The sequence below is a fragment of the Oncorhynchus nerka genome, linkage group LG15 (assembly GCF_034236695.1).
Source record: "Oncorhynchus nerka isolate Pitt River linkage group LG15, Oner_Uvic_2.0, whole genome shotgun sequence".
NCBI lineage: Eukaryota > Metazoa > Chordata > Actinopteri > Salmoniformes > Salmonidae > Oncorhynchus > Oncorhynchus nerka.
The window spans coordinates 7,012,684-7,077,936 of NC_088410.1; the positions used below are offsets into that span (position 1 = coordinate 7,012,684).

A 65,253-nucleotide genomic window follows, 5' to 3' on the forward strand; every position below is an offset into this window, starting at 1 on the left:
CGTGGACCCTCCACCGTGACCCAGAGATCTGGTCTGACCCTGAGGAGTTCAAACCAGAGAGGTACTGGACCGCACCGTAACCACAATCCAACGATAACACAACCTTAATACAACAATAACACAACATAACCACAGCACAACCAAAAATCAACTACCACACAATGTGTAATGTGTCTGAACCACAACCTCAAATCAACTACCACACAATGTTTAATGTGTCTGAACCACAACCTCAAATCAACTACCACACAATGTTTAATGTGTCTGAACCACAACCTCAAATCAACTACCACACAATGTTTAATGTGTCTGAACCACAACCTCAAATCAACTACAATACAATGTTTAATGTGTCTGAACCACAACCTCAAATCAACTACAATACAATGTGTAATCAAATCAAATCAAATCAAATTTATTTATATAGCCCTTCGTACATCAGCTGATATCTCAAAGTGCTGTACAGAAACCCAGCCTAAAACCCCAAACAGCAAACAATGCAGGTGTAAAAGCACGGTGGCTAGGAAAAACTCCCAATGTGTCTGTCCTCTCCCTGTCCAGGTTCAGTAAGGAGAACAAGGAGTCTATTGATCCGTACACGTACATGCCGTTTGGAGCGGGGCCCAGGAACTGTATCGGGATGCGCTTCGCCCTGATCATGATCAAACTGGCCATGGTCGAGATCCTCCAGAGTTTCACTTTCTCCGTCTGCGACGAGACCGAGGTGAGACGCTCACCTGAGCAGACAGAATATGACATCAACAAACATCAGTACCTGTTTCAGCATGGTCACCACCTGTTTTACCATGGTCACCACCTGTTTTAACATGGTCACCACCTGTTTTAACATGGTCAGCATCTGTTTTAACATGGTCACCACCTGTTTTAACATGGTCAACACCTGTTTTAACATGGTCAGCACCTGTTTTAACATGGACCTGTTTTAACATGGACCTGTTTTAACATGGTCACTGCCTGTTTTAACATGGTCACCACCTGTTTTAACATGGTCAGCATCTGTTTTAACATGGTCACCACCTGTTTTAACATGGTCAACACCTGTTTTAACATGGTCAGCACCTGTTTTAACATGGACCTGTTTTAACATGGTCAGCACCTGTTTTAACATGGTCACCACCTGTTTTTACATGGTCAGCACCTGTTTTTACATGGTCTGTTCTCTATAGATCCTGTTGGAGATGGACAACCAGGGTTATGTTGGACAACCAGGGTTATGTTCTGTTATTTTATTCTCTATAGATCCCTCTGGAGATGGACAACCAGGGTCTGCTGATGCCAAAACGACCAATCAAACTGAGGCTGGAGGCCCGTAGAAACACCCCTAGCAACACCACCGCTACCACTCTGAAGAGTCCAACAACGTGACCAAATGCAGGAGCACCCCACCCTACCCTACCTTGGAGTACCTCTCTCTCTCTCTCTTCCCCCTCTTCTCTCCCCCCCCCCCCCCCACACAAAAGGGCTTTACTACAAGCAGAAATACTCCCCCGCTAATAAACATTTCTGGAATCTTTTATTTCAGCTCATGAAACATTTTTGTTCAACAGCCTCTCTATCTATCTATCTATCTATCTATCTATCTATCTATCTATCTATCTATCTATCTATCTATCTATCTATCTGTCTGTCGATCGGCTACTGAATATTCAGTCCTTATCCTAACCCTGCTATAGGCTACTGAATATTCAGTCCTTATCCTAACCCTGCTATAGGCTACTGAATATTCAGTCCTTATCCTGACCCTGCTATAGGCTACTGAATATTCAGTCCTTATCCTAACCCTGCTATAGGCTACTGAATATTCAGTCCTTATCCTGACCCTGCTATAGGCTACTGAATATTCAGTCCTTATCCTGACCCTGCTATAGGCTACTGAATATTCAGGCCTTATCCTGACCCTGATATAGGCTACTGAATATTCAGGCTGGGATTCAATAGGCTACTTAATATAATATGATAATAAGAACTGCATTCACGATAAATGTTCAGTTCAGTCAGATCAATCAGAAATTACCTTTAAAATGGCACATAGCTGACAAAGTGCTGGGATTGAATCCTGGTCTCAGTCTCATGCTTGGTTTGAGTAGAACTCAGAAACCCATTTCCACCAGGTAAAAGAGAGATAGTAATACTATGGATGCATTAGAGGTACATGTCTTGTTAAAGTTAGACACCAGGGGGTATTAAATCCATGGCATGATGTCATGTCTGGATCCTGCACACTGGTGGCTGGTGGCTGGAATTCTCCTAGAATGTAGAACTCTGCCTGGTGTTCTCTAGAACTGTACTCTCATTCTGTTCCTCTGGGTGTTCTACTGTCCAGTCATTCCAAAATAGAATCTTTACTGTCTGTTGAGATGATCCCTGCAGCTGCTTGGTTTTAACTTTAATCATCACAAACCAATAAAATCATCACACTAATGAACAAGGTCGTCTGTGTATTTATTAACATTCATAAGACAAAACTTAAGACACAAACACACACAAATATACATGAGAACAATCTATATAGATTGATTTGTGTTTTTATCAAGACATACTGTATTTATAATTTCATTCAGCTAGGCCTAATTGTAGTGTTACGACCTTGGTCATCCACACACGTCTCTTTTCAGATCCCAATACCGCCCCTGTGTGGCCGTTGGATGTAAATACACAGCCCATTACAAACTATTAATCCACTTTCCACATTTTACAGCTCTTGTACTTTCTGCATTCATAAACACAGTGCAGATAATCTTTGGTCGCGAAGTTCACCCCCTTCACATAGAGCAAAGTTCACCTCCTTCACACAGAGCGAAGTTCATCTCCTTCACACAGAGCAAAGTTCACCTCCTTCACACAGAGCAAAGTTCACCTCCTTCACACGGAGCAAAGTTCACCTCCTTCACACAGAGCAAAGTTCACCTCCTTCACATGGAGCAAAGTTCACCTCCTTCACACAGAGCAAAGTTCACCTCCTTCACATAGAGCAAAGTTCACCTCCTTCACACAGAGCAAAGTTCATCTCCTTCACACAGAGCAAAGTTCATCTCCTTCACACAGAGCAAAGTTCATCTCCTTCACACAGAGCAAAGTTCACCTCCTTCACACAGAGCAAAGTTCATCTCCTTCACACAGAGCAAAGTTCACCTCCTTCACACAGAGCAAAGTTCACCTCCTTCACACAGAGCAAAGTTCACCTCCTTCACATAGAGCAAAGTTCATCTCCTTCACACAGAGCAAAGTTCATCTCCTTCACACAGAGCAAAGTTCACCTCCTTCACATAGAGCAAAGTTCACCTCCTTCACACAGAGCAAAGTTCACCTCCTTCACACAGAGCAAAGTTCACCTCCTTCACACAGAGCAAAGTTCACCTCCTTCACACAGAGCAAAGTTCATCTCCTTCACACAGAGCAAAGTTCACCTCCTTCACACAGAGCAAAGTTCATCTCCTTCACACAGAGCAAAGTTCATCTCCTTCACACAGAGCAAAGTTCACCTCCTCCACACAGAGCAAAGTTCATCTCCTTCACACAGAGCAAAGTTCATCTCCTTCACACAGAGCAAAGTTCACCTCCTTCACACAGAGCAAAGTTCATCTCCTTCACACAGAGCAAAGTTCATCTCCTTCACACAGAGCAAAGTTCATCTCTTTCACACGGAGCAAAGTTCACCTCCTTCACACAGAGCAAAGTTCACCTCCTTCACACAGAGCAAAGTTCACCTCCTTCACACAGAGCAAAGTTCATCTCCTTCACACAGAGCAAAGTTCACCTCCTTCACACAGAGCAAAGTTCACCTCCTTCACACAGAGCAAAGTTCATCTCCTTCACACAGAGCAAAGTTCACCTCCTTCACACAGAGCAAAGTTCACCTCCTTCACACAGAGCAAAGTTCACCTCCTTCACACAGAGCAAAGTTCACCTCCTCCACACAGAGCAAAGTTCATCTCCTTCACACAGAGCAAAGTTCATCTCCTTCACACAGAGCAAAGTTCACCTCCTTCACACAGAGCAAAGTTCATCTCCTTCACACAGAGCAAAGTTCATCTCCTTCACACAGAGCAAAGTTCATCTCTTTCACACGGAGCAAAGTTCACCTCCTTCACACAGAGCAAAGTTCACCTCCTTCACACAGAGCAAAGTTCATCTCCTTCACACAGAGCAAAGTTCATCTCCTTCACACAGAGCAAAGTTCACCTCCTTCACACAGAGCAAAGTTCATCTCCTTCACACGGAGCAAAGTTCACCTCCTTCACACAGAGCAAAGTTCACCTCCTTCACACAGAGCAAAGTTCATCTCCTTCACACAGAGCAAAGTTCACCTCCTTCACACAGAGCAAAGTTCACCTTCATATTCCGATACTAAACAAACAGTGATCAGCTCAAAGTCTGTTCAGTACCTTTTGAGGAAAGAAAGGAATCAGAAAAACATTTTGAATCAGAGATAATCTTGCAGCTCATTGGAACACCAGGATCACATTTTACGTCGTACTTCTAGTGCCATCTTGTTTATTACATTTTTTAAAGTAATCTATGGCCTTATTTAGGATCGTTAAGACCAACTTCTACTATACTAAATAAAACTAATTATTAGAATAACAGTGTGGTTTCAAATAAAACTATTTTGGAAATAGTTTGCCTTTTAAACGGAAGCAAACGTAACGAAACATGGAGAGACAAACCTGAGTTTATCCCAGTAGAAACTCTCTGTTGCTTCCTTTTAGTTCTTAAACGTTAAACTGTTTCCCTAACGAAACATGGAGAGACAAACCTGAGTTTATCCCAGTAGAAACTCTCTGTTGCTTCCTTTTAGTTCTTAAATGTTAAACTGTTCTTAAATGTTAAACTGTTTCTGTAATGAAACATGGAGAGACAAACCTGAGTTTTCCCAGTAGAAACTCTCTGTTGCTTCCTTTTAGTTCTTAAATGTTAAACTGTTTCCCTAACGAAACATGGAGAGACAAACCTGAGTTTATCCCTTAAATAGAAACTCTCTGTTGCTTCCTTTTAGTTCTTAAATGTTAAACTGTTTCCGTAACGAAACATGGAGAGACAAACCTGAGTTTTTCCCAGTAGAAACTCTCATTTTGTTGCTTCCTTTTAGTTCTTAAGGGTTAAACTGTTTCTGTAACGAAACATGGAGAGACAACCCTGAGTTTATCCCAGTAGAAACTCTCTGTTGCTTCCTTTTAGTTCTTAAACGTTAAACTGTTTCCGTAATGAATCTGCCCTCTGCTCTCTCTGTCAATCATTCACCATCCCTCCCTGCTTCGCTTTCACCTCTCACACAGTCTCCCTCTAATCTCCTTATTGTGTTTGTGTCGTGAACATTTGCCTGAGCAACAATAGTAGAATCGGTGGTTCAGGTTTTCAAAATAAAAGTTACCCATTAAATCGGATGCAAACGGATATAAATTGTGGAATCATGCAACAATCCTGGAGGGCCTTTATGTCGCTAAACATATATAATACCTTCAACAAAAGACAATAATTAGTTCATTTGACACCAAATAAAATATGTTAAAATTGCTCTGTGGATGTTTAGTATTCAGGACTGCAACATACCTTCAACGTGCAGCCTTATGGGTCTGGGTTCATGATACATCGTACCAGCCTTATGGGTCTGGCTTCATGACATATCGTACCAGCCTTATGGGTCTGGGTTCATGACATATCGTACCAGCCTTATGGGTCTGGGTTCATGATACATCGTACCAGCCTTATGGGTCTGGGTTCATGACATATCGTACCAGCCTTATGGGTCTGGGTTCATGACATATCGTACCAGCCTTATGGATCCTGGGTTCATGACATATCGTACCAGCCTTATGGATCCTGGATTCATGACATATCGTACCAGCCTTATGGATCCTGGATTCATGACATATCGTACCAGCCTTATGGGTCCTGGGTTCATGACATATCGTACCAGCCTTATGGATCCTGGGTTCATGACATATCGTACCAGCCTTATGGATCCTGGGTTCATGACATATCGTACCAGCCTTATGGATCCTGGGTTCATGACATATCGTACCAGCCTTATGGGTCTTGGGTTCATGACATGGGGTACCAGCCTTATGGATCCTGGGTTCATGACATATCGTACCAGCCTTATGGATCCTGGGTTCATGACATATCGTACCAGCCTTATGGATCCTGGGTTCATGACATATCGTACCAGCCTTATGGATCCTGGGTTCATGACATATCGTACCAGCCTTATGGGTCTTGGGTTCATGACATATCGTACCAGCCTTATGGATCCTGGGTTCATGACATATCGTACCAGCCGTATGGGTATGGGTTCATGACATATCGTACCAGCTTTATGGGTCAGGGTTCATGACATATCGTACCAGCCTTATGGATCCTGGGTTCATGACATATCGTACCAGCCTTATGGATCTTGGGTTCATAACATATCGTACCAGCCTTATGGGTCCTGGGTTCATGACATATCGTACCAGCCTTATGGGTCCTGGGTTCATGGGGTACAGCCTTATGGGTCTTGGGTTCCTGACATGGGGTACCAGCCTTATGGGTCCTGGGTTCCTGACATGGGGTACAGCCTTATGGGTCTTGGGTTCATGACATGGGGTACCAGCCTTATGGGTATTGGGTTCATGACATGGGGAACAGCCTTATGGATCCTGGGTTCATGACATGGGTACCAGCCTTATGGGTCTGGGTTCATGACATATCGTACCAGCCTTATGGGTCCTGGGTTCATGACATATCGTACCAGCCTTATGGATCTTGGGTTCATAACATATCGTACCAGCCTTATGGGTCCTGGGTTCATGACATATCGTACCAGCCTTATGGGTCCTGGGTTCATGGGGTACCAGCCTTATGGATCCTGGGTTCATGACAGGGGGTACCAGCATTATGGGTCCTGGGTTCCTGACATGGGGTACAGCCTTATGGGTCTTGGATTCCTGACATGGGGTACCAGCCTTATGGGTATTGGGTTCATGACATGGGGTACCAGCCTTATGGGTCCTGGGTTCATGACATATCGTACCAGCCTTATGGATCATGGGTTCATGACATATCGTACCAGCCTTATGGATCCTGGGTTCATGACATATCGTACCAGCCTTATGGATCCTGGGTTCATGACATATCGTACCAGCCTTATGGATCCTGGATTCATGACATATCGTACCAGCCTTATGGGTCCTGGGTTCATGACATATCGTACCAGCCTTATGGATCCTGGGTTCATGACATATCGTACCAGCCTTATGGGTCTTGGGTTCATGACATGGGGTACAGCCTTATGGGTCCTGGGTTCCTGACATGGGGTACAGCCTTATGGGTCTTGGGTTCCTGACATGGGGTACCAGCCTTATGGGTCCTGGGTTCCTGACATGGGGTACAGCCTTATGGGTCTTGGGTTCCTGACATGGGGTACCAGCCTTATGGGTATTGGGTTCATGACATGGGGTACCAGCCTTACGGGTCCTGGGTTCATGACATATCGTACCAGCCTTATGGATCCTGGGTTCATGACATATCGTACCAGCCTTATGGATCCTGGGTTCATGACATATCGTACCAGCCTTATGGGTCTTGGGTTCATGACATGGGGTACCAGCCTTATGGATCCTGGGTTCATGACATATCGTACCAGCCTTATGGATCCTGGGTTCATGACATATCGTACCAGCCTTATGGATCCTGGGTTCATGACATATCGTACCAGCCTTATGGATCCTGGGTTCATGACATATCGTACCAGCCTTATGGGTCTTGGGTTCATGACATATCGTACCAGCCTTATGGATCCTGGGTTCATGACATATCGTACCAGCCGTATGGGTATGGGTTCATGACATATCGTACCAGCTTTATGGGTCAGGGTTCATGACATATCGTACCAGCCTTATGGATCCTGGGTTCATGACATATCGTACCAGCCTTATGGATCTTGGGTTCATAACATATCGTACCAGCCTTATGGGTCCTGGGTTCATGACATATCGTACCAGCCTTATGGGTCCTGGGTTCATGGGGTACAGCCTTATGGGTCTTGGGTTCCTGACATGGGGTACCAGCCTTATGGGTCCTGGGTTCCTGACATGGGGTACAGCCTTATGGGTCTTGGGTTCATGACATGGGGTACCAGCCTTATGGGTATTGGGTTCATGACATGGGGAACAGCCTTATGGATCCTGGGTTCATGACATGGGGTACCAGCCTTATGGGTCTGGGTTCATGACATATCGTACCAGCCTTATGGGTCTTGGGTTCATGACATATCGTACCAGCCTTATGGGTCCTGGGTTCATGACATATCGTACCAGCCTTATGGATCTTGGGTTCATAACATATCGTACCAGCCTTATGGGTCCTGGGTTCATGACATATCGTACCAGCCTTATGGGTCCTGGGTTCATGGGGTACCAGCCTTATGGATCCTGGGTTCATGACAGGGGGTACCAGCATTATGGGTCCTGGGTTCATGACATGGGGTACCAGCCTTATGGATCCTGGGTTCATGACATATCGTACCAGCCTTATGGGTCTGGGTTCATGACATATCGTACCAGCCTTATGGGTCTTGGGATAATGACATATCGTAAAAAGCCTTATGGGTCTGGATTCATGACATATCGTACCAGCCTTATGGATCCTGGGTTCATGACATATCGTACCAGCCTTATGGATCCTGGGTTCATGACACATCGTACCAGCCTTATGGGTCTGGGTTCATGACATATCGTTCTAGCCTTATGGGTCCTGGGTTCATGACATATCGTACCAGCCTTATGGGTCTGGGTTCAGGACATATCGTACCAGCCTTATGGGTCTGGGTTCATGACATATCGTACCAGCCTTATGGATCCTGGGATCATGACATGGGGTACCAGCCTTATGGGTCCTGGGTTCATGACATGGGGTACCAGCCTTATGGGTCTTGGGTTCATGACATGGGGTACAGCCTTATGGGTCCTGGGTTCCTGACATGGGGTACAGCCTTATGGGTCTTGGGTTCCTGACATGGGGTACCAGCCTTATGGGTCCTGGGTTCCTGACATGGGGTACAGCCTTATGGGTCCTGGGTACCTGACATGGGGTACCAGCCTTATGGGTCCTGGGTTCCTGACATGGGGTACCAGCCTTATGGGTCCTGGGTACCTGACATGGGGTACCAGCCTTATGGGTCTTGGGTTCATGACATATCGTACCAGCCTTATGGGTCCTGGGTTCATGACATATCGTACCAGCCTTATGGATCTTGGGTTCATAACATATCGTACCAGCCTTATGGGTCCTGGGTTCATGACATATCGTACCAGCCTTATGGGTCCTGGGTTCATGGGGTACCAGCCTTATGGATCCTGGGTTCATGACAGGGGTACCAGCATTATGGGTCCTGGGTTCATTACATGGGGTACCAGCCTTATGGATCCTGGGTTCATGACATATCGTACCAGCCTTATGGGTCTGGGTTCATGACATATCGTACCAGCCTTATGGGTCTTGGGATAATGACATATCGTAAAAGCCTTATGGGTCTGGATTCATGACATATCGTACCAGCCTTATGGATCCTGGGTTCATGACATATCGTACCAGCCTTATGGATCCTGGGTTCATGACACATCGTACCAGCCTTATGGGTCTGGGTTCATGACATATCGTACTAGCCTTATGGGTCCTGGGTTCATGACATATCGTACCAGCCTTATGGGTCTGGGTTCAGGACATATCGTACCAGCCTTATGGGTCTGGGTTCATGACATATCGTACCAGCCTTATGGATCCTGGGATCATGACATGGGGTACCAGCCTTATGGGTCCTGGGTTCATGACATGGGGTACCAGCCTTATGGGTCTTGGGTTCATGACATGGGGTACAGCCTTATGGGTCCTGGGTTCCTGACATGGGGTACAGCCTTATGGGTCTTGGGTTCCTGACATGGGGTACCAGCCTTATGGGTCCTGGGTTCCTGACATGGGGTACAGCCTTATGGGTCCTGGGTACCTGACATGGGGTACCAGCCTTATGGGTCCTGGGTACCTGACATGGGGTACCAGCCTTATGGGTCTTGGGTTCATGACATATCGTACCAGCCTTATGGGTCTTGGGTTCATGACATGGGGTACCAGCCTTATGGATCCTGGGTTCATGACATATCGTACCAGCCTTATGGGTCTTGGGTTCATGACATGGGGTACCAGCCTTATGGATCCTGGGTTCCTGACATGCGGTACCAGCCTTATGGGTCCTGGGTTCCTGACATGGGGTACAGCCTTATGGGTCCTGGGTACCTGACATGGGGTACCAGCCTTATGGGTCCTGGGTTCATGACATATCGTACCAGCCTTATGGGTCTTGGGTTCATGACATGGGGTACCAGCCTTATGGATCCTTGGTTCATGACATATCGTACCAGCCTTATGGGTCCTGGGTTCAAGACATGGGGTACCAGCCTTATGGGTCTGGGTTCATGACATATCGTACCAGCCTTATGGATCCTGGATTCATGACATATCGTACCAGCCTTATGGATCCTGGGTTCATGACATGGGGTACCAGCCTTATGGGTCCTGGGTTCATGACATATCGTTCCAGCCTTATGGGTATTGGGTTCATGACATGGGGAACCAGCCTTATGGGTCCTGGGTTCATGACATGGGGTACCAGCCTTATGGGTCCTGGGTTCATGACATGGGGTACCAGCCTTATGGGTCCTGGGTTCATGACATATCGTTCCAGCCTTATGGGTATTGGGTTCATGACATGGGGTACCAGCCTTATGGGTATTGGGTTCATGACATGGGGAACAGCCTTATGGATCCTGGGTTCATGACATATCGTACCAGCCTTATGGATCCTGGGTTCATGACATATCGTTCCAGCCTTATGCATCCTGGGTTCATGACATATCGTACTAGCATTATGGGTCTTGGGTTCATGACATATCGTACCAGCCTTATGGATCCTGGATTCATGACATATCGTACCAGCGTTATGGATCCTGGGTTCATGACATATCGTACCAGCCTTATGGATCCTGGGTTCATGACATATCGTACCAGCCTTATGGGTCTTGGGTTAATGACATATCGTACCAGCCTTATGGATCCTGGGTTCATGACATATCGTACCAGCCTTAGGGATCCTGGGTTCATGACATATCGTACCAGCCTTATGGGTCTGGGTTCATGACATATCGTACCAGCCTTATGGGTCTTGGGATCATGACATATCGTACCAGCCTTATGGGTCTGGGTTCATGACATATCGTACCAGCCTTATGGATCCTGGGATCATGACATGGGGTACCAGCCTTATGGGTCCTGGGTTCATGACATGGGGTACCAGCCTTATGGGTCTTGGGTTCATGACATGGGGTACAGCCTTATGGGTCCTGGGTTCCTGACATGGGGTACAGCCTTATGGGTCTTGGGTTCCTGACATGGGGTACCAGCCTTATGGGTCCTGGGTTCCTGACATGGGGTACAGCCTTATGGGTCTTGGGTTCCTGACATGGGGTACCAGCCTTATGGGTCTTGGGTTCATGACATATCGTACCAGCCTTATGGGTCCTGGGTTCATGACATATCGTACCAGCCTTATGGGTCCTGGGTTCATGACATATCGTACCAGCCTTATGGGTCTTGGGTTCATGACATGGGGTACCAGCCTTATGGATCCTGGGTTCATGACATATCGTTCCAGCCTTATGGGTATTGGGTTCATGACATGGGGTACCAGCCTTATGGGTATTGGGTTCATGACATGGGGAACAGCCTTATGGGTCTTGGGTTCATGACATGGGGTACCAGCCTTATGGGTATTGGGTTCATGACATGGGGAACAGCGTTATGGATCCTGGGTTCATGACATATCGTACCAGCCTTATGGATCCTGGATTCATGACATATCGTACCAGCCTTATGGATCCTGGGTTCATGACATATCGTTCCAGCCTTATGCGTCCTGGGTTCATGACATATCGTACTAGCCTTATGGGTCTTGGGTTCATGACATATCGTACCAGCCTTATGGATCCTGGATTCATGACATATCGTACCAGCGTTATGGATCCTGGATTCATGACATATCGTACCAGCCTAATGGATCCTGGGTTCATGACATATCGTACCAGCCTTATGGGTCTTGGGTTCATGACATATTGTACCAGCCTTATGGATCCTGGGTTCATGACATATCGTACCAGCCTTAGGGATCCTGGGTTCATGATATATCGTACCAGCCTTATGGGTCTGGGTTCATGACATATCGTACCAGCCTTATGGATCCTGGGATCATGACATGGGGTACCAGCCTTATGGGTCCTGGGTTCATGACATGGGGTACCAGCCTTATGGGTCTTGGGTTCATGACATGGGGTACAGCCTTATGGGTCCTGGGTTCCTGACATGGGGTACAGCCTTATGGGTCAGGGTTCATGACATATCGTACCAGCCTTATGGATCCTGGGTTCATGACATATCGTACCAGCCTTATGGGTCTGGGTTCATGACATATCGTACTAGCGTTATGGGTCTGGGTTCATGACATATCGTACCAGCCTTATGGATCCTGGGTTCATGACATATCGTACCAGCCTTATGGGTCTGGGTTCATGACATATTGTACCAGCCTTATGGATTCAATGTACAACAATTCTGCCTATTGAACATTTTAATGTACAGCCTTACCTATGTACTTGTGAGGTGATTTCCCACAGTTAGTCCTGCAATAAAAGCTATGACACAATTATTTGCGTAATCTCTTCACATTTCATGGACCCAAGATCCAGAGGTAACGCTGTACAGTGCAATAGAAGTCTGCCCCAATGCAATTCTAATACAGCCACAGTGGGACTTCAACTATTTTTTGTGTGTCAAATGAACTACTTACTGTCTTTAGTTGAATTAATATAACAACATTCAAACCTTGTTTACCATTATCTAATCCAAATATGGCATTATATCCACTATTTGAATATTTTTCCATCCGTTTCAATATTGGACCCTTATTTTGAAGGCGAACTGCAAATTCCATTGTGGCTCATCCTTATTGTAGCTAGCATCACACAGGTGCTTTTCCGACGGGATACAATAACAACTTGTTAACAACAACTTGCACGGTCTCTAACAGAGTACGGAGAAGAGCAACGGTTCCATTGTGGCTCATCCTTATTGTAGCTAGCATCACACAGGTGCTTTTCCGACGGGATACAATAACAACTTGTTAACAACAACTTGCACGGTCTCTAACAGAGTACTGAGAAGAGCAGCGGTCGGTAGGCGAGATCTGCCGCGTCACAGAAGAACCACACTAAAACCGGACAGAAAAACCCCAACTCAAAATCTGTCAGACCATCGGAGAAGTGAACTCGAACGAACCTGAGAGGAAACGGAGCCTTTGTTTTCGGAAGCAGCAGGGGGAAAGATGATGAGTTTTCTGCCATACTTCTCAGCTGAGACCTGGACCCTCCTGGCCCTCCTCATCACCCTCATTGTAGTGTAAGGACTTACATCAAATCAAATGTTATTTGTCACATTTATCGTAGTTAACCGGTGTAGACTAACAGTGAAATGCTTAGTTAGGGGTCCAGTTCCAACAATGCAAGATAAGATGTATATATATTGTATAGTTCTCTAGAACATACTGATAGTTAACGTGTGTGTGTGTGTGTGTGTGTGTGTGTGTGTGTGTGTGTGTGTGTGTGTGTGTGTGTGTGTGTGTGTGTGTGTGTGTGTGTGTGTGTGTACAGGTATGGGTACTGGCCCTATGGTGTATTCACTAAGATGGGTATCCCTGGTCCCAAACCCCTACCTTACTTTGGCACAATGATGGAGTACAGAAAGGTTAGTACCCATTCAGAATAAACATCTCTCTCATCTTTTAAACAACAGTGTTATTTCCCCCCATGTAAAACAATACGTTGAGAAGGAAAAAGAGGACTAGCCGGTTGTTTTAACAATAGATAAATACAAGGTAATATGAGACTTGATCAGTCTAGAAGTTGTGTTCCTTGACCCTGGGGGACCATAGAAAATAACAAACCCTCCTCAACTCTCACCTGTTTCAAGTGTGTTCTCTGTTCAGCTGTAGGACACACCTACGTGACCTCCTAGGGCATGTTTTTTAAAATCTCGCTCGCTCTCATTCCATCTCTCTCTCTCTCTCTCTACCTCTTTCTCTCATTCACTCTCTCTCTCTCTCTCTCTCTCTCTCTCTCTCTCTCTCTCTCTCTCTCTCTCTCTGTCTCTCTGCAGGGTTTCACTAACTTTGACACAGAGTGCTTTCAGAAGTACGGGAGAATCTGGGGGTGAGTTCAGTTGACTGTACCGTACTAGGATGACTTACAACTGTACTATGCTCTTTCCTTTCATCACCTGCTGGAGCTGTCATGTGACCATGAGGAATAGTATTAATAATATCAACAACAACCCGACTAATGTTTTCTTTGTAGTTTTATATGAGGTGGTTAAATGTGTGTCTGTGTTTCTCCTCTGTGAAGGTTCTATGATGGGAGGAAGTCTGTTCTGTGTATCATGTAGGATTGTAGGTGTATCCAGACCCCTTCACTTTTTCCACATTTTGTTACATTACAGCCTTGTTCTAAAATGGATTTAATCGTTTTGTTCCTCATCAATCTACTCACACAATTCCCCATAATGAGAAAGCAAAACCTGTTTGTTTTTTAAAGTTTTGCAAATGTATGAAAACAAAACAAATTAAATATCACATTTACGTAAGTATTCAGTCCCTTTACTCAGAACTTTGCTGAAGCACTTTTGGCAGCAATTACAGCCTCGCGTCTTCTTGGGTATGATGCTACAAGCTTGGCACACCTATATTTGGGGAGTTTCTCCAATTCTTCTCTGCAGATCCGGTCTCTGGCTGGGCCACTCAATGACATTCAGAGAACTGTCCCAAAGCCACTCCTGTGTTGTCTTGTCTGTGTGCTTAGGGTTGTTGTCCTGTTGGAAGGTGAACCTTCACTCCAGTCTGAGATCCTGAGCGCTCTTAAGCAGGTTTTCATCAAGGATCTCTCTGTACTTTTCTCCGTTCATTTTTTCTTTGATCCTGACTGGTCTCCCAGTCCCTGCAGCTGAAAAACCTCCCCACAGCATGATGCTGCCACCACCATGCTTCACCGTAGGAATGGTGCCAAGTTTCCTCCAGACGTGACACTTTTCATTCAGGCCAAAGAGTTTAATCTTGGTTTCATCATCAGACCAGAGAATCTTGTTTCTCATGGTCTGAGTGTCACGACTTCCGCCGAAGTTGACGTCACTGGTCTTCGAGAGCCATCGCCGATCTACGGGTTTCAATTCCCCAATTACCCTCTGTTTGTTTGTATGTTATGCCGTCCGTTATGTGCTTTATTGTATTTTGGATTAAATTAATTTCCTCCTGGAAGGTTCTCCACAGAGGAACTCTGGAGCTCTGTCAGAGTGACCATCAGGTTATCTCCCTGACCCAGGCCCTTTTCCCCCGATTGCTCAGTTTGGACAGGTGGCCAGCTCTAGGAAGAGTCTTGGTTTTTTCACCTTTATTTAACCAGGTAGGCTAGTTGAGAACAAGTTCTCATTTGCAACTGCGACCTGGCAAAGATAAAGCGTAGCAATTTGACACATACAACAACACAGAGTTAGACATGGAATAAACAAAACATACAGTCAATAATACAGTAGAACAAAAGAAAACAAAAAATCTATATATACAGTGAGTGCAAATGAGGTAAGTTAAGGAAATAAATAGGCCATGGTGGCGAAGTAATTACAATATAGCAATTAAACACTGGAATGGTAGATCGCCAGAAGATGGATGTGCAAGTAGAGATACTGGGGTGGAAAGGAACTAGATAAATAAATAAATACATACAGTATGGGGATGAGGTAGGTAGATAAATGGGCTGTTTACAGATGGGCTATGTACAGGTGCAGTGATCTGTGAGCTGCTCTGACAGCTGATGCTTAAAGCTAGTGAGGGAGATGTGAGTCTCTAGCTTCAGAGATTTTTGCAGTTCGTTCCAGTCATGGGCAGCAGAGAACTGGAAGGAAAGTAGACCAAAGGAGGAATTGGCTTTGGGGGTGACCAGTGAAATATACCTGCTGGAGCGCGTGCTACGAGTGGGTGCTGCTATGGTGACCAGCGAGCTGAGATAAGCCGGGGCTTTATTTAGCAGAGACTTGTAGATAACCTGTAGCCAGTGGGTTTGGCGTCGAGTATGAAGCGAGGGCCAACCAACGAGAGCATACAGGTCGCAATGGAAGGTAGTGTATGGGGCTTTGGTGACAAAATGGATGGCACTGTGATAGACATCCAGTTTGTTGAGTAGAGTGTTGGAGGCTATTTTATAGATGACATCACCAAAGTCGAGGTTCGGTAGGATGGTCAGTTTTATGAGGGTATGTTTGGCAGCATGAGTGAAGGATGTTTTGTTGCGATATAGGAAGCCGATTCTAGATTTAATTTTGGATTGGAGATGCTTAATGTGAGTCTGGAAAGAGAGTTTACAGTCTAACCAGACACCCAGGTATTTGTAGTTGTCCACGTAATCTAAGTCAGAGCCGTCCAGAGTAGGGATGCTGGACGGGCGAGCATGTGCGGGCAGTGATCGATTGAATAGCATGCATTTAGTTTTACTTGCGTCTAAGAGCAGTTGGAGGCCACGGAAGGAGAGTTGTTTGGCATTGAAGCCCGTCTGGAGGTTATTTAACACAGTGTCCAAAGAGGGGCCAAAAGTATACAAAGTGGTGTCGTCTGCATAGAGGTGGATCAGAGAATCACCAGCAGCCAGAGTAACATCATTGATGTATACAGAAAAGAGAGTCGGCCTGAGAATTGAACCCTGTGGCACACCCATAGAGACTGTCAGAGGTACGGAAAACAGGCCCTCCGATTTGACAAACTGAACTCTATCAGAGAAGTAGTTGGTAAACCAGCCGAGGCAGTCATTAGAGAAACCAAGGCTGTCGAGTCTGCCAAGAAGAATGCTGTGATTGACAGAGTCGAAAGGCTTGGCCAGGTCGATGAACACGGCTGCACAGTAATGTCTCTTATCGATGGCGGTTATGATGTCGTTTATGGACCTTGAGCGTGGCTGAGGTGCACCAATGACCAACTCTGAAACCAGATTGCATAGCGTATTGTGTGTAGATTTATGAGGGTTTTGTATTTATCTATTTTAGAATAAGGCTGTAACTTAACAGAATGCCATAGATGTACGATGAGAGGCAGTGTCACGCCCTGACCTTAGTTCTCTTTGTTTTCTTTATTATTTGGTCAGGGTGGTGTGTTTAGTTTTTATATTGTCTTGGGGTTTAACTAGTCTAGGTGTTTATTTGTCTATGGTTGCCGAGATTGGTTCTCAATCAGCTGTTTATCGTTGTCTCTGATTGGGGACCATATTTAGGTAGCCATATTCCTTGGAGAGTTTGTGGGTTGTTATTCTATGTTTAGTTCTCTGTCCTGAGTCTGTCCAGAACCGCTTCACGGTTCGTTTTCTTGTTTATAGTTTAGTTCTGTTCAGTGTTCTCTCTTTAATTAAAGAGTTATGTTCCCTTACGACGCTGCGCCTCTTTATGACGACCGGTCGACCTCTTTATGGCGACCGGTCGCCTCTTTATGACGACCGGTCTCCTCGTTACGACGCTGCGCCTCTTTATGACGACCGGTCGCCTCTTTATGACGACCGGTCTCCTCGTTACGACGCTGCGCCTCTTTATGACGACCGGTCGCCTCTTTATGACGACCGGTCTCCTCGTTATGACACTGCGCCTTGGTCGCCTCTTTATGAAGACCGGTCTCCTCGTTACGACGACGCTGCGCCTCTTTATGACGACCGGTCTCCTCGTTACGACGAAATGCCTCTGTGAAGGATCTATGATGGGAGGCAGTCTGTACCATGTAGGTGTGTATATATAGTGGTTAAAGCCAGGTGTGTTTCTCCTCTGTGAAGGATCTATGATGGGAGGCAGTCTGTACCATGTAGGTGTATATATAGTGGTTAAAGCCAGGTGTGTTTCTCCTCTGTGAAGGATCTATGATGGGAGGCAGCCTGTTCTGTGTATCATGGACAAAAGCATGATCAAGACCGTCCTGATTAAAGAGTGTTACAACATCTTCACCAACCGCAGGGTGAGACACACACACACACACACACACACACACACACACACACACACACACACACACACACATATCCCCTAATAATAATCGGAATAATAATAATCCTAACATTATGACTGATATTATTAATACATTATTTGTAGCATTCATTATTCATACATTTTAAAGTAGGGTGAATATTATGTAAATACGGTTATCAATATTCAATCATATAATTAACACGTGTTATCATTATAACTGACCTCCATGTTTTAGAACTTACGTCTCAACGGCGAGATGTTTGATTCGTTGTTCGTTGCCGAGGACGATACATGGAGACGGATCCGCAGTGTCCTCTCACCTTCCTTTACCTCTGGACGACTGAAAGAGGTAGAACCATCCCTCCATCTCTCCCTTTCTATGTTTATCAACTTGTTATAAACGCTTTATAGCTTGTTAAAAACTCTTTATAAACTCATTATCGCTTGTTATAAACGCTTTATTAATGGCGTAGCTTGTTATAAACTCCTGTCGTATAAACGTCTCTCTGTAAATATCTGTCGTCTCTTTTAAATATCGTCGTTTTAGATATTTTTTCTTCGCATATCTTTAAAAACATTTTGCTAAACCTAAGCTTCCAAATACTCTTCTGCAACCCGCCAATGTAGCTACTTTTCCTAAAGTATTTATATTTACTTCGCAACCGGACCCCCTCAACTGAAGCTAGCCAGCTAACTACCAGCTATGCTAGCGGTCTTCAGCTAACCGGTCATCAACTAACCTTTAGCTCGGAAAGCTCTCGCCAGTTCGAACAACACGACGCTAACCAGAGCATAACGGACCTATTTATTTTTTTTACCCCCGGATTCCCACCACAAACGGAACATTCTTCAGCTGGATCTTCACAACTAGCTATCGAGCTAAACAGCAACCCTGGTTGATTACTCCTGGCTAGCGTTTCCACCCACGTAGCTTGAAGCTAGCCCGGCCAGAGCTCCTAGCATACTCCTGGACTACAATACCTTGACCTACGAGCGGTCTAACGATATCACAGCATGAAGAGGAATAAACAGACTCACCCCATCGCGACGTCCTCCAAAGGCTAACTCTCTAGCACTCGCTATCTCCTTGCTTGCTAATTCGGCATGCTAACTGCTAGCTTGTTTAGCCCAGGTCCGCTAACTACTACCTTGTTTACCCCGGCCTGCTAATCTGTTAGCTTGTTAGCACAGGCCTGCTAACCGGCTGCATCGCCGCGTCCCAAAAACGCAGTGGTCCATATGTACTTTATCTCTTCCCGATTTAAAAAAAAAATGTGTTTATACCTTCCAGAAACCTGCCTCACCCAATGTGATATGGAATCGCTATTATCTTTATTTTTAGAACACACTCAAGAACCTCCAGAAGCTAACCAGCTAGCCAGCTACAAGCTATTTAGTCATTGTTAGTTTTTTAACCTGGATAACACTCGCCAGCCCAGCCCCCTGCCCCATCCACCGCTGCCCCTGGACTCTGATCACTTGGCTACATAGCTGATGCACGCTGGACTGTCCATTAATCACGGTACTCCATTCTGCTTGTTTGTTTTATCTGTCGGCCGAGTTGCCTAGTCAATGCCATTTCACCTGCTGTTGTTATGCTAGCTGATTAGCTGTTGTCTCACCCACTGTTTTAGCTAGCTTTCCCAATTCAACACCTGTGATTACTGTATGCCTCGCTGTATGTCTCTCTCAAATGTCAATATGCCTTGTATACTGTTGCTCAGGTTAGTTATCATTGTTTTAGTTCACAATGGAGCCCCTAGTCCCACTCCTCATACCCCTGATACCTCCTTTGTCCCACCTCCCACATATGCGGTGACCTCACCCATTACAACCAGAGATAAAACCTCTCTCATCATCACCCAGTGCCTGGGCTTACCTCTGCCGTACCCGCACCCCACCATACCCCTGTGTGTGCATTATGCCCTGAATATATTCTACCATGCCCAGAAACCTGCTCCTCTTATTCTCTGTCCCCAACGCTCTAGGCGACCAGTTTTGATAGCCCTTAGCCGCACCCTCATACTACTCCTTCTCTGTTCCGCGGGTGATGTGGAGGTAAACCCAGGCCGTTCATGTCCCCAGGCACCCTCATTTGTTGACTTCTGTGATCGAAAAAGCCTTGGTTTCATGCATGTCAACATCAGAAGCCTCCTCCCTAAGTTTGTTTTACTCACTGCTTTAGCACACTCTGCTAACCCTGATGTCCTTGCCGTGTCTGAATCCTGGCTCAGGAAGGCCACCAAAAATTCAGAGATTTCCATACCCAACTATAACATCTTCCGTCAAGATAGAACTGCCAAAGGGGGAGGAGTCGCAGTCTACTGCAGAGATAGCCTGCAAAGTAATGTCATACTTTCCAGGTCCATACCCAAACAGTTCGAACTACTAATTCTGAAAATTACTCTCTCCAGAAATAAGTCTCTCACTGTTGCCGCCTGCTAACGACCCCCCTCAGCTCCCAGCTGTGCCCTGGACACCATTTGTGAATTGATTGCCCCCCATCTAGCTTCAGAGTTTGTTCTGTTAGGTGACCTAAACTGGGATATGCTTAACACCCCGGCAGTCCTACAATCTAAGCTAGATGCCCTCAATCTCACACAAATCATCAAGGAACCCACCAGGTACAACCCTAACTCTGTAAGCAAGGGCACCCTCATAGACGTCATCCTGACCAACTGGGCCTCCAAATACACCTCCGCTGTCTTCAACCAGGATCTCAGCGACCACTGCCTCATTGCCTGTATCCGCTACGGTGCCGCAGTCAAACGACCACCCCTCATCACTGTCAAACGCTCCCTAAAACACTTCTGTGAGCAGGCCTTTCTAATCGACTTGTCCCGGGTATCCTGGAAGGACATTGACCTCATCCCGTCAGTTGAGGATGCCTGGTCATTCTTTAAGAGTAACTTCCTCACCATTTTAGATAAGCATGCTCTGTTCAAAAAATGCAGAACTAAGAACAGATACAGCCCTTGGTTCACTCCAGACCTGACTGCCCTCAACCAGCACAAAAACATCCTGTGGCGGACTGCAATAGCATCGAACAGTCCCCGCGATATGCAACTGTTCAGGGAAGTCAGGAACCAATACACGCAGTCAGTCAGGAAAGCTGACTGACAGCTTCTTCAGGCAGAAGTTTGCATCCTGTAGCTCCAACTCCAAAAAGTTCTGGGACACTGTGAAGTCCATGGAGAACAAGAGCACCTCCTCCCAGCTGCCCACTGCACTGAGGCTAGGGAACACAGTCACCACCGACAAATCCATGATTATCGAAAACTTCAACAAGCATTTCTCAACGGCTGGCCATGCCTTCCGCCTGGCTACTCCTACCTCGGCCAACAGCTCCAGCCCCCCCGCAGCTCCTCGCCCAAGCCTCTCCAGGTTCTCCTTTACCCAAATCCAGATAGCAGATGTTCTGAAAGAGCTGCAAAACCTGGACCCGTATAAATCAGCTGGGCTTGACAATCTGGACCCTCTATTTTTGAAACTATCCGCCGCCATTGTCGCAACCCCTATTACCAGCCTGTTCAACCTCTCTTTCATATCGTCTGAGATCCCCAAGGATTGGAAAGCTGCCGCAGTCATCCCCCTCTTCAAAGGGGGAGACACCCTGGACCCAAACTGTTACAGACCTATATAGAAATATTAGGATGAGCAATGTCGAAGTCTGGAGTATAAAATTATAAATATAAGTATATATTTTTTAAATTGATTTTACCTTTATTTAACTAGGCAAGTCAGTTATGAACAAATTCTTATTTACAATGACGGCATAGGAACAGTGGGTTAACTGTCTTGTTTTTAGTGGCAGAACAACTGATTTGTACCTTGTCAGCTCGGGGATTCGATCTAGCAACCTTCCGGTTACTAGTCCAACGTCCTAACCACTAGGTTACCTGCTTCCACTAATGTGATGTGATGTGATGTATAGACATTATGGACATTATGTTGATAGAATATATAGGAAATCTGTAGAATACATGGATAGAATTGTATACAGTTGAAGTTGGAAGTTTACATGCACTTAGGTTGGAGTCATGAACATCTCTGGGGGACGTGGGATGGTAGACGATGATAGAGATGGTAGAGATGACCAACATCCAGTGAAATTGAAACATACAAGTTTTATACATCGGTTTAAAGATTAACTTCTTGTTAATCCAACCACTGTGTCAGATTTCAAAAAAGGCTTTACGGCGAAAGCAAACCATGAGGCACCAAATCAAACAAACACATGACAATCATCAAACCAGCATTACATTAAAAATCCCACTTCCTGGATTCTCTGGTTTTCACCTGCCATATCAGTTATTTTATACTCACGGACATTATGTTTTGGAAACTTTAGCGTGTTTTCTATCCAAATCTACCAATTATATGCTTCTGAGTAACAGGCAGTAACAGGCAGTTTACTTTGGCCTCGCTTTGCATGCGGATGTCAAAATACTGCCCCCCAGTTAAAACTAGTTTTTCAACCACTCTACAAATTTCTTGTTCACGGACTATAGTTTTCTGAAGTCGGTTAGGACATCTACTTTGTGCATGACACAAGTAATTTTTCCAACAATTGTTTACAGACAGATTATTTCACTTATAACCCCATGTTAAACATGGTAAACTCAAACACCATGGGACCACGCAGCCTTCATACCGCTCAGGATGGAGACACGTTCTGTCTCCTAGAGATGAACACAATTTGGTGCAAATCAAGCCTAGAACAACAGCAAAGGACCTGTCCTAAATCAACATAACTTGAAAGGACGATCAGCAAGGAAGAAGTCACTGCTCCAAAACCGCCATAAAAATGCCAGACCATGGTTTGCAACTGCACATGGGGACAAAGGTTGTACTTTTAGAGAAATATCCTCTGGTCTGATTAAACAAAAATAGAACTGTTTGGCCATAATGACCATCATTATGTTTGAAGGAAAAAGGGGGAGGCTTGCAAGCCGAAGAACACCATCCCAACTGTGAAGCACGGGGTGGCAGTATCATGTTGTGGGGTGCTTTGCTGCATGAGGGACTGGTGCACTTCACAAAATAGATGGCACCATGAGGAACAAACATTATGTGGATATATTGAGGCAACATCTCAAGACATCAATCAGAAAGTTAATGCTTGGTCGCAAATGGGTATTCCAAATGGACAATGACCCCAAGCATACCTCCAAAGTTGTTTCTGACCCACTGGGAATGTATGAAAGAAATAAAAGCTGAAATAAAACATTCTCTCTACTATTATTCTGACATTTCACATTCTTAAAATGAAGTGGTGATCCTAACTGACCTAAGACAGGGAATTTTTAATTGGATTAAATGTCAGGAATTGTGAAAAACTGAGTTTAAATGTATATACAGCAAAAGCTAGCCTTGACTAGAAACAGCATATACAGTGCATTCGGAAAGTATTCACTCTCTCTCTCTCTCTCTCTCTCTCTCTCTCTCTCTCTCTCTCTCTCTCTCTGTCTCTCTCTCTCTCTCTCTCTCTCTCTCTCTCTCTCTCTCTCTCTCTCTCTGTCTCTCTCTCTCTCTCTCTCTCTCTCTCTCTCTGTCTCTCTCTCTCTACCTCTCTCTCTCTCTCTCTCTCTCTCTCTCTCTCTCTCTCTCTCTCTCTCTCTCTCTCTCTCTCTCTCTCTCTCTCTCTCTCTCTCTCTCTCTCTCTGTATCAAATCTTGCTGCTGTGATGGCACACTGTGGTATTTCACACAGTAGATCAAAATCGGGCTTGTATCTGTGTAATCTAAGGGAAATATGTGTCTCTAATATGGTCATATATTGTGCAGGAGCTTAGGAAGTGCAGCTCAGTTTCCACCTCATTTTGTGGGCAGTGTGCACATAGCCTGTCTTCTCTTGAGAGCCAGGTCTGCCTACGACGGCATTTCTCAATAGCAAGGCTATGCTCACTGAGTCTGTACATAGTCAAAGCCATCCTTAAGTTTGGGGCACAAATGTTATGTGGTCAGTAGTTTTGTGGTCAATAGTTGTGGTCAGTAGTTGTGTGGTCAGTAGTTGCGGTCAGTATTATGCCACTGTGTAGTCTCTGTTTAGGGCCAAATAGCATTCTAGTTTGCTCTGTTTTTTATTAATTCTTTCCCTCTCTCTCTCTCTACCTCTCTACCTCTCTCTCTCTCTCTCTGTCTCTCTACCTCTCTACCTCTACATCTCTCCCTCTCTACCTCTCTCTCTACCTCTCTACCTCCACCCTCTCTCTCTCTTTCTCTCTCTACCTCTCTCTCTCTGTCTCTCTACCTCTCTACCTCTACCCTCTCTCTACCTCTCTCTCTACCTCTCTACCTCCATCCTCTCTCTTTCTCTCTCTACCTCTCTCTCTCTCTCTTTCTCTCTACCTCTCTCTCTCTCTCTCTCTCTCTCTCTCTCTCTACCTCTCTACCTCTCTCTACCTCTCTCTCTCTACCTCTCTCTCTAGATGTTTGGTATCATGAAGCAGCACTCTGCTAACCTGCTGAACGGAATGAAGAAGCAGGCAGATAAAGACCAGACCATCGATGTGAAGGAGTGAGTCCTGATTCCTAACCTCTGGCTATTCACCTTGTGCCACTTGAGATCCTGGTTCGAGTCCAAGCTATGTCGTAGCCGCAAGCCATGAGACTGCTGAACAATTAATCAAATTGCCACCCAAACTGTTTACATATTTCTTACTTCAGTTGATTTAGTAAATATTTTCTTAACTCTAGTTCTTGAACTGCATTCTTGGTTAACTTAAGGGCTTGTAAGTAAGCACTTCACAGTTAGGTTGTATTCGGCGCAAGTGACCGATACATTTGATTTCATTTAGTTGTGTGGTTGTGGTCAGTAGTTGTGTGGACAGTAGATGTGTGGTCAGTGGTTGTGGTCAGCAGTTCTGTATTCAGTAGTTGTGTGGTCAGTAGTTGTGTGGTGAGTAGTTGTGTGGTCAGTAGTTGCGGTCAGTAGTTGTGTAGTTGTGTGGTCAGTAGTTGCGGTCAGTAGTTGTGTAGTTGTGTGGTCAGTAGTTGTGTGGTCAGTAGTTGTGGTCGGCAGGTGTGGTCTGTAGTTGTGGTCAGTAGTTGTGTTGTCGATGGTTGTGTGGTCGGTGGTTATGTGGTCCAGTAGTTTTGTGGTCAATAGTTGTGTGGTCAGTAGTTGCGGTCAGTAGTTGTGTAGGTGTGGTCATTATGTGTGTGGTTAGTAGATGTGGTCAGTAGTTGTGCGGTCAGTAGGTGTGGTCAATAGTTGTGTGGTCAGTAGGTGTGGTCAATAGTCGTGTGGTCAGTAGTCGTGTGGTCAGTAGGTGTGGTCAGTAGTTGTGTGGTCAGTAGTTGTGGTCAGTAGGTGTGGTAAATAGTTGTGTGGTCAGTAGGTGTGGTCAATAGTTGTGTGGTCAGTAGGTGTGGTCAATAGTTGTGTGGTCAGTAGGTGTGGTCAATAGTCATGTGGTCAGTAGTCGTGTGGTCAGTAGGTGTGGTCAGTAGTTGTGTGGTCAGTAGGTGTGGTCAATAGTTGTGTGGTCAGTAGTTGTGTGGTCAGTAGGTGTGGTCAATAGGTGTGGTCTGTAGTTGTGTGGTCAGTGGTTGTGGTCAGTAGTTGTGGTCTGTAGTTGTGTGGTTGTGGTCGGTAGTTGTGGTCTGTAGTTGTGTGGTCGTTGTGGTCAGTAGTTGTGTGGTCAGTAGTTAGTGGTCAGTAGTTGTGTGGTCAGTAGGTGTGTGTTTGTGGTCAGTAGGTGTGGTCAGTAGGTGTGGTCAATAGTTGTGTGGTCAGTAGGTGTGGTCTGTAGTTGTGTGGTCAGTGGTTGTGGTCAGTAGTTGTGGTCTGTAGTTGTGTGGTTGTGGTCGGTAGTTGTGGTCTGTAGTTGTGTGGTCGTTGTGGTCAGTAGTTGTGTGGTCAGTAGTTGGTGGTCAGTAGTTGTGTGGTCGGTAGTTGTGGTTGTGGTCGGTAGTTGTGGTCAGTAGTTGTGTGGTTGGTAGTTGTGTGGTTGTGGTCAGTAGTTGTGTGGGTCAGTGGTTGGTGGTCAGACGTTGTGTGGTTGTGGTCAGTAGAGGTCAGTAGTTGTGTGGTTGTGGTCAGTGGTTGTGGTCAGTAGTTGTGTGGTCCTGGTCAGTAGTTGTGTGGTTGTGGTCATTATGTGTGTGGTTAGTAGGTGTGGTCATTATGTGTGTGGTTAGTAGGTGTGGTCATTATGTGTGTGGTCAGTAGTTGTGTGGTCAGTAGGTGTGTGGTTGTGGTCATTATGTGTGTGGTTAGTAGGTGTGGCCAGTAGATGTGGTCAGTAGTTGGTGGTCGTGGTCATTATGTGTGTGGTCATTATGTGTGTGGTTAGTAGATGTGGTCAGTAGTTGTGTGGTTGTGGTCAGTGGTTGTGGTCAGTAGTTGTGTGGTTGTGGTCAGTAGTTGTGTGGTTGTGGTCATTATGTGTGTGGTTAGTAGGTGTGGTCATTATGTGTGTGGTCAGTAGGTGTGGTCATTATGTGTGTGGTCAGTAGGTTTGGTCATTATGTGTGTGGTCAGTAGGTGTGGTAATTATGTGTGTGGTCAGTAGATGTGGTCAGTAGTTGTTTGGTTGTGGTCATTATGTGTGTGGTCAGTAGTTGGTGGTTGTGGTCATTATGTGTGTGGTTAGTAGTTGTGGTCATTATGTGTGTGGTCAGTAGATGTGGTCAGTAGTTGTGTGGTTGTGGTCATTATGTGTGTGGTTAGTAGGTGTGGTCATTATGTGTGTGGTCAGTAGATGTGGTCAGTAGTTGTGTGGTTGTGGTCATTATGTGTGTGGTTAGTAGGTGTGGCCGGTGGTTGTGGTCATTATGTGTGTGGTCAGTAGGTGTGGTCATTATGTGTGTGGTCAGTAGATGTGGTCAGTAGTTGTGTGGTTGTGGTCATTATGTGTGTGGTTAGTAGGTGTGGTCATTATGTGTGTGGTCAGTAGATGTGGTCAGTAGTTGTGTGGTCGTGGTCATTATGTGTGTGGTCAGTAGGTGTGGTCAGTAGTTGTGTGGTTGTGGTCAGTGGTTGTGGTCAGTAGTTGTGTGGTTGTGGTCAGTAGTTGTGTGGTTGTGGTCATTATGTGTGTGGTTAGTAGGTGTGGTCAGTAGGTGTGGTCATTATGTGTGTGGTCAATAGGTTTGGTCATTATGTGTGTGGTCAGTAGGTGTGGTCATTATGTGTGTGGTCAGTAGATGTGGTCAGTAGTTGTGTGGTTGTGGTCATTATGTGTGTGGTTAGTAGGTGTGGCCGGTGGTTGTGGTCGTAGGTGTGGTCATTATGTGTGTGGTCAGTAGATGTGGTCAGTAGTTGTGTGGTTGTGGTCATTATGTGTGTGGTTAGTAGGTGTGGTCATTATGTGTGTGGTCAGTAGATGTGGTCAGTAGTTGTTTGGTTTTGGTCATTAAGTGTGTGGTCAGTAGTTGGTGGTTGTGGTCATTATGTGTGTGGTTAGTAGTTGTGGTCATTATGTGTGTGGTCAGTAGATGTGGTCAGTAGTTGTGTGGTTGTGGTCATTATGTGTGTGGTTAGTAGGTGTGGTCATTATGTGTGTGGTCAGTAGATGTGGTCAGTAGTTGTGTGGTTGTGGTCATTATGTGTGTGGTTAGTAGGTGTGGCCGGTGGTTGTGGTCATTATGTGTGTGGTCAGTAGGTGTGGTCATTATGTGTGTGGTCAGTAGATGTGGTCAGTAGTTGCGTGGTTGTGGTCATTATGTGTGTGGTCAGTAGTTGTGTGGTTGTGGTCATTATGTGTGTGGTTAGTAGGTGTGGTCATTATGTGTGTGGTCAGTAGATGTGGTCAGTAGTTGTGTGGTTGAGGTCATTATGTGTGTGGTCAGTAGTTGTGTGGTTGTGGTCATTATGTGTGTGGTTAGTAGGTGTGGTCATTATGTGTGTGGTCAGTAGATGTGGTCAGTAGTTGTGTGGTTGTGGTCATTATGTGTGTGGTTAGTAGGTGTGGTCATTATGTGTGTGGTCAGTAGATGTGGTCAGTAGTTGTGTGGTTGTGGTCATTATGTGTGTGGTCAGTAGTTGTGTGGTTGTGGTCATTATGTGTGTGGTTAGTAGGTGTGGCCGGTAGATGTGGTCAGTAGTTGGTGGTGACTAGTTGTGGTCTCTAGTTGTGGTGACTAGTTGTGTGGTCAGTAGTTGGTGGTGACTAGTTGTGGTCTCTAGTTGTGGTGACTAGTTGTGTGGTCAGTAGTTGGTGGTGACTAGTTGTGGTCTCTAGTTGTGGTGACTAGTTGTGTGGTCAGTAGTTGGTGGTGACTAGTTGTGGTCTCTAGTTGTGGTGACTAGTTGTGGTCTCTAGTTGTGGTGACTAGTTGTGTGGTCAGTAGTTGGTGGTGACTAGTTGTGGTCTCTAGTTGTGGTGACTAGTTGTGTGGTCAGTAGTTGGTGGTGACTAGTTGTGGTCTCTAGTTGTGGTGACTAGTTGTGTGGTCAGTAGTTGGTGGTGACTAGATGTGGTCTCTAGTTGTGGTGACTAGTTGTGTGGTCAGTAGTTGGTGGTGACTAGTTGTGGTCTCTAGTTGTGGTGACTAGTTGTGTGGTCAGTAGTTGGTGGTGACTAGTTGTGGTCTCTAGTTGTGGTGACTAGTTGTGTGGTCAGTAGTTGGTGGTGACTAGTTGTGGTCTCTAGTTGTGGTCTCTAGTTGTGGTGACTAGTTGTGTGGTCAGTAGTTGGTGGTGACTAGTTGTGGTCTCTAGTTGTGGTGACTAGTTGTGTGGTCAGTAGTTGGTGGTGACTAGTTGTGGTCTCTAGTTGTGGTGACTAGTTGTGTGGTCAGTAGTTGGTGGTGACTAGTTGTGGTCTCTAGTTGTGGTGACTAGTTGTGTGGTCAGTAGTTGGTGGTGACTAGTTGTGGTCTCTAGTTGTGGTCTCTAGTTGTGTGGTCAGTAATTGGTGGTGACTAGATGTGGTCTCTAGTTGTGGTCTCTAGTTGTGGTCAGTAGTTGTGTGGTTGTGGTCATTATGTGTGTGGTTAGTAGGTGTGGCCGGTGGTTGTGGTCATTATGTGTGTGGTCAGTAGATGTGGTCAGTAGTTGTGTGGTTGTGGTCATTATGTGTGGTTAGTAGGTGTGGTCATTATGTGTGTGGTTAGTAGGTGTGGCCGGTAGATGTGGTCAGTAGTTGGTGGTGACTAGTTGTGGTCTCTAGTTGTGGTGACTAGTTGTGGTCTCTAGTTGTGTGGTCAGTAGTTGGTGGTGACTAGATGTGGTCTCTAGTTGTGGTGACTAGTTGTGTGGTCAGTAGTTGGTGGTGACTAGATGTGGTCTCTAGTTGTGGTGACTAGTTGTGTGGTCAGTAGTTGGTGGTGACTAGTTGTGGTCTCTAGTTGTGGTCACTAGTTGTGTGGTCAGTAGTTGGTGGTGACTAGTTGTGTGGTCAGTAGTTGGTGGTGACTAGTTGTGGTCTCTAGTTGTGGTCTCTAGTTGTGGTCAGTAGTTGTGTAGTTGTGATCAGTAGTTGTGTAATTGTGGTTGTGTTGCAGGTTCTTTGGGCCCTACAGTATGGACGTGGTCACCAGCACAGCTTTCAGTGTGGACATTGACTCTCTGAACAACCCTTCAGACCCCTTCGTCTCCAACGTCAAGAAGATGCTCAAGTTTGACCTGTTCCACCCACTGTTGCTACTAATCTGTGAGACTGTATACGTACATACACACACAGACACAAAGTTGTCATTTTTAATCACATGAAGATGTTTACCTTTCTATAAAACTTTCCTCTCCACCTCTCCTCATCTCCTCTCCTCTCCTCTCCCGACCTCTACTCCCCTCCTCTTCTCCTCTCTGGTCCTCCACTCCTCTCCTTCTCTCCTCTCCCCTCTGCTCCTCTCCTCTTCTCCTCTCCTGTCCTCCACTCCTCCCCTCATCTCCTGTCCCCCCTCCTCCTCCACTCCTCTCCTCTCCTCCTCCTCCTCTCCTCCTCTTCTCCTCTTCTCCTCTCCCCTCCTCATCTCCTCTTCTCATCTCCTCTCCCCTCCCCTCCTCCCCTCCTCCTCCCTCCTCTCCTCTTCTCCTCTCCCCTCCTCCTCATCTACTCTCCTGTCCTCCCCTCTCCCCTCCTCCTCCCCTCCTCTCCTCATCTCCTCTCCTCATCTCCTCTCCTCCTCTCCTCATCTCCTCTCCTCCTCTCCTCTCCTTCTCCAGTTTTGTTTCCCTTCACTGGTCCGATCTTGGAGAAGATGAAGTTTTCTTTCGTCCCAACTGCGGTGTTCAACTTCTTTTACGCCTCGCTGGCTAAGATCAAATCTGGACGTGACACCGGGTTCTCAACTGTAAACATGTATATTTGATCATGTTGATATTTTCATCTGTACATTTGTATTTGTACTGTAATATTCTGTATTTACTTATTATATAACTATGAAACTATGAAATGTAACTAGAACTAGAACCAATATGGAATGTCTATATCGATATCATGTCGGAATTTAAAAATACTATTATTGGGACCCAAAAATCTACATTCATATTAGAATCTGTTTGTGTTGGTTGTGATTGGACGAGATCAATTGGAATCTGTCTGTGTTGGTTGTGATTGGTCCAGATCCAGTAGAATCTGTTTGTGTTGGATGTGATTGGACAGATTTGACCTCATTTCTTTCTGCTTCCAGAGTCGGGTGGATTTCTTACAGCTGATGATCGACTCTCAGAAAGGCAGCGACACAAAGACAGGAGAGGAACAGACTAAAGGTACCTGCCGAACAAACACCTGGAAACTATTGTTACAAACACACACCTGTAATCTACTGTTACAAACACACACCTGTAATCTACTGTTACAAACACACACCTGGAAACTACTGTTACAAACACACACCTGTAAACTACTGTTACAAACACACACATGTTACAAACACACACCTGTAACCTACTGTTACAAATACACACCTGTTACAAACACACACCTGTAATCTACTGTTACAAACACACACCTGTAAACTACTGTTACAAACACACACCTGTAAACTGCTGTTACAAACACACACCTGTAAACTACTGTTACAAACACACACCTGTAAACTACTGTTACAAACACACACCTGTAAACTACTGTTGCAAACACACACCTGTAACCTACTGTTACAAACACACACCTGGAAACTACTGTTACAAACACACACCTGTAAACTACTGTTATAAACACACACCTGTTACAAACACACACCTGTAAACTACTGTTACAAACACACACCTGTAAACTACTGTTACAAACACACACCTGTAATCTACTGTTACAAACACACACCTGTAAACTACTGTTACAAACACACACCTGTAAACTACTGTTACAAACACACACCTGTTACAAACACACACCTGTATACAACTGTTACAAACACACACCTGTAACCTACTGTTACAAACACACACCTGTAAACTACTGTTACAAACACACACCTGTAACCTACTGTTACAAACACACACCTGTAACCTACTGTTACAAACACACACCTGTATACTACTGTTACAAACACACACCTGTAACCTACTGTTACAAACACACACCTGTATACTACTGTTACAAACACACACCTGTAACCTACTGTTACAAACACACACCTGTATACTACTGTTACAAACACACACCTGGAAACTACTGTTACAAACACACACCTGGAAACTACTGTTACAAACACACACCTGGAAACTACTGTTACAAACACACACCTGGAAACTACTGTTACAAACACACACCTGTAACCTACTGTTACAAACACACACCTGTATACTACTGTTACAAACACACACCTGGAAACTACTGTTACAAACACACACCTGGAAACTACTGTTACAAACACACACCTGTAAACTACTGTTACAAACACACACCTGGAAACTACTGTTACAAACACACACCTGTAAACTACTGTTACAAACACACACCTGTGATCTACTGTTACAAACACACACCTGTAAAATACTGTTACAAACACACACCTGTAAACTACTGTTACAAACACACACCTGTAAACTACTGTTACAATCACACACCTGGAAACTATTGTTACAAACACACACCTGTAAATTACTGTTACAAACACACACCTGGAAACTACTGTTACAAACACACACCTGTAAACTACTGTTACAAACACACACCTGTAAACTACTGTTACAAACACACACCTGGAAACTATTGTTACAAACACACACCTTTAAATTACTGTTACAAACACACACCTATAAACTACTGTTACAAACACTCACCTGTAATCTACTGTTACAAACACACACCTGTAAACTACTGTTACAAACATACACCTGTTACAAACACACACCTGTAATCTACTGTTACAAACACACACCTGTAAACTACTGTTACAAACATACACCTGTTACAAACACACACCTGTAAACTACTGTTACAAACATACACCTGTTACAAACACACACCTGTAAACTACTGTTACAAACACACACCTGTAATCTACTGTTACCAACACACACCTGTAAACTACTGTTACAAACACACACCTGTTACCAACAAACACCTGTAAACTACTGTTACAAACACACACCTGTAATCTACTGTTACGAACACACACCTGTAAACTACTGTTACAAACACACACCTGTAAACTACTGTTACAAACACACACCTGTAATCTACTGTTACGAACACACACCTGTAAACTACTGTTACAAACACACACCTGTAAACTACTGTTACAAACACACACCTGTAATCTACTGTTACGAACACACACCTGTAAACTACTGTTACAAACACACACCTGTAATCTACTGTTACGAACACACACCTATAAACTACTGTAACAAATACACACCTGTTACAAACTATTCCCTCCTCTCTCTCCCTCCAAAGGACTGACTGATCATGAGATCTTGTCTCAGGCCATGATCTTCATCTTCGCTGGCTACGAGACCAGCAGCAGTACTATGAGTTTCCTGGCCTATAACCTGGCAACCAACCCCCATGTCATGACCAAACTGCAGGAGGAGATAGATACTGTGTTCCCCAACAAGGTAACCCCCACACCCTGGTGCTTGCCTACGGAGCTGTGAGGGGAACGGCACCTCAGTACCTCCAGGCTCTGATCAGGCCCTACACCCAAACAAGGGCACTGCGTTCATCCACCTCTGGCCTGCTCGCCTCCCTACCACTGAGGAAACTTCCCGCTCAGCCCAGTCAAAACTGTTCGCTGCTCTGGCCCCCCAATGGTGGAACAAACTCCCTCACGACGCCAGGACAGCGGAGTCAATCACCACCTTCCGGAGACACCTGAAACCCCACCTCTTTAAGGAATACCTAGGATAGGATAAAGTAATCCCTCTCACCCCCCCTCCCCCTGAAAAGATTTAGATGCACTACTGTTCCACTGGAGGTCATAAGGTGAATGCACCAATTTGTAAGTCGCTCTGGATAAGAGCGTCTGCTAAATGACTTAAATGTAAATGTAACACCCTGACCAAACTGGAGGAAGAGATAGATACTGTGTTCCCCAACAAGGTAACCCCCACACCATGAACAAACTGCAGGAGGAGATAGATACTGTGTGGTGATAGATATTGTGATTTGTGTGTTACCCTGGTGTCAGATGAAGAAGGATCCTGTGTGGGTGCCAGATGTGGTGAGGTACTGATGTGTATGTAACAGCGGTGTCAGATGGGGTGAGGTAATGATGTGTGTGTAATCACGGTGCAGGCTCCAATCCAGTACGAAGCTCTGATGCAGATGGACTATTTGGACTGTGTGTTGAACGAGTCTCTGAGACTGTACCCCATCGCCCCGCGACTGGAGAGGGTCGCCAAGAAGACGGTGGAGATCAACGGCATCGTCATCCCCAAAGACTGCATTGTCCTGGTTCCCACGTGGACCCTCCACCGTGACCCAGAGATCTGGTCCGACCCTGAGGAGTTCAAACCAGAGAGGTACTGGACCGCACCGTAACCACAATCCAACGATAACACAACCTTAATACAACAATAACACAACATAACCACAGCACAACCAAAAATCAACTACCACACAATGTGTAATGTGTCTGAACCACAACCTCAAATCAACTACCACACAATGTTTAATGTGTCTGAACCACAACCTCAAATCAACTACCACACAATGTTTAATGTGTCTGAACCACAACCTCAAATAAACTACCACACAATGTTTAATGTGTCTGAACCACAACCTCAAATCAACTACAATACAATGTGTAATCAAATCAAATCAAATCAAATTTATTTATATAGCCCTTCGTACATCAGCTGATATCTCAAAGTGCTGTACAGAAACCCAGCCTAAAACCCCAAACAGCAAACAATGCAGGTGTAAAAGCACGGTGGCTAGGAAAAACTCCCAATGTGTCTGTCCTCTCCCTGTCCAGGTTCAGTAAGGAGAACAAGGAGTCTATTGATCCGTACACGTACATGCCGTTTGGAGCGGGGCCCAGGAACTGTATCGGGATGCGCTTCGCCCTGATCATGATCAAACTGGCCATGGTCGAGATCCTCCAGAGTTTCACTTTCTCCGTCTGCGACGAGACCGAGGTGAGACGCTCACCTGAGCAGACAGAATATGACATCAACAAACATCAGTACCTGTTTCAGCATGGTCACCACCTGTTTTACCATGGTCACCACCTGTTTTAACATGGTCACCACCTGTTTTAACATGGTCAGCATCTGTTTTAACATGGTCACCACCTGTTTTAACATGGTCAACACCTGTTTTAACATGGTCAGCACCTGTTTTAACATGGACCTGTTTTAACATGGACCTGTTTTAACATGGTCACTGCCTGTTTTAACATGGTCACCACCTGTTTTAACATGGTCAGCATCTGTTTTAACATGGTCACCACCTGTTTTAACATGGTCAACACCTGTTTTAACATGGTCAGCACCTGGTTTAACATGGACCTGTTTTAACATGGTCAGCACCTGTTTTAACATGGTCACCACCTGTTTTTACATGGTCAGCACCTGTTTTCACATGGTCTGTTCTCTATAGATCCTGTTGGAGATGGACAACCAGGGTTATGTTGGACAACCAGGGTTATGTTCTGTTATTTTATTCTCTATAGATCCCTCTGGAGATGGACAACCAGGGTCTGCTGATGCCAAAACGACCAATCAAACTGAGGCTGGAGGCCCGTAGAAACACCCCTAGCAACACCACCGCTACCACTCTGAAGAGTCCAACAACGTGACCAAATGCAGGAGCACCCCACCCTACCCTACCTTGGAGTACCTCTCTCTCTCTCTCTTCCCCCTCTTCTCCCCCCCCCACACAAAAGGGCTTTACTACAAGCAGAAATACTCCCCCGCTAATAAACATTTCTGGAATCTTTTATTTCAGCTCATGAAACATTTTTGTTCAACAGCCTCTCTATCTATCTATCTATCTATCTATCTATCTATCTATCTATCTATCTGTCGATCGGCTACTGAATATTCAGTCCTTATCCTAACCCTGCTATAGGCTACTGAATATTCAGTCCTTATCCTGACCCTGCTATAGGCTACTGAATATTCAGTCCTTATCCTAACCCTGCTATAGGCTACTGAATATTCAGTCCTTATCCTGACCCTGCTATAGGCTACTGAATATTCAGTCCTTATCCTGACCCTGCTATAGGCTACTGAATATTCAGGCCTTATCCTGACCCTGATATAGGCTACTGAATATTCAGGCTGGGATTCAATAGGCTACTTAATATAATATGATAATAAGAACTGCATTCACGATAAATGTTCAGTTCAGTCAGATCAATCAGAAATGACCTTTAAAATGGCACATAGCTGACAAAGTGCTGGGATTGAATCCTGGTCTCAGTCTCATGCTTGGTTTGAGTAGGACTCAGAAACCCATTTCCACCAGGTAAAAGAGAGATAGTAATACTATGGATGCATTAGAGGTACATGTCTTGTTAAAGTTAGACACCAGGGGGTATTAAATCCATGGCATGATGTCATGTCTGGATCCTGCACACTGGTGGCTGGTGGCTGGAATTCTCCTAGAATGTAGAACTCTGCCTGGTGTTCTCTAGAACTGTACTCTCATTCTGTTCCTCTGGGTGTTCTACTGTCCAGTCATTCCAAAATAGAATCTTTACTGTCTGTTGAGATGATCCCTGCAGCTGCTTGGTTTTAACTTTAATCATCACAAACCAATAAAATCATCACACTAATGAACAAGGTCGTCTGTGTATTTATTAACATTCATAAGACAAAACTTGTATATATACATGAGAACAATCTATATAGATTGATTTGTGTTTTTTATCAAGACATACTGTATTTATAATTTCATTCAGCTAGGCCTAATTGTAGTGTGACGACTTGGTCATCCACAAACGTTTCTTTTCAGATCCCAATACCGCCCCTGTGTGGCCGTTGGATGTAAATACACAGCCCATTACAAACTATTAATCCACTTTCCACATTTTACAGCTCTTGTACTTTCTGCATTCATAAACACAGTGCAGATAATCTTTGGTCGCGAAGTTCACCCCCTTCACATAGAGCAAAGTTCACCTCCTTCACACAGAGCAAAGTTCACCCCCTTCACACAGAGCAAAGTTCACCTCCTTCACACAGAGCAAAGTTCACCTCCTTCACACAGAGCGAAGTTCATCTCCTTCACACAGAGCAAAGTTCACCTCCTTCACACAGAGCAAAGTTCACCTCCTTCACACGGAGCAAAGTTCACCTCCTTCACACAGAGCAAAGTTCACCTCCTTCACATGGAGCAAAGTTCACCTCCTTCACATAGAGCAAAGTTCACCTCCTTCACACAGAGCAAAGTTCACCTCCTTCACATAGAGCAAAGTTCACCTCCTTCACACAGAGCAAAGTTCATCTCCTTCACACAGAGCAAAGTTCATCTCCTTCACACAGAGCAAAGTTCATCTCCTTCACACAGAGCAAAGTTCATCTCCTTCACACAGAGCAAAGTTCATCTCCTTCACACAGAGCAAAGTTCACCTCCTTCACACAGAGCAAAGTTCACCTCCTTCACACAGAGCAAAGTTCATCTCCTTCACACAGAGCAAAGTTCACCTCCTTCACACAGAGCAAAGTTCACCTCCTTCACACAGAGCAAAGTTCATCTCCTTCACACAGAGCAAAGTTCACCTTCATATTCCGATACTAAACAAACAGTGATCAGCTCAAAGTCTGTTCAGTACCTTTTGAGGAAAGAAAGGAATCAGAAAAACATTTTGAATCAGAGATAATCTTGCAGCTCATTGGAACACCAGGATCACATTTTACGTCGTACTTCTAGTGCCATCTTGTTTATTACATTTTTTAAAGTAATCTATGGCCTTATTTAGGATCGTTAAGACCAACTTCTACTATACTAAATAAAACTAATTATTAGAATAACAGTGTGGTTTCAAATAAAACTATTTTGGAAATAGTTTGCCTTTTAAACGGAAGCAAACGTAACGAAACATGGAGAGACAAACCTGAGTTTATCCCAGTAGAAACTCTCTGTTGCTTCCTTTTAGTTCTTAAACGTTAAACTGTTTCCCTAACGAAACATGGAGAGACAAACCTGAGTTTATCCCAGTAGAAACTCTCTGTTGCTTCCTTTTAGTTCTTAAATGTTAAACTGTTTCTGTAATGAAACATGGAGAGACAAACCTGAGTTTTTCCCAGTAGAAACTCTCTGTTGCTTCGTTTTAGTTCTTAAACGTTAAACTGTTTCCCTAACGAAACATGGAGAGACAAACCTGAGTTTATCCCAGTAGAAACTCTCTGTTGCTTCCTTTTAGTTCTTAAATGTTAAACTGTTTCCGTAACGAAACATGGAGAGACAAACCTGAGTTTTTCCCAGTAGAAACTCTCATTTTGTTGCTTCCTTTTAGTTCTTAAACGTTAAACTTTTTCTGTAATGAAACATGGAGAGACAAACCTGAGTTTATCCCAGTAGAAACTCTCATTTTGTTGCTTCCTTTTAGTTCTTAAGGGTTAAACTGTTTCTGTAACGAAACATGGAGAGACAACCCTGAGTTTATCCCAGTAGAAACTCTCTGTTGCTTCCTTTTAGTTCTTAAATGTTAAACTGTTTCCGTAACGAAACATGGAGACAAACCTGAGTTTTTCCCAGTAGAAACTCTCTGTTGCTTCCTTTTAGTTCTTAAACGTTAAACTGTTTCTGTAATGAAACATGGAGAGACAAACCTGAGTTTATCCCAGTAGAAACTCTCTGTTGCTTCCTTTTAGTTCTTAAACGTTAAACTGTTTCCGTAATGAATCTGCCCTCTGCTCTCTCTGTCAATCATTCACCATCCCTCCCTGCTTCGCTTTCACCTCTCACACAGTCTCCCTCTAATCTCCTTATTGTGTTTGTGTCTTGAACATTTGCCTGAGCAACAATAGTAGAATCGGTGGTTCAGGTTTTCAAAATAAAAGTTACCCATTAAATCGGATGCAAACGGAAATAAATTGTGGAATCATGCAACAATCCTGGAGGGCCTTTATGTCGCTAAACATATATAATGCAATCAACAAAAGACAATAATTAGTTCATTTGACACCAAATAAAATCTGTTAAAATTACTCTGTGGATGTTTAGTATTCAGGACTGCAACATACCTTCAACGTGCAGCCTTATGGGTCTGGGTTCATGATATATCGTACCAGCCTTATGGGTCTGGGTTCATGACATATCGGACCAGCCTTATGGGTCTGGGTTCATGACATATCGTACCAGCCTTATGGATCCTGGGTTCATGACATATCGTACCAGCCTTATGGATCCTGGGTTCATGACATATCGTACCAGCCTTATGGGTCTTGGGTTCATGACATGGGGTACAGCCTTATGGGTCCTGGGTTCCTGACATGGGGTACAGCCTTATGGGTCTTGGATTCCTGACATGGGGTACCAGCCTTATGGGTATTGGGTTCATGACATGGGGTACCAGCCTTATGGGTCCTGGGTTCATGACATATCGTACCAGCCTTATGGATCATGGGTTCATGACATATCGTACCAGCCTTATGGGTCCTGGGTTCATGACATATCGTACCAGCCTTATGGATCCTGGGTTCATGACATATCGTACCAGCCTTATGGGTCTTGGGTTCATGACATGGGGTACAGCCTTATGGATCCTGGGTTCCTGACATGGGGTACAGCCTTATGGGTCTTGGGTTCCTGACATGGGGTACCAGCCTTATGGGTCCTGGGTTCCTGACATGGGGTACAGCCTTATGGGTCTTGGGTTCCTGACATGGGGTACCAGCCTTATGGGTATTGGGTTCATGACATGGGGTACCAGCCTTATGGGTCCTGGGTTCATGACATATCGTACCAGCCTTATGGATCCTGGGTTCATGACATATCGTACCAGCCTTATGGATCCTGGGTTCATGACATATCGTACCAGCCTTATGGATCCTGGGTTCATGACATATCGTACCAGCCTTATGGGTCTTGGGTTCATGACATGGGGTACCAGCCTTATGGATCCTGGGTTCATGACATATCGTACCAGCCTTATGGATCCTGGGTTCATGACATATCGTACCAGCCTTATGGATCCTGGGTTCATGACATATCGTACCAGCCTTATGGATCCTGGGTTCATGACATATCGTACCAGCCTTATGGGTCTTGGGTTCATGACATATCGTACCAGCCTTATGGATCCTGGGTTCATGACATATCGTACCAGCCGTATGGGTATGGGTTCATGACATATCGTACCAGCTTTATCGGTCAGGGTTCATGACATATCGTACCAGCCTTATGGATCCTGGGTTCATGACATATCGTACCAGCCTTATGGATCTTGGGTTCATAACATATCGTACCAGCCTTATGGGTCAGGGTTCATGACATATCGTACCAGCCGTATGGGTATGGGTTCATGACATATCGTACCAGCTTTATGGGTCAGGGTTCATGACATATCGTACCAGCCTTATGGATCCTGGGTTCATGACATATCGTACCAGCCTTATGGGTCTTGGGTTCATGACATATCGTACCAGCCTTATGGATCCTGGATTCATGACATATCGTACCAGCGTAATGGATCCTAGGTTCATGACATATCGTACCAGCCTTATGGATCCTGGGTTCATGACATATCGCACCAGCCTTATGGGTCTTGGGTTCATGACATATTGTACCAGCCTTATGGATCCTGGGTTCATGACATATCGTACCAGCCTTATGGGTCTGGGTTCATGACATATCGTACCAGCCTTATGGATCCTGGGATCATGACATGGGGTACCAGCCTTATGGGTCCTGGGTTCATGACATGGGGTACCAGCCTTATGGGTCTTGGGTTCATGACATGGGGTACAGCCTTGTGGGTCCTGGGTTCCTGACATGGGGTACAGCCTTATGGGTCAGGGTTCATGACATATCGTACCAGCCTTATGGATCCTGGGTTCATGACATATCGTACCAGCCTTATGGGTCTGGGTTCATGACATATCGTACTAGCGTTATGGGTCTGGGTTCATGACATATCGTACCAGCCTTATGGATCCTGGGTTCATGACATATCGTACCAGCCTTATGGGTCTGGGTTCATGACATATCGTACCAGCCTTATGGGTCTGGGTTCATGACATATCGTACCAGCCTTATGGGTCTGGGTTCATGACATATCGTACCAGCCTTATGGGTCTGGGTTCATGACATATCGTACCAGCCTTATGGGTCTGGGTTCATGACATATCGTACCAGCCTTATGGGTCTGGGTTCATGACATATCGTACCAGCCTTATGGGTCTGGGTTCATGACATATCGTACCAGCCTTATGGGTCTGGGTTCATGACATATCGTACTAGCCTTATGGGTCTGGGTTCATGACATATCGTACCAGCCTTATGGGTCTTGGGTTCATGATATATCGTACCAGCCTTATGGGTCTTGGGTTCATGACATATCGTACTAGCCTTATGGGTCTGGGTTCATGACATATCGTACCAGCCTTATGGGTCATGGGTTCATGACCTATCGTACCAGCCTTATGGGTCTGGGTTCATGACATATCGTACCAGCCTTATGGGTCTTGGGTTCATTACATATCGTACCAGCCTTATGGGCCTTGGGTTCATGACATATCGTACTAGCCTTATGGGTCTGGGTTCATGACATATCATACCAGCCTTATGGGTTTGGGTTCATGACATATCGTACCAGCCTTATGGATCCTGGGTTCATGACATTTCGTACCAGCCTTATGGGTATTGGGTTCATGACATATCGTACCAGCCTTATGGGTCTGGGTTCATGACATATCGTACCAGCCTTATGGGTCTTGGGTTCATGACATATCGTACCAGCCTTATGGGTCTGGGTTCATGACATATCGTACCAGCCTTATGGGTCTTGGGTTCATGACATATCGTACCAGCCTTATGGATCCTGGGTTCATGACATATCGTACCAGCCTTATGGGTATTGGGTTCATGACATATCGTACCAGCCTTATGGGTCTGGGTTCATGACATATCGTACCAGCCTTATGGGTCTTGGGTTCATGACATATCGTACCAGCCTTATGGGTCTGGGTTCATGACATATCGTACCAGCCTTATGGGTCTGGGTTCATGACATATCGTACCAGCCTTATGGGTCTGGGTTCATGACATATCGTACCAGCCTTATGGATCCTGGGTTCATGACATATCGTACCAGCCTTATGGATCCTGGGTTCATGACATATCGTACCAGCCTTATGGGTCTGGGTTCATGACATATTGTACCAGCCTTATGGATTCAATGTACAACAATTCTGCCTATTGAACATTTTAATGTACAGCCTTACCTATGTACTTGTGAGGTGATTTCCCACAGTTAGTCCTGCAATAAAAGCTATGACACAATTATTTGCGTAATCTCTTCACATTTCATAGACCCAAGATCCAGAGGTAACGCTGTACAGTGCAATAGAAGTCTGCCCCAATGCAATTCTAATACAGCCACAGTGGGACTTCAACTATTTTTTGTGTGTCAAATGAACTACTTACTGTCTTTAGTTGAATTAATATAACAACATTCAAACCTTGTTCAGCATTATCTAATCCAAATATGCCATTATATCCACTATTTGAATATTTTTCCATCCGTTTCAATATTGGACCCTTATTTTGAAGGCGAACTGCAAATTCCATTGTGGCTCATCCTTATTGTAGCTAGCATCACACAGGTGCTTTTCCGACGGATACAATAACAACTTGTTAACAACAACTGCACTGTCTCTAACAGAGTACGGAGAAGAGCAGCGGTTCGTTCATCCTTATTGTAGAGATCACACAGGTGCTTTTCCGACAGAATAACAACTAGAACCGGACGGAAAAAACAGAGTACCGAAAAGCAAGGCGAATCTGCCGCTCAAGAAGAACCACACTAGAAAACGGAACCCCAACTCAAAATCTGTTTCAGAAGCAACGAACCTGAGAGGAAACGGAGCCTTTGTTTTCGGAAGCAGCGGGGAAAGATGATGAGTTTTCTGCCATACTTCTCAGCTGAGACCTGGACCCTCCTGGCCCTCCTCATCACCCTCATTGTAGTGTAAGGACTTACATCAAATCAAATGTTATTTGTCACATTTATCGTAGTTAACCGGTGTAGACTAACAGTGAAATGCTTAGTTAGGGGTCATTTTCCAACAATGCAAGATAAGATGTATATATATTGTATAGTTCTCTAGAACATACTGATAGTTAACGTGTGTGTGTGTGTGTGTGTGTGTGTGTGTGTGTGTGTGTGTGTGTGTGTGTGTGTACAGGTACGGGTATTGGCCCTACGGTGTATTCACTAAGATGGGTATCCCTGGTCCCAAACCCCTACCTTACTTTGGCACAATGATGGAGTACAGAAAGGTTAGTACCCATTCAGAATAAACATCTCTCTCATCTTTTAAACAACAGTGTTATTTTCCCCCCATGTAAAACAATACGTTGAGAAGGAAAAAGAGGACTAGACGGTTGTTTTAACAATAGATAAATACAAGGTAATATGAGACTTGATCAGTCTAGAAGTTGTGTTCCTTGACGCTGGGGGACCATAGAAAATAACAAACCCTCCTCAACTCTCACCTGTTTCAGGTGTGTTCTCTGTTCAGGTGTAGGACACACCTACATGACCTCCTAGGGCATGAATCAGCTATTTCTCTTTTTCTCTCTCTCTCTGCAGGGCTTCACTAACTTTGACACAGAGTGCTTTCAGAAATACGGGAGAATCTGGGGGTGAGTTCAGTTGACTGTACCGTACTAGGATGACTCACACCTGTACTATGCTCTTTCCTTTAAATTCCTCACCTTCATCACCTCCTTTCAATTCATTCAGTTACTAGTTTTACCTCTCCAACATTACCCCAAACTCAGTAACGTAATCTGATTACATTAAGTTATTTTTTTACCTCTCCAACATTTCTGATCTTAAAAACTAGTTTTTCAAAATATCTGTAATCTGATTATAATATGTTTTGCATTTAACAGTTACAGTTTACCGTTTAAAACATTACCTTCCAACCTCAGTTAAAAAGTATATATAGTGGTTAAAGCAGGTGTGTTTCTCATCTATGATGGGAGGCAGTCTGTACCATGTAGGTGTGTATATATAGTGGTTAAAGCTCTTTTCTCCTCCAATGAAGGATCTATGATGGGAGGCAGTCTGTACCATGTAGGTGTGTAACATAAACATTATAATTTCTCCTCTTTCCATGATGTGACTGTAATGTATGTGTATATATAGTGGTTAAAGCCAATCTATGATGCCCAACTGTACACTACTGTGTATATAGTGGTTAAAGACAGGTGTCATTCAACACATTTAAGGCAGTCTGTACCATGTAGGTGTATAATGCTGTGTTTCTCCTCTGAATGATCTATTGAGAAAACCAGAGAAGTGGTCAAAGATTATTTCTGTACCATTCTATGATGGGAGGCAGTCAAACATCCTTTTCTGATCTTAAAGTAATGTGTTTCCCTCATCTAGATTTTCTAAAAATAAAATATCTGTCTGATTATAATATCTTTTGGTTTTAATTTAACAGTTTTTCTCCTCTGACTAGTTTAGTCTGTACCATGTTTAAAAAAAGCCAGGTCTTCTTTACTATGATAATCAGTTAAAATGTAGGTGTATATAGTGGTTAAAGCCAGGTGTGTTTCTCCTCTGATCTATGATGGGAGGCAGTCTGTACCATGTAGGTGTGTATATATAGTGGTTAAAGACAGGTGTGTTTCTCCTCTGATCTATGATGGGAGGCAGTCTGTACCATGTAGGTGTGTATATATAGTGGTTAAAGCCAGGTGTGTTTCTCCTCTGATCTATGATGGGAGGCAGTCTGTACCATGTAGGTGTGTATATATAGTGGTCAAAGCCAGGTGTGTTTCTCCTCTGATCTATGATGGGAGGCAGTCTGTACCATGTAGGTGTATATATAGTGGTCAAAGCCAGGTGTGTTTCTCCTCTGATCTATGATGGGAGGCAGTCTGTACCATGTAGGTGTATATATAGTGGTCAAAGCCAGGTGTGTTTCTCCTCTGATCTATGATGGGAGGCAGTCTGTACCATGTAGGTGTATATATAGTGGTTAAAGACAGGTGTGTTTCTCCTCTGATCTATGATGGGAGGCAGTCTGTACCATGTAGGTGTGTATATATAGTGGTTAAAGCCAGGTGTGTTTCTCCTCTATGAAGGATCTATGATGGGAGGCAGCCTGTTCTGTGTATCATAAAGCCAGGTGTGTGTTTCTCCTCTGTGAAGGATCTATGATGGGAGGCAGCCTGTTCTGTGTATCATAAAGCCAGGTGTGTGTTTCTCCTCTATGAAGGATCTATGATGGGAGGCAGCCTGTTCTGTGTATCATAAAGCCAGGTGTGTGTTTCTCCTCTGTGAAGGATCTATGATGGGAGGCAGCCTGTTCTGTGTATCATGGACAAAAGCATGATCAAGACCGTCCTGATTAAAGAGTGTTACAACATCTTCACCAACCGCAGGGTGAGACACACACACACACACACACACACACACACACACACACACACACACACACACACACACACACACACACACACACACATATCCCCTAATAATAATCGGAATAATAATAATCCTAACATTATGACTGATATTATTAATACATTATTTGTGTTTCAGAAACGAATTCTGAACGGGGAGCTGTTTGATAATTACTCAACTGTCCTCCATGTTTTAGGACGTCTGTCTGAATGGTGATCTGTTTGATAATTAATACAACTGTCCTCCATGTTCTAGAACTTCCATCTGAATGGTGAGCTGTTTGATAATTAATACAACTGTCCTCCATGTTCTAGAACTTCCATCTGAATGGTGATCTGTTTGATAATTAATACAACTGTCCTCCATGTTCTAGAACTTCCATCTGAATCCGTGTGCCGAGGACGATACATGGAGACGGATCCGCAGTGTCCTCTCACCTTCCTTTACCTCGGGACGACTAAAAGAGGTAGAACCATCCCTCCATCTCTCCCTTTCTATGTTTATCAACTTGTTATAAATGCTTTACAGCTTGTTAAAAACTAATTATAGCTTATAATAACCTCTTTACAAACTCATTATAGCTTGTTATAAACTCTATAAACTCATTATAGCTTGTTATAAACTCTTTATAAACTCAATATAGCTTGTTATAAACACTATATAAACTCATTATAGCTTGTTATAAACTCATTATAGCTTGTTATAAACTCTTTACTAACTCACTATAACTTGTTATGAACTCATTCTAACCTTATTTTAGATACCTTATTTACGTTATTACTCAAAGATGGAGTTATGCGTCCTCTGAAACATGACCCTTTTGACCACCTACTTCATGCTAGACCCAGATGTCAGTAGCACTAATGTGAAAGACATGACCGCCTACTTCCTGCTAGACCCAGATGTCAGCAGCACTAATGTGAAAGACATGACCACCTACTTCCTGCATGACCCAGTTGTCAACAGCACTAATGTGAAAGACAAGACTGCCTACTTCCTGCTTGACCCGGATGTCAACAACACTAATGTGAAACACCGTTCGACTGACAACCCGAGTCAGCTTGCAAGCGCCCGGCCCTGTCACAAGGAGTCACTAGAGCACGATAAGACAAGGTCCCGGACGGCGATGGGACAATTGTGTGCCATCTTATGGGGTTCCCGGTCACGGTTGTGGCGCAGCCTGGGATTGAACACCAGGCTGTATTGTCGCTCTGCAGTGCTATTGACCGCTGCACCACCCAGGACCCCTATCTTCTTCATATAGGACTAGAATTACATGCTGATGGCTTTCACTTCTCTTCACAAAGATTTAATTCTTATTTGGGTCTGCTATAGTCTACCGCCATCTGAATGGTTATGGGTCTGAATTAATAACTGCTATAGCCTACCACCATTGCGCGTTCACTCTTCTTTCAAACCTCCCGTGATTTCTACCGGTGATTCCTACCGGTGATTCCTACCGTGATTTCTACCGTGATTTCTACCGTGATTTCTATTGACTGTTGATTTCACTCTTCTTTCAAACCTCCGTGATTTCTACCGGTGATTTCTACCGGTGATTCCTACCGGTGATTTCTACCCGTGATTTCTACCGGTGATTCCTACCGGTGATTCCTACCGGTGATTCCTACCGGTGATTTCTACCGGTGATTCCTACCGGTGATTTCTACCCGTGATTTCTACCGGTGATTTCTACCGGTGATTTCTACCGGTGATTCCTACCGGTGATTTCTACCCGTGATTTCTACCCGTGATTTCTATTGACTGCTGTATTTAACATTCAGCAAACAAGAGCATCCCTCTTCGATTAGTCTATTTGTATAGGAAATGCAACAACAACAACTATGTCCAGCCAGCTATTCTAGTCTAGCTTTTCCTGAATGGGAATCCAAGCGCTACGGAATGTAATTGACTGGTTTCTCTTCGTTATTCATCCCGGGAAAAGGGAGTGGTTTTGTGCGTTAATCTCGGTAACCGGGTTATGGCCATTCAACCCTAATCGTGAAGCAGCACTCTCTAACTCTCTCTCTCCCTCTACCTCTCTCTCTCTCCCTCTACCTCTCTCTCTCTCTCTCTCTCTCTCTCTCTCTCTCCCTCTACCTCTCTCTCTCTCTCTACCTCTCTCTCTACCTCTATCTCCTCTCTCTCTACCTCTCTCTCCTCTCTCTCTACCTCTCTCTCTCTCCTCTAGATGTTTGGTATCATGAAGCAGCACTCTTCTACCCTGCTGAGCGGAATGAAGAAGCAGGCAGATAAAGACCAGACCATTGAACTGAAGGAGTGAGTCCTGACCTCTAACCTCTTACCTCTGACATTTCACCTCACACCTCTGAGTCTTAATTGTAATACATACAGTGGCAAGAAAAAGTATGTGAACCGTTTGGAATGACCTGTATTTCTGCATAAATGGTAATCGAATTTGATCTGATCTTCATCTAAGTCACGACAATTCTGTTGTTGATTTACTTCTGCGTTTTGGGTCGTTGTCCTGTTGCATCACCCAACTTCTGTTGACCTTCAATTGGTGAACAGATAGCCTTCCATTCTCCTGCAAAATGTCTTGATAAACTTGGGAATATATTTTTCTGTTGATGATAGCAAGCTGTCCAGGCCCTGAGGCAGCAAAGCAACCCCAAACCATGATGCTCCCTCCACCATACTTTACAGTTGGGAATAGATTTTTATGTTGGTGTGCTGTGCCTTTTTTTTCTCCACACATAGTGTTGTTTGTTCCTTCCAATCAACTAAACTTTAGTTTAATCTGTCCACAGAATATTTTGCCGGTAGCGTTGTGGAACATCCAGGTGCACTTCTGCGAACTTCAGACGTGCAGCAATGTTTTTTTGACAGCAGTGGCTTCTTCTGTGGTGTCCTCCCATGAACACCATTCTTGCTTATTGTTTTACGTATCAAAGACTCGTCAACAGAGATGTTAGCATGTTCCAGAGGTTTCTGTAAGTCTTTAGCTGACACTCTAGGATTCTTCTTAACCTCATTGAGCATTCTGCACTGTGCTCTTGCAGTCATCTTTGCAGGACGGCCACTCCTAGGGAGAGTAGCAACAGTGCTGAACTTTCTCCATTTATAGACAATTTGTCTTACTGTGGACTGATGAACATCAAGGCTTTTAGAGATACTTTTGTAACCCATTCCAGCTTTATGCAAGTCAGCAGTCTTAATCTTAGGTCTTCTGAGATATCTTTTGTCCGAGGCATGGTTCACACAAGGCAATGCTTCTTGTGAAAAGCAAACTCACATTTTGTGTGTTTTTTATAGGGCAGGGCAGCTCAAAACAACATCCCCAATCTCGTCTTATTGATTGGACTCCAGGTTAGCTGACTCCTGACTCCAATTTGTTTTTGGAGAAGTCATTAGCCTAGGGGGGTTCACATACTTTTTCCAAACTACACTGTGAATGTTTAAATTACGTATTCAAAATAGACAAGAAAAATACAATAATTTGTGTTATTAGTTTAAGTAGACTGTTTGTCTATTGTTGTGACTTAGATGAAGATCAGATCAAATTGTATAACTAATTTATGCAGAAATCCAGGTAATTCCAAAGGGTTCACATACTTTGTCTTGCCAATGTAGTTGTGTACTCAGTAGATGTGTGGTCAGTAGATTTGTGGTCAGTAGTTGTGGTCAATAGTTGTGTGGTTGTGGTCAGTAGTTTTGTGGTTAGTAGTTGTGGTTGGTAGTTGTGGTCAGTAACTGTGTGGTTGTGGTCAATAGTTGTGTGATTGTGGTCAGTAGTTGTGTGGTCAGTAGTTGTGTGGTCAGTAACTGAGTGATTGTGGTCAGTAGTTGTGTGGTTGTGGTCAGTAACTGTGTGATTGTGGTCAGTAGCTGTGTGGTCAGTAGTTGTGTGGTCAGTAGTTGTGTGGTCAGTAACTGTGTGATTGTGGTCAGTAGTTGTGTGGTTATGGTCAGTAGTTGTGTGGTTGTGGTTAGTAGTTGTGTGGTCAGTAGTTGTGGTCAGTAACTGTTTGGTTGTGGTCAATAGTTGTGTGGTTGTGGTCAGTAGTTGTGTGGTCAGTCGTTGTGTGGTCAGTAATTGTTTGGTTGTGGTTAGTAGTTGTGGTCAGTAACTGTGTGGTTGTGGTCAATAGTTGTGTGGTTGTGGTCAGTAGTTGTGTGATTGTGGTCAATAGTTGTGTGGTCTGTAGTTGTGTGGTTGTGGTCAGTAGTTGTGTGGTTGTGGTCAGTAGTTGTGGTCAGTAGTTGTGTTGTTGTTGTCAGTAGTTGTGTGGTCAGTAGTTGTGGTCAGTTGTTGTGTTGTTGTGGTCAGTAGTTGTGTTGTTGTGCAGTCAGTAGTTGTGTGGTTGTGGTCAGTATTTGGGTGGTCAGTAGTTGGTTGGTCAGTAAGTTGTGTGATCAGTAGTTGGTGGTGACTAGATGTGGTCTCTAGTTGTGGTCTCTAGTTGTGTGGTCAGTAGCTGTGTGGTGTGTAATTGTGGTTGTGTTGCAGGTTCTTTGGGCCCTACAGTATGGACGTGGTCACCAGCACAGCTTTCAGTGTGGACATTGACTCTCTGAACAACCCTTCCGACCCCTTCGTCTCCAACGTCAAGAAGATGCTCAAGTTCGACCTGTTCAACCCACTGTTCCTCCTAGTCGGTGAGACCACACACACACACGCATGCGCAGACACACACGGACGCAAAGTTTACTTTTTAATCCTATAAAGTTGTATACCTCTGTATAAGAAGGGTATAAAGTCTGACCCTGGGAATTGTAGGCCTGCATCTATCCTCTATGCAACATCAAAATCGTGGAGAGAATTGTACACGAGCAAATGTATGAATATGTTAAACCTGTTTGGGAAAGGGGGCCTGATACTCAGGCCCAGAAGCTAGGATATGCATATAATTGGTAGATTTAGATAGAAAACACTCTAAAGTTTCTAAAACTGTTAAATGATATGGCAGGCAAAGCCCCGAGGACAAACCATCCCCCAAAAAAGATATTCAGCTTACCACTATATTCAATGGCTAGTACTATAATTATAAGTCCTCCCAGATTGCAGTTCTTAGGGCTTCCACTAGATGTCAACAGTCTTTAGTGTCAGGCTGGTTTTTGGAAAAAGGACACAGAAATAGTAGTTTTTCTAGGTGGCTCCCATTTTGGCTGTAGTGTTTCCAAGCGTTTGGAAGAAAGCGCGTTCTTTCTTATTTATCGCCGGTAATGAACATACTATTCTCCCTGTCTTAAATCGTATTATTTATTTGCGTATTAGGGTACCGAAGCTTTGATTATAAATGTTGTTTGACTTGTTTGGAATAGTTTATTAGTAACGTTAGGGATTCATTTTGTATGCATTTTGATGGAGGAAAACTGGGTGGATTATTGACTGAAGGGTGCCAGCTAAACTGAGTTTTTATGGATATAAAGAAGGACATTATCTAACAAAAGGGACCATTTGTGATGTAACTGGGACCTTTTAGAGTGCCAACAGAAGAAGGTCATCAAAGATTTTTTATATCGCTATTTCTGACTTTCGTGTCGCTCCTGCCTGTTTGAAATATGTTTTTCATGTGTTGGTTTGCGGGGCGCTGTCCTCAGATAATTGCATGGTTTGCTTTTGCCGTAAAGCCTTCTGGAAATCTGACACGGCGGCTGGATTAGAAGTTAAGCTTTATTTTGATGTATTACACTTGTGATTTTATGAAAGTTAAATATTTATAGTAATTTCATTAGAATTTGGCGCTCTGCAATTTCAGCGGATGTTGTCGAGGTGCTAGCGGCACGGTTCTAATGTATGATTTTCAGTCGTGTTTTAGAAAAACACTGATTCATGTCTACTTTACTTGATTGACTTCATCAGGAAAGAGATTGATGAGGGAAATCTGTGTGGAATGGTACTGCTTGACCTACAGAAGGCCTTTGATACAGTCAACAACTTGTCTCCTAATCTCCAAACTGGAGGCACTGGGGTTAAGCAGTATCCCGCTAGGCTGGGTAAAGTCCTATTTATCAGGAAGGGAGCAAGTAGTAGAGGTTAATGGTCCACTGTCTCAGGCAAAACCAATTAGTTGTTGTGTTCCGCAGGGAAGCGTGCTTGGGCCTCTGCTGTTGTTATTGTATATTAATGATATGAAAGATGCTTGTTCTTGCCGTCTTTTTCTTTATGCGGATGACTACACTTCTGGTGTCTCACAAAAGTAAAACTATGTTGGAGAGCGTACTTAGCACAGAGCTTACTAACATTAGAAAATAGCTTGGAGATAATGAGCTATCTCTGCACTTAGGGAAAACCTGAAGCAAATATTTTTGGATCCAGACCTAAATTGAGTAGGTCCTCTAAAATCAGAGTGGAGTTAGGGGGGTGAGGTGCTGACTACTCAAACCTCTGTTAGCTACTTGGGATGTATCCTTGATGGAAGCTTGGGAGGTGTGAGCATGGCCAATAAGGTGCTAGGAAAGGTTAATGCCAGAACTAAGTTTTTGGCTAGAAAGTCCAAGCTGCTTGATAAGGACTCCATGAAAGTGCTAGCTACTGCTCTCATTCAATGCCATTTTGACTATGCTAGTACTTCCTGGTTTGGGGGCTTACCTAAACGTATGAAGGGGAAGCTCCAGATAGCCCAGAATAAGCTGATCAGGGTAGTATTAAAGGTGGGTCCACGTACTCACATAGGCAGGAGCTGCTTTCAGGAACTAAACTGGCTGCCTGTTGAGGCTAGGGTTTCCCAGATTAGACTAGGTTTGGTTTACAGAAGTATTTATGGCCCTTGGCCCAGATATCTAAGTGTCTATTTTCCTCGTGGATGCACACCAGATCAGGTGTTGCTGATGTGTGCTTATACAGGTTCAGGAGTAATTCTGGGAAAGGTACTTTCTTGTATACTGGAGCCTCAGAATGGAATGAGTTGTCTCTGCCTATAAATACAACGTCCTCTCTGGACAGCTTTATAAACAAAGTAAAAATATGTTTGATGTCTTCTGTGCCCATATGAATAACCCCTATGATGTAACTGGAATGGTGAGATAGATGTTCTTCTTCTCTGTTTTTGTTTGATTATTTCACAGCCATACCGTGTTGGATCTTGTCTAGTCATCTTGTCTCAAGAGGAATGGAAACAAGTCCCAGATTGTGTGTTATCCTCCATGATTTAACAATGGAAATAAGTCCCAGAATGTATAGTGTGTTATCCTCCATGATTTTACTGATGTGCATGTATGGCTTTTTCAAGTTTTATGTGTGCTTGTTTTTTAAAAATGGTCGAATTAATTAACTAAACTTTCTGTAAAACGTTCCTCTCCTCCTCTCCCGCCCTCCCCTCCATTCCTCTCCTCATCTCCTCTCCTCCTCTCCTCTTCTCCTCCCCTTCTCTCCTCTTCTCCTCCCCTCCTCTCCTCTTCTCCTCTCCCGCCCTCCCCTCCTCTCCTCCTCTCCCGCCCTCCCCTCCTCTCCTCCCCTCCATTCCTCCCCTCTTCTCCTCTTCTCCTCTTCTCCTCCTCTCCTCCTCTCCTCTTCTCCTCCTCTCCTCTTCTCCTCTTCTCTCCTCCCTCCTCTCCTCTTCTCCCCCCCCTCTCCTCTTCTCCTCTCCTCTTCTCCTCTTCTCCTCCTCTCCTCTTCTCCTCCCCTCCTCTCCTCTTCTCCTCTCCCGCCCTCCCCTCCTCTCCTCCTCTCCCGCCCTCCCCTCCTCTCCTCCCCTCCATTCCTCCCCTCTTCTCCTCTTCTCCTCTTCTCCTCCTCTCCTCCTCTCCTCTTCTCCTCCCCTCCTCTCCTCTTCTCCTCCCCCTCTCTCCTCTTCTCCTCCTCTCCCCTCCTCTCCTCTTCTCCTCTCCTCTTCTCCTCTTCTCCTCCTCTCCTCTTCTCCTCCCCTCCTCTCCTCTTCTCCTCCCCCTCCTCTCCTCTTCTCCTCTCCCGCCCTCCCCTCCTCTCCTCCCCTCCATTCCTCCCCTCCTCTCCTCTTCTCCTCCCTCCATTCCTCCCCTCCTCTCCTCTTCTCCTCCCCTCCTCTCCTCTTCTCCTCTCCCCTCCCTCCCCTCCTCTCCTCCCCTCCATTCCTCCCCTCCTCTCCTCTTCTCCTCCCCTCCATTCCTCCCCTCTCCTCTTCTCCTCCCCTCCTCTCCTCTTCTCCTCCCCTCCTCCTCTTCTCCTCCTCTCCTCTTCTCCTCCCCTCCTCTCCTCTTCTCCTCCTCTCCTCTTCTCCTCCTCTCCTCTTCTCCTCTTCTCCTCCTCTCCTCTTCTCCTCCTCTCCTCTTCTCCTCCTCTCCTCCTCTCCTCTTCTCCTCCTCTCCTCTTCTCCTCTTCTCCTCCTCTCCTCTTCTCCTCCTCTCCTCTTCTCCTCCTCTCCTCCTCTCCTCTTCTCCTCCTCTCCTCCTCTCCTCTTCTCCTCCTCTCCTCTTCTCCTCCTCTCCTCTCCTTCTCCAGCTTTGTTTCCCTTCACTGGTCCGATCTTGGAGAAGATGAAGTTTTCTTTCTTCCCGACTGCGGTGACAGACTTCTTTTACGCCTCGCTGGCTAAGATCAAATCTGGACGTGACACCGGGAACTCAACTGTAAACATGTTTTATATTTATATTTAGTTATGTTGATATTTTCATCTGTACATTTACATTTGTACTGTAACATTCTGTATTTATTATTTATATAACTATGTAACTATGTGATGTAACTAGTAATGGACATCAATATGAAACGCCCATATCGATATCATGTTGGAATTTAAAAAGACTATTATTGGGACCCAAATATCAACATTCATATTAGAATCTGTTTATGTTGGTTGTGATGGGACGAGATCCATTAGAATCTGTTTGTGTTGGTTGTGATTGGTCCAGATCCAGTAGAATCTGTTTGTGTTGGATGTGATTGGACAGATTTGACCTCATTTCTTTCTGCTTCCAGAGTCGGGTGGATTTCTTACAGCTGATGATCGACTCTCAGAAAGGCAGCGACACAAAGACAGGAGAGGAACAGACTAAAGGTACCTGCCGAACAAACACCTGTTAACTACTGTTACAAACACACACCAGTAAACTACTGTTACAAACACACACCTGTTACAAACACACACCTGTAACCTACTGTTACAAATACACACCTGTTACAAACACACACCTGTAACCTACTGTTACAAACACACACCTGTAATCTACTGTTACAAACACACACCTGTAAACTGCTGTTACAAACACACACCTGTAAACTACTGTTACAAACACACACCTGTAACCTACTGTTACAAACACACACCTGTAAACTACTGTTACAAACACACACCTGTTAAATACTGTTACAAACACACACCTGTAATCTACTGTTACAAACACACACCTGTAACAAACACACACCTGTAATCACTGTTACTGTAATCTACTGTTACAAACACACACCTGTTAAATACTGTTAAAACACACACCTGTAATCTACTGTTACAAACACACACCTGTTGGTGTAAACTACTGTTACAAACACACACCTGTAAACTACTGTTACAAACACACACCTGTAAACTACTGTTACAAACACACACCTGTAATCTACTGCTACACACACACACCTGTTACAAACACACACCTGTAATCTACTGCTACACACACACACCTGTTACAAACACACACCTGTAATCTACTGCTACACACACACACCTGTTACAAACACACACCTGTAATCTACTGTTACAAACACACACCTGTAATATACTGTTACAAACACACACCTGTAATCTACTGCTACACACACACACCTGTTACAAACACACACCTGTAAACTACTGTTACCAACACACACACCTGTTACCAACAAACACCTGTAAACTACTGTTACAAACACACACCTGTAATCTACTGTTACAAACACACACCTGTAATCTACTGCTACACACACACACCTGTTACAAACACACACCTGTAAACTACTGTTACAAACACACACCTGTAATCTACTGCTACACACACACACCTGTTACAAACACACACCTGTAAACTACTGTTACCAACACACACCTGTTACAAACACACACCTGTTACAAACACACACCTGTAAACTACTGTTACAAACACACACCTGTTACAAACACACACCTGTTACAAACACACACCTGTAACCTACTGTTACAAACACACACCTGTTAAATACTGTTAGAAACACACACCTGTAAACTACTGTTACAAACACACACCTGTTACAAACACACACCTGTTACAAACACACACCTGTAATCTACTGTTACAAACACACACCTGTAAACTACTGTTACAAACACACACCTGTAATCTACTGTTACAAACACACACCTGTTACAAACACACACCTGTAATCTACTGTTACAAACACACACCTGTAATCTACTGTTACAAACACACACCTGTAATCTACTGTTACAAACACACACCTGTAATCTACTGTTACAAACACACACCTGTAATCTACTGTTACAAACACACACCTGTAATCTACTGTTACAAACACACACCTGGAAACTACTGTTACAAACACACACCTGTAATCTACTGTTACAAACACACACCTGGAAACTACTGTTACAAACACACACCTGTAATCTACTGTTACAAACACACACCTGGAAACTACTGTTACAAACACACACCTGTTACAAACACACACCTGTAAACTACTGTTACCAACACACACCTGTAAACTACTGTTGTGTAAACTACTGTTACAAACACACACCTGTAATCTACTGTTACACACACACCTATAAACTACTGTAACAAATACACACCTGTTACAAACTATTCCCTCCTCTCTCTCCCTCCAAAGGACTGACTGATCATGAGATCTTGTCTCAGGCCATGATCTTCATCTTCGCTGGCTACGAGACCAGCAGCAGTACTATGAGTTTCCTGGCCTATAACCTGGCAACCAACCCCCATGTCATGACCAAACTGCAGGAGGAGATAGATACTGTGTTCCCCAACAAGGTAACCCCCACACCCTGACCAAACTGGAGGAAGAGATAGATACTGTGTTCCCCAACAAGGTAACCCCCACACCATGAACAAACTGCAGGAGGAGATAGATACTGTGTGGTGATAGATATTGTGATTTGTGTGTTACCCTGGTGTCAGATGAAGAAGGATCCTGTGTGGGTGCCAGATGTGGTGAGGTACTGATGTGTATGTAACAGCGGTGTCAGATGGGGTGAGGTAATGATGTGTGTGTAATCACGGTGCAGGCTCCAATCCAGTACGAAGCTCTGATGCAGATGGACTATTTGGACTGTGTGTTGAACGAGTCTCTGAGACTGTACCCCATCGCCCCGCGACTGGAGAGGGTCGCCAAGAAGACGGTGGAGATCAACGGCATCGTCATCCCCAAAGACTGCATTGTCCTGGTTCCCACGTGGACCCTCCACCGTGACCCAGAGATCTGGTCTGACCCTGAGGAGTTCAAACCAGAGAGGTACTGGACCGCACCGTAACCACAATCCAACGATAACACAACCTTAATACAACAATAACACAACATAACCACAGCACAACCAAAAATCAACTACCACACAATGTGTAATGTGTCTGAACCACAACCTCAAATCAACTACCACACAATGTTTAATGTGTCTGAACCACAACCTCAAATCAACTACCACACAATGTTTAATGTGTCTGAACCACAACCTCAAATCAACTACCACACAATGTTTAATGTGTCTGAACCACAACCTCAAATCAACTACAATACAATGTTTAATGTGTCTGAACCACAACCTCAAATCAACTACAATACAATGTGTAATCAAATCAAATCAAATCAAATTTATTTATATAGCCCTTCGTACATCAGCTGATATCTCAAAGTGCTGTACAGAAACCCAGCCTAAAACCCCAAACAGCAAACAATGCAGGTGTAAAAGCACGGTGGCTAGGAAAAACTCCCAATGTGTCTGTCCTCTCCCTGTCCAGGTTCAGTAAGGAGAACAAGGAGTCTATTGATCCGTACACGTACATGCCGTTTGGAGCGGGGCCCAGGAACTGTATCGGGATGCGCTTCGCCCTGATCATGATCAAACTGGCCATGGTCGAGATCCTCCAGAGTTTCACTTTCTCCGTCTGCGACGAGACCGAGGTGAGACGCTCACCTGAGCAGACAGAATATGACATCAACAAACATCAGTACCTGTTTCAGCATGGTCACCACCTGTTTTACCATGGTCACCACCTGTTTTAACATGGTCACCACCTGTTTTAACATGGTCAGCATCTGTTTTAACATGGTCACCACCTGTTTTAACATGGTCAACACCTGTTTTAACATGGTCAGCACCTGTTTTAACATGGACCTGTTTTAACATGGACCTGTTTTAACATGGTCACTGCCTGTTTTAACATGGTCACCACCTGTTTTAACATGGTCAGCATCTGTTTTAACATGGTCACCACCTGTTTTAACATGGTCAACACCTGTTTTAACATGGTCAGCACCTGTTTTAACATGGACCTGTTTTAACATGGTCAGCACCTGTTTTAACATGGTCACCACCTGTTTTTACATGGTCAGCACCTGTTTTTACATGGTCTGTTCTCTATAGATCCTGTTGGAGATGGACAACCAGGGTTATGTTGGACAACCAGGGTTATGTTCTGTTATTTTATTCTCTATAGATCCCTCTGGAGATGGACAACCAGGGTCTGCTGATGCCAAAACGACCAATCAAACTGAGGCTGGAGGCCCGTAGAAACACCCCTAGCAACACCACCGCTACCACTCTGAAGAGTCCAACAACGTGACCAAATGCAGGAGCACCCCACCCTACCCTACCTTGGAGTACCTCTCTCTCTCTCTCTTCCCCTCTTCTCCCCCCCACACAAAAGGGCTTTACTACAAGCAGAAATACTCCCCGCTAATAAACATTTCTGGAATCTTTTATTTCAGCTCATGAAACATTTTTGTTCAACAGCCTCTCTAACATCTATCTATCTATCTATCTATCTATCTATCTATCTATCTATCTATCTATCTATCTATCTGTCTGATCGGCTACTGAATATTCAGTCCTTATCCTAACCCTACTATAGGCTACTGAATATTCAGTCCTTATCCTAACCCTGCTATAGGCTACTGAATATTCAGTCCTTATCCTGACCCTGCTATAGGCTACTGAATATTCAGTCCTTATCCTAACCCTGCTATAGGCTACTGAATATTCAGTCCTTATCCTGACCCTGCTATAGGCTACTGAATATTCAGTCCTTATCCTGACCCTGCTATAGGCTACTGAATATTCAGGCCTTATCCTGACCCTGATATAGGCTACTGAATATTCAGGCTGGGATTCAATAGGCTACTTAATATAATATGATAATAAGAACTGCATTCACGATAAATGTTCAGTTCAGTCAGATCAATCAGAAATGACCTTTAAAATGGCACATAGCTGACAAAGTGCTGGGATTGAATCCTGGTCTCAGTCTCATGCTTGGTTTGAGTAGAACTCAGAAACCCATTTCCACCAGGTAAAAGAGAGATAGTAATACTATGGATGCATTAGAGGTACATGTCTTGTTAAAGTTAGACACCAGGGGGTATTAAATCCATGGCATGATGTCATGTCTGGATCCTGCACACTGGTGGCTGGTGGCTGGAATTCTCCTAGAATGTAGAACTCTGCCTGGTGTTCTCTAGAACTGTACTCTCATTCTGTTCCTCTGGGTGTTCTGCTGTCCAGTCATTCCAAAATAGAATCTTTACTGTCTGTTGAGATGATCCCTGCAGCTGCTTGGTTTTAACTTTAATCATCACAAACCAATAAAATCATCACACTAATGAACAAGGTCGTCTGTGTATTTATTAACATTCATAAGACAAAACTTAAGACACAAACACACACAAATATACATGAGAACAATCTATATAGATTGATTTGTGTTTTTTATCAAGACATACTGTATTTATAATTTCATTCAGCTAGGCCTAATTGTAGTGTTACGACCTTGGTCATCCACACACGTCTCTTTTCAGATCCCAATACCGCCCCTGTGTGGCCGTTGGATGTAAATACACAGCCCATTACAAACTATTAATCCACTTTCCACATTTTACAGCTCTTGTACTTTCTGCATTCATAAACACAGTGCAGATAATCTTTGGTCGCGAAGTTCACCCCCTTCACATAGAGCAAAGTTCACCTCCTTCACACAGAGCGAAGTTCATCTCCTTCACACAGAGCAAAGTTCACCTCCTTCACACAGAGCAAAGTTCACCTCCTTCACACGGAGCAAAGTTCACCTCCTTCACACAGAGCAAAGTTCACCTCCTTCACATGGAGCAAAGTTCACCTCCTTCACACAGAGCAAAGTTCACCTCCTTCACATAGAGCAAAGTTCACCTCCTTCACACAGAGCAAAGTTCATCTCCTTCACACAGAGCAAAGTTCATCTCCTTCACACAGAGCAAAGTTCATCTCCTTCACACAGAGCAAAGTTCACCTCCTTCACACAGAGCAAAGTTCATCTCCTTCACACAGAGCAAAGTTCACCTCCTTCACACAGAGCAAAGTTCACCTCCTTCACACAGAGCAAAGTTCACCTCCTTCACATAGAGCAAAGTTCATCTCCTTCACACAGAGCAAAGTTCATCTCCTTCACACAGAGCAAAGTTCACCTCCTTCACACAGAGCAAAGTTCATCTCCTTCACACAGAGCAAAGTTCACCTCCTTCACACAGAGCAAAGTTCACCTCCTTCACACAGAGCAAAGTTCACCTCCTTCACACAGAGCAAAGTTCATCTCCTTCACACAGAGCAAAGTTCACCTCCTTCACACAGAGCAAAGTTCATCTCCTTCACACAGAGCAAAGTTCATCTCCTTCACACAGAGCAAAGTTCATCTCCTCCACACAGAGCAAAGTTCATCTCCTTCACACAGAGCAAAGTTCATCTCCTTCACACAGAGCAAAGTTCACCTCCTTCACACAGAGCAAAGTTCATCTCCTTCACACAGAGCAAAGTTCATCTCCTTCACACAGAGCAAAGTTCATCTCTTTCACACGAGCAAAGTTCATCTCCTTCACACAGAGCAAAGTTCACCTCCTTCACACAGAGCAAAGTTCACCTCCTTCACACAGAGCAAAGTTCATCTCCTTCACACAGAGCAAAGTTCACCTCCTTCACACAGAGCAAAGTTCACCTCCTTCACACAGAGCAAAGTTCATCTCCTTCACACAGAGCAAAGTTCACCTCCTTCACACAGAGCAAAGTTCACCTCCTTCACACAGAGCAAAGTTCACCTCCTTCACACAGAGCAAAGTTCACCTCCTCCACACAGAGCAAAGTTCATCTCCTTCACACAGAGCAAAGTTCAAACAACAGAGCAAAGTTCTGTTCAGTACCTTTTGACAGAAAAGTTCATCTCCTTCACAAGCAAAGTTCATCTTTCACAGAGATAATCAAAGTTCATCTCTTTGGAACACCAGGAGCAAAGTTCACCTCCTTCACACAGAGCAAAGTTCACCTCCTTCACAGTGCAAAGTTCATCTCCTTTATTAGAGCAAAGTTTTTTAGAGCAAAGTTCATCCTTCACATGAGCAAAGTTCATCTTTACGGAGCAAAGTTCACCTCCTTCACAGAGCAAAGTTCACTATACTAAATAAAACAGAGCAAAGTTCATTTCACACAGAGCAAAGTTCACCTTCATATTCCGATACTAAACAAACAGTGATCAGCTCAAAGTCTGTTCAGTACCTTTTGAGGAAAGAAAGGAATCAGAAAAACATTTTGAATCAGAGATAATCTTGCAGCTCATTGGAACACCAGGATCACATTTTACGTTCTTCTAGTGCCATCTTGTTTATTACATTTTTTAAAGTAATCTATGGCCTTATTTAGATCAAGACCAACTTTACTATACTAAATAAAACTAATTATTAGAATAACAGTGTGGTTTCAAATAAAACTATTTTGGAAATAGTTTGCCTTTTAAACTGTTTCAAACGTAATGAAACATGGAGAGACAAACCTGAGTTTTTCCCAGTAGAAACTCTCTGTTGCTTCCTTTTAGTTCTTAAACGTTAAACTGTTTCCCTAACGAAACATGGAGAGACAAACCTGAGTTTATCCCAGTAGAAACTCTCTGTTGCTTCCTTTTAGTTCTTAAATGTTAAACTGTTTCCGTAACGAAACATGGAGAGACAAACCTGAGTTTTTCCCAGTAGAAACTCTCATTTTGTTGCTTCCTTTTAGTTCTTAAATGTTAAACTGTTTCTGTAATGAATCATGGAGAGACAAACCTGAGTTTATCCCAGTAGAAACTCTCTGTTGCTTCCTTTTAGTTCTTAAACGTTAAACTTTTTCTGTAATGAAACATGGAGAGACAAACCTGAGTTTATCCCAGTAGAAACTCTCATTTTGTTGCTTCCTTTTAGTTCTTAAGGGTTAAACTGTTTCTGTAACGAAACATGGAGAGACAACCCTGAGTTTATCCCAGTAGAAACTCTCTGTTGCTTCCTTTTAGTTCTTAAACGTTAAACTGTTTCCGTAATGAATCTGCCCTCTGCTCTCTCTGTCAATCATTCACCATCCCTCCCTGCTTCGCTTTCACCTCTCACACAGTCTCCCTCTAATCTCCTTATTGTGTTTGTGTCGTGAACATTTGCCTGAGCAACAATAGTAGAATCGGTGGTTCAGGTTTTCAAAATAAAAGTTACCCATTAAATCGGATGCAAACGGATATAAATTGTGGAATCATGCAACAATCCTGGAGGGCCTTTATGTCGCTAAACATATATAATACCTTCAACAAAAGACAATAATTAGTTCATTTGACACCAAATAAAATATGTTAAAATTGCTCTGTGGATGTTTAGTATTCAGGACTGCAACATACCTTCAACGTGCAGCCTTATGGGTCTGGGTTCATGATACATCGTACCAGCCTTATGGGTCTGGGTTCATGACATATCGTACCAGCCTTATGGGTCTGGGTTCATGACATATCGTACCAGCCTTATGGGTCTGGGTTCATGATACATCGTTCAGCCTTATGGGTCTGGGTTCATGACATATCGTACCAGCCTTATGGGTCTGGGTTCATGACATATCGTACCAGCCTTATGGATCCTGGGTTCATGACATATCGTACCAGCCTTAGGGATCCTGGGTTCATGACATATCGTACCAGCCTTATGGATCCTGGATTCATGACATATCGTACCAGCCTTATGGATCCTGGATTCATGACATATCGTACCAGCCTTATGGATCCTGGGTTCATGACATATCGTACCAGCCTTATGGATCCTGGGTTCATGACATATCGTACCAGCCTTATGGGTCTTGGGTTCATGACATGGGGTACCAGCCTTATGGATCCTGGGTTCATGACATATCGTACCAGCCTTATGGATCCTGGGTTCATGACATATCGTACCAGCCTTATGGATCCTGGGTTCATGACATATCGTACCAGCCTTATGGATCCTGGGTTCATGACATATCGTACCAGCCTTATGGGTCTTGGGTTCATGACATATCGTACCAGCCTTATGGATCCTGGGTTCATGACATATCGTACCAGCCGTATGGGTATGGGTTCATGACATATCGTACCAGCTTTATGGGTCAGGGTTCATGACATATCGTACCAGCCTTATGGATCCTGGGTTCATGACATATCGTACCAGCCTTATGGATCTTGGGTTCATAACATATCGTACCAGCCTTATGGGTCCTGGGTTCATGACATATCGTACCAGCCTTATGGGTCCTGGGTTCATGGGGTACAGCCTTATGGGTCTTGGGTTCCTGACATGGGGTACCAGCCTTATGGGTCCTGGGTTCCTGACATGGGGTACAGCCTTATGGGTCTTGGGTTCATGACATGGGGTACCAGCCTTATGGGTATTGGGTTCATGACATGGGGAACAGCCTTATGGATCCTGGGTTCATGACATGGGGTACCAGCCTTATGGGTCTGGGTTCATGACATATCGTACCAGCCTTATGGGTCCTGGGTTCATGACATATCGTACCAGCCTTATGGATCTTGGGTTCATAACATATCGTACCAGCCTTATGGGTCCTGGGTTCATGACATATCGTACCAGCCTTATGGGTCCTGGGTTCATGGGGTACCAGCCTTATGGATCCTGGGTTCATGACAGGGGGTACCAGCATTATGGGTCCTGGGTTCCTGACATGGGGTACAGCCTTATGGGTCTTGGATTCCTGACATGGGGTACCAGCCTTATGGGTATTGGGTTCATGACATGGGGTACCAGCCTTATGGGTCCTGGGTTCATGACATATCGTACCAGCCTTATGGATCATGGGTTCATGACATATCGTACCAGCCTTATGGATCCTGGGTTCATGACATATCGTACCAGCCTTATGGATCCTGGGTTCATGACATATCGTACCAGCCTTATGGATCCTGGATTCATGACATATCGTACCAGCCTTATGGGTCCTGGGTTCATGACATATCGTACCAGCCTTATGGATCCTGGGTTCATGACATATCGTACCAGCCTTATGGGTCTTGGGTTCATGACATGGGGTACAGCCTTATGGGTCCTGGGTTCCTGACATGGGGTACAGCCTTATGGGTCTTGGGTTCCTGACATGGGGTACCAGCCTTATGGGTCCTGGGTTCCTGACATGGGGTACAGCCTTATGGGTCTTGGGTTCCTGACATGGGGTACCAGCCTTATGGGTATTGGGTTCATGACATGGGGTACCAGCCTTACGGGTCCTGGGTTCATGACATATCGTACCAGCCTTATGGATCCTGGGTTCATGACATATCGTACCAGCCTTATGGATCCTGGGTTCATGACATATCGTACCAGCCTTATGGGTCTTGGGTTCATGACATGGGGTACCAGCCTTATGGATCCTGGGTTCATGACATATCGTACCAGCCTTATGGATCCTGGGTTCATGACATATCGTACCAGCCTTATGGATCCTGGGTTCATGACATATCGTACCAGCCTTATGGATCCTGGGTTCATGACATATCGTACCAGCCTTATGGGTCTTGGGTTCATGACATATCGTACCAGCCTTATGGATCCTGGGTTCATGACATATCGTACCAGCCGTATGGGTATGGGTTCATGACATATCGTACCAGCTTTATGGGTCAGGGTTCATGACATATCGTACCAGCCTTATGGATCCTGGGTTCATGACATATCGTACCAGCCTTATGGATCTTGGGTTCATAACATATCGTACCAGCCTTATGGGTCCTGGGTTCATGACATATCGTACCAGCCTTATGGGTCCTGGGTTCATGGGGTACAGCCTTATGGGTCTTGGGTTCCTGACATGGGGTACCAGCCTTATGGGTCCTGGGTTCCTGACATGGGGTACAGCCTTATGGGTCTTGGGTTCATGACATGGGGTACCAGCCTTATGGGTATTGGGTTCATGACATGGGGAACAGCCTTATGGATCCTGGGTTCATGACATGGGGTACCAGCCTTATGGGTCTGGGTTCATGACATATCGTACCAGCCTTATGGGTCTTGGGTTCATGACATATCGTACCAGCCTTATGGGTCCTGGGTTCATGACATATCGTACCAGCCTTATGGATCTTGGGTTCATAACATATCGTACCAGCCTTATGGGTCCTGGGTTCATGACATATCGTACCAGCCTTATGGGTCCTGGGTTCATGGGGTACCAGCCTTATGGATCCTGGGTTCATGACAGGGGGTACCAGCATTATGGGTCCTGGGTTCATGACATGGGGTACCAGCCTTATGGATCCTGGGTTCATGACATATCGTACCAGCCTTATGGGTCTGGGTTCATGACATATCGTACCAGCCTTATGGGTCTTGGGATAATGACATATCGTAAAAGCCTTATGGGTCTGGATTCATGACATATCGTACCAGCCTTATGGATCCTGGGTTCATGACATATCGTACCAGCCTTATGGATCCTGGGTTCATGACACATCGTACCAGCCTTATGGGTCTGGGTTCATGACATATCGTTCTAGCCTTATGGGTCCTGGGTTCATGGGTCTGGGTTCAGCCTTATGGGTCCTGGGTATCGTACCAGCCTTATGGGTCTGGGTTCAGGACATATCGTACCAGCCTTATGGGTCTGGGTTCATGACATATCGTACCAGCCTTATGGATCCTGGGATCATGACATGGGGTACCAGCCTTATGGGTCCTGGGTTCATGACATGGGGTACCAGCCTTATGGGTCTTGGGTTCATGACATGGGGTACA

General features: G+C 44.5%; 2 protein-coding genes and 1 pseudogene across 3 annotated transcripts in view; all 3 read left to right on the forward strand.

The window, feature by feature from the left end:
* The window catches only part of LOC135560338 (cytochrome P450 3A27), a 14,896-nt gene extending 12,447 nt beyond the window's left edge, over positions 1-2,449 (forward strand). Inside the window, exons 11-13 of the mRNA XM_065002223.1 lie at positions 1-61; positions 562-724; positions 1,261-2,449. The exon at positions 1-61 is cut by the window's left edge and continues 166 nt beyond it. Of these exons, the coding sequence (XP_064858295.1) occupies positions 1-61; positions 562-724; positions 1,261-1,386 (350 nt within the window). The 3' untranslated portion in view covers positions 1,387-2,449. The remainder of the gene's footprint in view (positions 62-561; positions 725-1,260) is intronic.
* Positions 2,450-13,070: 10,621 nt separating this feature from the next.
* Positions 13,071-36,273, forward strand: LOC135560340 (cytochrome P450 3A27-like). 2 transcript variants are annotated; one of them, XM_065002227.1, is made up of 13 exons: positions 13,071-13,500; positions 13,752-13,845; positions 14,257-14,309; positions 18,031-18,130; positions 18,377-18,490; positions 24,572-24,660; positions 29,595-29,743; positions 30,256-30,373; positions 30,695-30,801; positions 32,939-33,099; positions 33,779-34,005; positions 34,461-34,623; positions 35,160-36,273. In XM_065002227.1, the coding sequence occupies exons 1-13, from the start codon at positions 13,427-13,429 to the stop codon at positions 35,283-35,285; spliced, it is 1,575 nt and encodes a 524-aa protein (XP_064858299.1). In that variant the 5' UTR covers positions 13,071-13,426; the 3' UTR covers positions 35,286-36,273. The 2 variants fall into 2 exon arrangements, with proteins under 2 accessions (XP_064858299.1, XP_064858298.1); XM_065002226.1 differs by having other exon boundaries at positions 13,072-13,500; positions 30,256-30,383; positions 30,723-30,801.
* Positions 36,274-42,515: 6,242 nt separating this feature from the next.
* On the forward strand, positions 42,516-57,874 carry LOC135560372 (cytochrome P450 3A27-like; annotated as a pseudogene).
* The last annotated feature ends 7,379 nt before the right edge of the window (positions 57,875-65,253 follow it).

Coding starts and splice junctions, on each gene's coding strand:
- LOC135560340 (XM_065002227.1), top strand. CDS start 13,427: ATGATGAGTTTTCTGCCATACTTCTCAGCTGAGACCTGGACCCTCCTG. Junction 24,661..29,594: donor CAGACCATCGATGTGAAGGA/GTGAGTCCTGAT, acceptor GTTGTGTTGCAG/GTTCTTTGGGCCCTACAGTA. Junction 34,006..34,460: donor GAGGAGTTCAAACCAGAGAG/GTACTGGACCGC, acceptor CTCCCTGTCCAG/GTTCAGTAAGGAGAACAAGG.